Here is a 59,912-nt window from a genome sequence, read left to right on the forward strand (position 1 = left end):
CTTGCGTGGAGCCCCAGATCGAGGGAGATTATCAGTGGTCTTGTATGTCTTCCATTTCCTAGTAATTGCTCCCACAGTTGATTTCTTCAAACCAAGCTGCTTACCTATTGCAGATTCAGTCTTCCCAGCCTGGTGCAGGTCTACAATTTTGTTTCTGGTGTCCTTTGACAGCTCTTTGGTCTTGGCCATAGTGGAGTTTGGAGTGTGACTGTTTTAGGTTGTGGATAGGTGTCTTTTATACTGATAACAAGTTCAAACAGGTGCCATTAATACAGGTAACGAGTGGAGGACAGAGGAGCCTCTTAAAGAATAAGTTACAGGTCTGTGAGAGCCAGAAATCTTGCTTGTTTGTAGGTGACCAAATACTTATTTTCCACCATAATTTGCAAATAAATTCATTAAAAATCCTACAATGTGATTTTCTGGATTTTTTTTTTCTTAATTTGTCAGTCATAGTTGACGTGTACCTATGATGAAAATTACAGGCCTCTCATCTTTTTAAGTGGGAGAACTTGCACAATTGGTGGCTGACTAAATACTTTTTTCCCCCACTGTAGTAGTCTAATTCCAAACTAGTCAGCTCTCTGAACATTGACTGTATGTAGGCTATGAGATGACAAAATGTGTAGTTTTACAATAATTTGTAGAAGAGTGCTTAAAAGTAAAGTGGCAATGCAGTCAAAAATGAGTTATGTGAGTTATGTCTTTCACCTTCACATGTAATGAACCTCAGAAAATCATGGCCCGCCTTTCAAATGGCACTCTATTCCCCACATAGTGCACTACTATGTAGTGGTGCAGTGGTATAAGGCACTGCATCGCTGTGCCACTAGAGATCCTGGTTCGAATCCAGGCTCTGTCGTAGCCGGCCGCGACCGGGAGACCCATGGGGCGGCGCACAATTGGCCCAGGGTAGGGGAGGGAAAGGCCGGCAGGGATGTAGCTCAGTTTGCAACGCCAAGGTTGTGGGTTCGATTCCCACGGGGGGCCAGTATAAAAAATAATGTATGGACTAATGGTAAGTCGCTCTGGATAAGAGTGTCTGCTAAATGACTAAAAATGTACTTTTGGTCAGGGCCCATAGGGAACAAGGTGCCATTTGGGACACAGCCATGGAGGAAAATGAAACTCCCTCCTTGGAGAAAACATTCCATTTGGGGATTACACTGGTCTGACTCCCCCCTACGAGATCAGGCTTGAGTCCCAAATGGCACCCTATTTACACAGTGCACCACCCTATGGACCCTGGTCAAAAGTATTGCACTATATAGTAAATCGGGTGCCATATAGGAAGCAACCCAGATACTTCCAGTACACATGTTGAATGAACGCAACAGAGGACAAAGTTATGCACTGTAACTGTGCAACTGTGATCTTTAGAGTCGGTCTAATTGGAGTGTCCAGACAGACAGGCAGTTGTGTGTGTGTGTGAGAATTCCCAGCAGTAGTATCAGTGTGTGAGTCACTCTTATAAATAACAAAAGGGCATCATTGGGAAGCTCATTATTGACAATGCATAAAGAGTGTACTGGTCACCTTGGAAACTGTGGTATCTAAATAATGATGCTAATTTTGCTGTGAGAACAAGGAGTCCGCTTACACTGTACTTTGATTATAAAGGTTTATTATTTCAAAGGATTTCAGCGTAAGTTTACAGACATCTGCAGGCATCTGGAGAACAACGGACTCAAAATAATATGTTGTTCTGTCCTCCTTTGTCCCAACCAAGTATTTATAATCTTTAACATGATATGGGTGGTTTCCCCTACAGACCAATCCCATGACTCCCCACAACAGACTTCCTCTGTTCTAGAGTGCCCCTATAAAACTGCTCCCCAGATGCTTCCCTAAGCTGAATCAACATCCTCTAAGATACCATTTGCAAACGTTAGCAAAGTCATAAATTCCTTAGACACCACATATTTCCCCCCTTCGAGACTAATTAAGTCTCGAAAACAAAAAGAATAGGATTATGACAAATAACAATTTCTCTTATTGAGTATCTTTAACAATAAACCAAAAACATATTTTTCTATGGAGTGTAAATAAATTTCTATGAAATATGAACAAATCTTTATGGAGTGTGAGAGCGAAAAACCTGTCTGGCAGTTTCTTTCCAAATATCCATCAATCAATCAAGACAGTAAAATTCTCTCACGGCCCCTCTGCCCCAGGCAACCACCTAAGTACTCCAGATCAATTCATAAATCTTTATCAATGCATTTTAAACTATGATGCAATTTGAATACACATGAAAGCCTCAGCAAACAAAATACAATCAAAAATGTCCACATTCAGGCTGGTCAATATCCCTAAGCATCCACGAAATAAACAAAAACATCTGAGATCCCCACATGTACCCAATAACAGCAAATATCTTTCTTCAAAAATTAATACAGAAAGAATATGACACAAATTATGTATTACACATGCAAATATGTCTATATATCATTGCAGACACTGGAATGTAGTCCACTACACTTCATCTCCTCAGCAGTGTCGACTTCCAATGCAACATCGATGATGGAATCTGAACATTTCCACACCTTCCTTGTTCCACTTCCTCCAGTCCATTCATATTGTCCCTTCATATTGTCCCTTCATATTGTCCCTTCTACACATTCCCCCATATGCTTCTGGAAGAAAAGAAAATACCAAACAGTATCTTTTGCAAAACAACACATTCAAATTAAAACATCAATATCAACTAAAAATGATATATAAAATGATACATAAAATGAATCACCTTATGTAACTCGTAAGCGTCACCTTACGAGTTACATAGCCTTTTAACCAATAATTCTTAACCGGAACAAATTTTAATGCTTGCAATAAATAAGTACACATATATTCTCCCTGATCTTTCCATGTAACATTACGCAAAATAAGTGAGCAATCACTCATAACCCTCTTCCACTTCATTTTGTTGTACAAAATATACTTCCTTTGACTAGGGGGCACAGCTTCTACTTCTGGTCCTGATAACAACACTTCTTCTCCATAATTATCTCTCCATGTGGGAGGAACGTCACTACCCCCACTCCATCTCTCACATCTACAAGGAAGATGAGCTGTACCACCCATCCTAACCCTAATGACAGTCTTTTCCTCAAAAATTGGTGCTGGAGCGATTGGCTCCCTTGTAATCAAATGTGATATATTTATAGCTTTAAAAACTGTCAATGTTGAAAGAGTTGAATTGCTTCTCACTGTTGTTATAATAGGCTGAAGTGTTGATGTCATTGTTGTTGATTCATCCATTCTCCCTAAAGCTTTGAACTCTTTACTTGTATTTCCATCTGTCACTACATTAACTCTCAGTCCCAACTCTAATCCCTCACTTTCAAACTGTTGATTATAAAAAATACATTTATAATCACCTTGATCTTCCTGCTGGGAATTGTAAATATAGATACTGCAATCACCCTCAATCTTCATTCTTCTCTTATCATTCAGCAACGCATACTTTCTCAATGCAACTGCTCATAACAGATCTAAACTCCTGCCATATCTATCTTCCCACTGAACTCTAAATTTCCCTTCACCACTGTTCTCTCTCGTGCACTTACATGGGAGCTGAGCTGACTGTCCTAGAGTTACTTCAACCCTAGTTTTCGTAACGTTTTGGTCTGACTTTTCTCCTAACTGGTCTGGGCCTACTTTGTCTAACCGAATCACCAGCTTCTCCTGTAACAGAGTTGCCCTTGGTGATCTCCGCTGCTTCACATTCCACTGAAATATTCCCTGTTGTTTCTGGGACGTATTGAAAATCAATTTCCCCAAATCTCCTTTCCTTTCCCTCCATTGCAGAGTCATCTCTGGCATCATCAGAAGTGTAAACATTATCATCAACGTTATCCACAACATTGACAATCTCTCCTTCTTGGTTTTCACTCTGGATATTGTCATGCATCTCTCCTTCTTCCTGTTCTCTGTCACGCCCTGGCTCTGGGGACACTTGTATGTTGAGCCAGGGTGTGCATTTCATTTGTTCATCTAGGATGTGTATTTCTATGTTGGCCTGAGTGGCTCCCAATCAGAGGCAACGAGTGTCAGCTGTCGTTGGTTGTCTCTGATTGGGAGCCATATTTAAACTGTCTGTTTCCCATTTGTGTTTGTGGGATCTTGTTTCAAGTCTGTTTATGTTAGACCGTGAACTGTCACGTATCGTTTGTTGTTTTGATCGTGTCTCTAATTAAAGAGTATGTTTGCCTGCAACGCTGCGCCTTGGTCCTCCTCTATGTATGACGATCGTGACATTCTCCCCTATCTCCATCCTGCTCTCTTGAGCCTTCAACATCCTCTCTCTCTGCGCGTGGTACCTCTTCTCCAGGCGCTTTAACACAATGTGACAAATGATACCACGTTGGAGACCCTTTAACCTGGACAGCTGTTCCAGTACTACGAACAACTTCAAATGGTCCTTCACGACGTTCGTTATACCACTTCCTTCTAAATACCTTCACGAACACCTTGTCCCCAGGTTGCACTGTACTCCTTTTTTTCTCATCAAGCTCCTCCTGCACCTCTTCTTTTCTTTGCCTGTCAGAAACATATGTGGACAACTTTTTATGAAAATTGGCCATATATGTAACATACGCTCTCATTTCATCTTCCAAAAGAGCCAAGCTTGGACCCTTTCCGCTTGTTCGCAAACAAGGCGTAGGCATCCTTCTTCCTGTTACCAATTCATGGGGTGTCATACATAGATCACGCAACTCACTTGAGCGACACACCATTAATGCTAAAGGAAGCGCCGCTATCCAGTTTAGACCCGTATGCTGACAAATTTTGACAATGCGATTTTTCAAGACACCGTTCATTTTTTCACAAATCCCTTGACTTTGTGGGTGATAAACTGCTCCAAGACGTTGCTTAATTCCCAATTTTTGCAACATCAATTTCACTGATTTATCCACAAATTCCTTTCCCACTAATTTTAGGATATGTGATCGGGAAGTCCCCACCTGCTTATGACTTCTTTACACAAGAACTTGGCAACCGATTGAGCATCTTTTCGCTTCGTTGGACAGGCCTCCGGCCATCGTGAAAATCTATCTACAACCACCACCAACCACCAACCATCAACTGGTTTTATCATATCAACAAAGTCGATAACCAACTCACGCATAGGACCTCTCGGTGTAGGAATGTAACCAGGAAGAACGGTCACACCCCTGCGAACATTATTTTTCAGACAGATTGTGCACCTTCCTATGATATAGTCAATCTGTTCAAGCAAATATGGTTCCCAAAAACCATACTCCTTTGTGATCTTTCTCCTAATCTTAGCCTTCTTTAAAGAATCTTCACTGAGATTTCTAATCCAGAATACTGAAGACGAATCCATCTCTGTCATCATCAACAATTGGTAAACCTTTTCCTTTGGCACTTCTACCAGACAGCCGTCTGGTGTACATCTTATTGTACAGTTCAACTTACACAATGCATCTCTTCCCAACAATGCAATAGGTGTATGTTCTGATACCAGTATGGGTATTGTAATTTTCTGATTTTTATAGCAGAGCTCAATTGGTTCCGTAAGAGGAATCAGCTGTTTTACTCCCTCGAATCCCTATCCTAATTAGTTGATTTGACATAGTGAGATGTGTAACCTCTTCAGGCTGAACACAGATAAAAGCAGCTCCGCTATCCGCCATCACTTCCAATGGTCGGTTGTTTATTTTCACCTCAATTATTGGATCTTTTTCCGGTCCTGATGCTACCAGCTGACACCCCCCTTTCGGATCTTCTGGGCACCCCTAGAATCCTTGCTCCTTTCCCCTATAAGGGTTCACCTGTCCTCCAGATGATCTTCACTGACCCCTGTATCTTCCTCTGAAATTCCCTCTGATGTTTCCTCCTGGCCCATTGCACTCACAGCAAAGTCACCAATCTGTCCTCAATTATAACACACTTCTGAAGATTGCTGGAAGTATGGCCTAAATCTTCCTCCTCTTCCTCTTTCTAAGCCTTTTCGTCCTCTTCCTCTCCAATTCTGTGTCTGTCCAGAAACTGGCTATGGATATGAAACAACTGGTACCGCTATTGGTGGCTGGTACAATTGCGGTTGGAACTGGTCCGGTTGAAGCTGTGGCAGTGATTGTTGATTTGGTGCACACCGATTCTGCATAACCAAAGCTTGTTTCTTCTCCTTCTTATTCTCCACCAGTTGTATTTGATTGAGTTTTCTGAGAGTTTCTTGGTCCTGTTCTTTCTGGTTGTGTTCCTTTTTCCTGTACAGATCCACTTGATGGGCTATATGATCTGTATAGACGCCTTTTGTCATGCTTCCAAGTCCAACCACCTCTGCCAGTTTGCTCCTTACTGGTGAGGGCAGTCCCATCTGCAGTTTAGCTCTCAAAATTGACTGCTCAATTTGACTCACATCTGGATCATTTCCGGTAATATTTCTCCACACTTGATGAACTCTTGACACATAGGCTCTCGGATTTTCTTGTTGTCCTAGTGGGTCAATCAGAATGTTGTCAGGATGCACATTTGTTGGAAACGTATCTTTCAGTGCTCTCCACAGCCGATTTCTACTTGCAGCCAACAATTCAGGGTCATTCACTGCAGTACCCACATATCTATTGAGTCCAGCTCTCTGAAATATTTCTTCCATATCTGGAATCCCAAGGAGATTAGCCAAAAGTCTCTTAATGTCTCCTATGGCTGACTGTGTTCCCACCGTAATTTCTTCCAATTTTGAAATCCAAGGATATGCTCCATCTTGAAGAGTAGGCAGCTTCTCAAGTATATCTGACATATCGGTATTTTGCAAAGGCTTATATTCTAGGTTTTGTCCTCGAATGATCACTGGCATCATTTTCTTACTGGTGCCGTCTTTCCTTGGCCTCAATGTATACTTTTTCTCCAATTCTTGGGATCCTTTTCTCAGCAGTTTTTTCTTCTGTATCTTCAGCTTCTTGAGTTGTTGTTCCAGTTCTCTTACTTCTTCTAAATTATTCGCTTTATCCAGGCATGATACGCATCGGTCTATATCTCTTTCTATTTCTTCTGTGCTAGTCATTGTAGGATAAAATCCTCTTGAATATGAAGCACCTTTAATCTCCAAATCTTTATCGCTGTCTTCATCTTCGCTTTCATCAGAACTAGAATATCTTGTATTCTTCTTCTTCAAACATCCATCACCCCTTCTTTCCGCTCTGGCCAACCTCCGTCTGATCACAGGGTCATATCCACCCATGATCTCTTCTGAATCACTCTGATCATCATCATCATTCAAGTTCCATCCTCCTGAACCTCACTCCACCCTTAGTTTCCAGACGTCTCGTTTTCTTCTTACTTTTGGAGTTTGGATTCATCTTTATGGTAATTTCTGCTTGTCCTCTCTCTATTATTCGTTCATCTTCATCTCTGATGCAATAATCATCCTCCTGAATGATCACTGGAAGCTGAGGATAGACGTCCTTAAACTCTACTTCTTTCTCATAAGGTGGGGGTATTTTTGCTGAATCCGTATGTGAGAAAGGTGTACTGACTTCTGTCATTAGTTTTTCTGTCACCTTCACTTCTTTTACAATTTTCTCTATACCTTTGTTTCTTTTATCGTTGGTATCTTTCGTCAGTTTTTGTCCTTCATTTTCAAACAGCTTAAGAACACCCGGCTCTCTTTGTCTCTTTTCTTTACGTTGTTCCCTTTTTTATCCCCTTCTTTTGATCTGCCTTATAAATTGACAGAAGCACTTTCATTATGTTGATGACGTCAGGGTTAAGAGTCCCTTCCACTGGCCATGGTTGTTCAATGTCAGGCCAACGTTTATTCAATTTTCCAGATAACCTTGCAATACCATTAACTAGAGGATTACTATTTTGTACTACATCAACAGGAGTAATTACTTTCATAGTTTTGATGTCCTTTTTCCCCATTGTAACAACTCTTTTATATTCCTTTATTGTGATTTTTTTGAAATTATTTTAGACTATACAGCTTATGGTTCCCTCCCTTTTTATTTTATTTTTTTATTAAACAATTAATTAATTAACTAATTAATTAATCAATCAATATATGTATAATGTTTTTTTGTTTTTTTTTAAACGAATTTATTAATTAGTGGCAATCTTACCACATCCGATCAGGAAAAGTAAAGGAAAGTAGTTCCGTTGCAGCACACCCTGTCGCGTGATGTACTTGTCAGCACCTCCTCCCTCTCTCTCTCTCTCTCCTCCTTCTCGTCTCTCATATGACAGAAGAACAAAGGACAGACAAGAATTTAGTATTTTATGCACTCACTGAGTTATTTCAACCATTCAATATTCCTCTGTTCACATTCGCGCTAAGAAATAAGCAAACAACTTAACTCAGGAATATTTATAGATAGCTCAATATCATTTTATTTTATATATTTTTAATCCGTCAACATATCTCTAGTTTATCAATTCGATAGGTCTCAAGCAAATAGTTTCATCGTTAAACAACAGCCGATTTAACAAACAGAATACACTATTAGTGTCTAAATCTCTCCTTTCTTCTCTGTCTGCTCTGAGTCTGCTTCTCCCAGCAGCTCAGTGCAGGCAGGGGAGTGGCATATTTGCTCTACGTAACTCTAAACTCATAAAATCCCACGCATGCGTAGTTCATTCACCAATGCGATTTCAGAGTGGATGGAGCTCTCTCCCAGTTAAACAACAGAAAGTAGACAGACCAACTTTACCTCCGTTCTTCATGAGGCAAACAGTAACACTTAACAGAGCTCACAAACCAACACAAAACATGGAACACAAATCCTACTTTGAAGTTTCTTAACTTCACTTATCCTAATCTGCAGATTTATAGTTATTTTCTTATCCATTACAAAACATCTCTATACACTGTTAAAAACTCCTCCCTGTAGGCTCATGATATTGTAATAGTTAGTAAACGTTCTCTTTTTATAGAGAGTCATAACATTTTTAACCTTAACGTCCTTCCAGGGGGCTCACATATAGTTAACAACCACCAACGTTCTCACCCACGGAGACTCACAAGATCTCCAACACAAATCCCATCCCAACATGAGTCGACACACAGATCAGACACAACAGAGACGTCTCCACTCCACCATTTTTCTCTCTCCCACACACACACACACATACACAGTTTAAGAGGCTTTTTCCGTTCCTACGGACCCCTAAGGCAGTATTCTACCTCCATTGCGCCGTTTTTTCATTGTTCCTAAATTTATGCTACCACGAGTTCGCGGACATCCAATGAGCGGTCACATCAAACATATAGTTCGTCAACTGCAACCGAATATATATGCCACAACCCCAAGTCCCCGGGACTTACCTAAATTCACCTAATGTGCTTTTAGGATTTTTCGGCCCATCCTAATGATCGCCTCGTTAGAGGGCTTAACATAGATTCGCAATGTCCTAATTTGTAGACATTTTCCTTGGCCTTATTCCTTCATTCAATTATTCAATAGTTATAGACACTCCCCACTGTTTGCGTTGTTACCAGCGCAAACAAATTTAGAAATTTAGAACGGACTCCTATCCCACAGCAAATAACAGCAAAATTGCACACATAAGTCTTTTAAACGGTACATTTCTCCAGCGCACACACCCACATAAGCAAGCGAACCGACCAGCGCACAAAATTGTGAGAAATCTCACCTTATGAGCCGGCGTCTTGAGCGGGAGTCACTTCGCAGCTCATGAATGGAACACTGGAGAGACGCATAACGCCCCAAATGTTCCTCGTCGCCATTCTGTGGTATCTGAATAATGATGCTAATTTTGCTGTGAGAACAAGGAGTCCGCTTACACTGTACTTTGATTATAAAGGTTTATTATTTCAAAGGATTTCAGCGTAAGTTTACAGACATCTGCAGGCATCTGGAGAACAACGGACTCAAAATAATATCTTGTTCTGTCCTCCTTTGTCCCAACCAAGTATTTATAATCTTTAACATGATATGGGTGGTTTCCCCTACAGACCAATCCCATGACTCCCCACAACAGACTTCCTCTGTTCTAGAGTGCCCCTATAAAACTGCTCCCCAGATACTTCCCTAAGCTGAATCAACATCCTCTAAGATACCATTTGCAAACGTTAGCAAAGTCATAAATTCCTTAGACACCACAGAAACCAACCAGTGTTATTAAGACTGAGGGCTCTGTTCAATCAGATCTGCTTTAGCCGACATCCACAGAGGTTGTTTTGGCTGTGTCAGAGGTGGAACTGCGTTAGAGCTGTCAAATCCACAAGCAGCTCACGTCATTATACCTAAAGCGGACATTGCTATTGGCAATCTGAGCATCATTATTTCAATATAGCCTACACTTTCTCGTTCTGAACTTTAACGCGAGTGGGACGGGTGTGGCTTCATGACAATGATCAAGAGCAGCTGCTCACCGATCTGACAGCTCCAACGCAGTTACACCTCTGACACCGCCAAAACATCCGCCATGCGGGTGTCAGCTATCACTGGTTAATGTTAGATATTACTGCACTGTCGGAGCTGGAAGCACAAGCATTTCGCTACACCCGCAATAACATCTGCTAAACACGTGTTTGTGACAAATAAAATTTGATCTGACTGAATCTACGCCTGAGACGTTACAGTAAGAAGCATCGCTGTCCCTGACCAGTCTTGTTGGTTGTCAAATCACCACGCTTCTAATTAAAGGGGACGTTTAGTTTTTCACTACTTTCAGGGTGAGGAACCCTCTAACATTAAATAGTAAAACACTGAACTTCCCCTTTAAATCAGGATCATACATTATTGTGATTGGTCTAGCAGGAGTAGGATGAAGTGGTCACTAGACACTGATCTACAGTGACCTAAGGTCAAAATTGCAGTTGGGAGGAGTAATCTGATCCTAGGTACAGTGTGTACATATGGCCAACGACTACCTGAAGCTTGTAATGCTTATGGTGAATCTATCAGAGATCCACAGTACATCTGTGGATTTCACTTTTCCCCCACAAACTCACCTCTTCAGATAGCTCAGGCGACTCCCTCGTGTCTTTTTTCACCCTCTTCTCCTCCTCCGCTCCTTCATCCCTCTTCCTCTTCCCCAGGATGCTCTCTCCGGACCCTGACGACCTTTGAACTTCCGTGGTCAAGCGGTCAAGCCCCTCCTGAGCCGCCGGACCTCCGTACAGCATGACCACCGAGGCCTGGGACAGGCTGGGTAGAAAGGCCATGTGGTGGGGATGGGGGGTGAATTCTGGGGGGTGTGGGGACAGGGGTCCCACGTACGGTCCCTCTGGGTGGATGGGCACGGCCAGGGGGGCTAGGCCCGGGGAGCAGAGCAGGGAGCTGCCGTTACTGTGGGTGGGGCTCCGAAGTCCGCCGCTGTAACAGTGGTTCCAAACCTCAGCCGGCACACGGTGCTGCTGCTCACACAATTTCTGGAATAGTCCACTGGCTGGGGAAGCAGACCTGTGACTTCTCTGTGTGGGCTGCTGGGGGCCGAGTTGACGCGGCGTTGGCTGGCCACGGAGGTGGGCACCACGCTGAAGGAGGCGTGGCGTGCCAGCTTCTGTTTCCTGCCGCATGGAAGAGCAATGGCCTCCACAGCCTCCGAGTCCTCATGGTTGGTGTGGAAGTCTGCCGGGCCGATCCATTTGAAGGCAGGCTTCCTCCCCCTCTCCTCCCGGACGTGGACCTTCTTGATCAATGCCAGACTCGTCCCTCCCATTAGGCTCCTCCAATTAGGCCCCTCTCTCAGACCACTCCCAGACCACTCCCAGACAGTCCTAGCAAAATTCTTGCTTGAGAAATTGTATTTTGCTAAGTTATTTTTGTTTAATTCTGATCATTTTAATTGAAAACAATCACAGTAAGGCACTTTATTGTTACCCAGAAATGATTTGTTATTGAGATTGTTAGTTAGGTAGGTAGGAAGTACAGCCCTCCTGTAGCTCAGTTGGTAGAGCATGGTGCTTGCAACGCAAGGGTTGTGGGTTCGATTCCCATGGGGGGCCAGTATGAAAAATGTAAGCACTCACTAATTGTAAGTCGCTCTGGATAAGAGCTTCTGCTAAATGACTAAAATGTCAATTGGATCACAAAAAAATACAACTTTGCTCAGTTGGTAGAGGATGGCGCTTGCAACGCCAGGGTTGTGGGTTCGATTCCCACGGGGGGCCAGTATGAAAATGTATGCACTCACTAACTGTAAGTCGCTCTGGATAAGAGCGGCTGCTAAATTACTTAAATGTAGATTGGACCTTTAAATATAGTCCTAATTGAAATTGTGCATGCTGATCTTTCTTTCCTTTTCTACAACTTGCCGTGCTTGAATGAGAACGTTTATCTCGTCCACCCTACAACACCAGACACCAATACGCGCGTACACGCTCACAGACGCAAAACATGCACGGCATCTCGTCAAAACAGCACGGGGGCGAGCATGCATGCTCCTGGAATGACTCCCGCAGCATAGGTCGCTAGCGCATCGCACGACTGCACCAAAATGCCTGTTTGGTCAGTGCAGGCTGGAAAATCAACAATGATATAGACTATGGTTTTTATTGCTGATAGGCTATACAGTTGATCAATGCTATATCCACCTCATTCTATTATAAGCAACACGATCAGGAGAGAGAACGGTGAGTAGCGTGCGATGGATGTGTGTGTGTACAGTCAGTGAACTTTACTGTATGGGTAGGCTATTTATGGTCGATTTTTTAAAGGTATGCTTGTCTGTTGATTGGGCAAGGTAAGAGCCTACATTCGCATTGTTTACATGGGTTTGTTTGTTTGCATATCCTGTAGCGCACATGTTCAAGTTCCCTACTCCACGTACGCACTGTAATGTAGGCTACGTCCCTCCCTGTGACATGGACGTCGTGTTCTATGGGGATACATTTCCTTTGTGTAGGCTAGCCTGTAGGCTACGCATTAACAATTGTATAACAAATATATATGAAGCAAGGAGATTATTCTGTAGCCTAAGGGGTTCTCATAAATTAATTAAGTAAATGCCTTCGTTTGCAAATGAAAGCGATCGATCTGTGGATTATGGAAGGGAAGGAACCTCAGCCGCTCTGCAAGAACAAAAGCAGAATACCCAGACTGGCGTGGCTTGCGGGGCAGACAGTCCGAAGGGAGTGTGTGTGTGTGTGGATCCTCTTGTCCTGCTATTATTATTTTTCTTAGATGTCATCCAAATATTGTAATCTCCAGTTACAATAATTTGGCTAAAGTATGTCATTGAGTAAATGGTACAAATGGAAATAGGGCATATATGTTTTGTTAGTTGAATGAATTACTATTTTTTCAAAAATGGGGTTGTAGGTTCCTATTAAATTGTAACACACTAGGAACTACTTTAGAGTTACTATGTAAGATGTGCATACAGTCTATTTAGGTTTGAAAGGAGACTGGGTTCTGAAGCAATGTCATCTAGTAAGGCAAGGGAAAACATTCAATATCTACTGAAGAAAGAATACTGCAAGGACGCAGGGATATAGGTTTTAAGTTGAAGTGTATCTATTATTGAAAACATTAGTTTTTTCTTTCTCTTTTTTTATGTTCTAGATCAATACACAACAACAGAGTATCACAACCGCAATGACCATTCATTCACAATAATACAGTTTTATCCAATACAGTAATCAAAAATAATAAACTGGGTACCCAATAAAAATGTAAGTCGGTGCCCTCAATTTTCTCAGTTCAGTTCCTACCACGATGTACCAGTCAAATGTCCCTCTCTATAGAGAAGAGGCGACGATGATTGTAGAAGCTATAGACGACACACCTTCCTAATATTGAGTTGCACCCCCCCCCCCCCCCCCCCTTTGCCCTCAGAACAACCTCAGTTCGTCGGGTCATGGCCTCTACAAGGTGTCGAAAGCATTCCACAGGGATTCTGGCACATGTTGACTTCAATGTTTCCCACAGTTGTGTCAAGTTGGCTGGATGTCCTTTGGGTGGTGGACCATTCTTGATACACACGGGAAACTGTTGAGCATGAAAAACCCAGCAGTGTTGCAGTTCTTGACACAAACCGGTGCGCCTGGCACCTACTACCATACCCTGTTCAAAGGCACTTAAATGTTTTGTCTTGCCCATTCACCATCTGAATGACACACATACACAATCCATGTCTCAATTGTCTCAAGGCTTAAAAATCCTTCTTTAACCTGGCTCCTCCCCTTCATCTACACTGATTGAAGTGGATTTAACAAGTGACATCAATAAGGGATCATAGCTTTCACCTGGATTCACCTGGTCAGTCTATGTTTTGGAAAGAGCAGGTGTTCTTAATGTTTTGTATACTCAGTGTATATAACATAGTAAACATAAATGCAGGAAGCTCCAATCAGTATGATGTTAAATCAAATTTTATTTGTCACGTGCCAAATACAACAGGTGTAGACTTTACCGTGAAATGCTTACTTACGAGCCCTTTCCCAACAATCCAGATTTAAAAAGTGAGAAAAATTCACAAAAAAGGAAATAGTAACACAATAATATAACAATAACGAGACTATATACAAGGAGTACCGGTACCGAATCAATGTGCTGGGGTGTGAGGTAGTTGAGGTAATTGCTAAAATATGTACATGTAGGTAGGGGTAAAAGTGACTAGGCAGTCATGATAGATAATAAACACAGTAGCAGCAGCTTTTGTGAAGAGTATGAAAGTGTGTCTATGTGTGAGTGTTTGTGTGGCGTTAATATGCGTGTGTGTGTGTGTGTGTGTGTGGGTAGAGTCCAGTGAGTGTGCATAGAGCCAGTGCAAGAGAGTCAGTGTAAATAAAAAGGGGGTCAATGCAAATAGTCAGGGTTGCCATTTGATTAACTTCAGCAGTCTTATGGCTTGGGGGTGGAAGCTGTTCAGGAGCCTTTTGGTCCCAGACATGTCTCTCTGGTACCGCTTGCCATGCGGTTGCAGAGAGAACAGTCTATGACTTGGGTGGCTGGAGCCGTATAATTGGGGGCTTTCCTCTGATACCGTCTGGTATAGAGGTCCTGGATTGCAGGGAGCTCGGCCCCAGTGATATACTGGGCCATACACACTACTCTTGTTACGCCTTACGGTCGGAGCCAAGCAGTTGCTATACCAAGCGGTGATGCAGCCAGTCAAGATGCTCTTAATGGTGTTGCTGTATAACTTTTTGAGGATCTGAGGACCCATGCCAAATATTTTCAGCCTCCTGAGGGGGAAGAGGCGTTGTCATGCACTCTTCACAACAGTTGGTGTGTTTGGACCATGATAGGTCCTTAGTGATGTGGACACAAAGGAACTCTCGACCCACTCCACTACAGCCCCGTTGATGTGAATGGGGGCGTTCTCTGCCCTCCATTTCCTGTAGTCCACGATCAGCTTCTTTGTCTTGCTGACGTTGAGGGGGAGGTTGTTGTCCTGGCACCACACTGCCAGGTCTATGACCTCCTCCCTATAAGCTGTCTCATCATTGTCAGTGTTGTGTTGTCGGCAAACTTAATGATGGCGTTGGAGTCGTGCGCGGCCACGCAGTCATGGGTCAACAGGGAGTACAGGAGGGGACTAAGCACGCACCCCTGAGGGGCCCCCGTGTTGAGGGTCAGCATGGCGGATGTGTTGTTGCCTACCCTCACCACCAGGGTGCGGCCGTCAGGAAGTCCAGGATCCAGTTGCAGAGGGAGGTGTTCTGTTGGGGCGGTATGCAAATTGGAGTTGGTCCAGGGTGTCTGAGATGATGGTGTTGATGTGTGCCAAGACCAGCCTCATTCAAAGCATTTCATGGCTACAGATGTGAGTACCCCGATAGTTCCCTGATAGCCATTTAGACAGGTTACTATGGTGGTCTGCTTGAAATGTGTAGGTATTACAGACTGGGACAAGGAGAGGTTGAAAATGTAAGTGAAGACACCTGCCAGCTGGTCAGCACATGCTCGGAGTACGCGTCCTGGTAATAAGTCTTGCCCTTGTGAATGTTAACCTGTTTAAAGGTCTCACTCACATAGGCCACGGAGAGCGTGATCACACAGTCGTCTGGAACAGCTGGGGCTCTCATGCATGGTTCAGTGTTGCTAGCCTCGAAGCGAGCGTAGAAGGCATTTAGCTCATCTGGTAGGCTCGCGTCACTGGGAAGCTGGGTTTCCCTTTGTAGTTTGCAAGCCCTGCCACAGACGACGATCATCAGAGCCGTGTAGTAGGATTCGATCTTGGTCCTGTATTGACGCTTTGCCTGTTTAATGGTTCGTTGGAGGGCAGCGCTAGACTTAAACTCAGTGCGGATGTTGCCTGTAATCCATGGCTTCTGGTTGGGAATGCACGTACGGACACTGGTCGCCGATGCACTTATTAATGGAGCCGGTGACTGATGTGGTAAACTCGTCAATGCCATCAGATGAATCCCGGAACATTTTCCTGTCTGTACTAGCAAAACAGTCCTGTAGCGTAGTATCCGCTTAATTGGACCACTATTGATCGCGTCACTGGTAATTCCTGAGTTTTTGCTTGTAAGCTGTATTCAGGAGGATAGAGTTATGGTCAGATTTGCCAAATGGAGGGCAAGGGAGAGCTTTGTATGCGTCTCTGTGTGTGGAGTAAAGGTGATCTAGAGTTTTTTCGTGTCTAGTTGCACAGATGACATGCACAGATATGTTACGTTTCGTATGATATGTATTAATTTGTGGTTGTTCATCATCCATTTTGTATGATATGTTACGAATGACAATTCGCATGAATTTACGAATTGCAATTCATACAATATGTTACAAATTTGCAAAACGTATGATATATTACGAATTACAATTTGTTGTCGCTAACATTAGCTAGGTGGCTAGGTGGTTAATGCTAATATTAGCTAGGTGGCTAACGTTATCTAGGCTAGGGGTTAGGGGTTAAGGTTAGGGTTAAGTTTAGGAGTTAGGTTAAATGGTTAAGGTTAGGGAAGGGTTAGCTAACATGCTAAGTAGTTTCAAAGTAGCTCAAAAGTAGAATGTAGTTGCAAAGTTGGCTTGCTAGATGTTTGCATGTAGTTGCAAAGTTGCTAATTAGCTAAAATCCGTTATACGCCTACCCATCCACCCCGACCAACCACCCTACTTTCGTTTTTGCCTTAAAGGCATACTTCGGGATATTGGCAATGAAGCCCTTTATCTACTTCCCCACAGTCAGCAGATGAACTTGTGGATACCATTTTTATGTCTCAGTGTTACACCATTGGAAGAGACCACATCTTTACTATCAATGGAAGGCACACTTGCAAAATATTTGTTATTTTTAATAAATGTTTTGTTTTATTTTATTTACATTGACAAAGGGCTACAAAGAAAGCAAAGAGGAATCACATTAACTGTCCCCCCGTCCCCCCGTCCCCCCGCCCCTGGCCCACAGTCAAGAAATTTAATAAATAAAAGAGCAGGATGCTAAACCTCCCTCCCTCAGACCCAGACCACCCCCCCCATACCCTCACACCCTTCCACCCTCCCTCCATTTTGCGCCATGCATTCACTCCACCGAAAGCTCCAATTGAGCTATATCAATGAAATACAGTAACCATTCATGTTTAGACAATGAATGGGGAGGTTTCCATCGACAGGCAACCATTTTTAAGGCTGCTGTGAGGCCAGACAGCGATAATCACTTTTCCTGTAAAGACAGATCCAATTCGGAGGTGTCATTGAGGAGTAAAATCTGCGGTAAACATGGAATATGTTTAGAGAGAATTGTGGAAAGCATATTGAAGACTAGTGTCCAGAATTGGGATACGTCAGGGCACTCACAGACCATATGCATGAAGGTACTGTTCGCGAAACTATGTGGAGATATGGGATCAGAGCATGATAATGGTCTGTTTCACACGAGGCTTGGTGGTTAATTGAGGGGAGAGTGTTGGAAAGAGAGAGGAACTGGTATCAACTGTTTTACTACAGGGGTACCAAATCAAATTAAATTTTATTTGTCACATACACGTGTTTAACAGATGTTATAGCGGGTGAAGCTAAATGTTTGCGCTTCTAGCTCCGACAGTGCAGTAATATCTAACAAGTAATATCTTAACAATTTCACAACATATACCTAATACACACAAAACTAGTAAGGAATGGAATTTAAGAAAATATACATAAATGGACAAGCAATGACAGAGCGGCATGGACTAAGATACAGTAGAATATTATAGAATAGAATGCAGTATATGCATATGAGATCAGTAGTGCAAGATATATAAACATTATTAAAGTGACTGTAAACATTATTAAAGTGACTAGTGTTCCATTTCTTAAAGTGGCCAGTGATTTCAATAGGCAGCAGCAGCCTCTAATGTGCTAGTGATGGCTATTTAACAGTCTGATGGTCTTGAGATAGAAGCTGTTTTTCATTCTCTCGGTCCCAGCTTTGATGCACCTGTACTGACCTCGCCTTCTGGATGATAGCGGGGTGAACAGGCATTGGCTCGGGTGGTTGATGTCCTTGATTATCTTTTTGGCCTTCCTGTGACATCGGGTGCTGAATGTGTCTTGGAGGGCGGGTAGTTTGGCCCAAATAATGCGTTCGGCAGACCTTACCACCCTCTGGAGAGCCCTGCGGTTGCAGGCGGTGCAGTTGCCGTACCAGGTGGTGATACAGCCCGACAGGATGCTCTCAATTGTGCATCTGTAAAAGTTTGTGTGGGTCTTAGGTGCCAAGACAAATTTCTTCAGCCTCCTGAGGTTGAAGAGGCACTGTTGCGCCTTCTTCACCACGCTGTCTGCGTGGGTGGACCATTTCAGTTTGTCAGTGATGTGTATGCCAAGGAACTTGAAGCATTCCACCTTCTCCACTGCGGTCCCGTCGATGTGGATAGTGGGGTGCACCCTCTGCTGTTTCTTGAAGTCCACGATCATCTCCTTTGTTTTGTTGACGTTGAGTGAGAGGTTATTTCCCTGGCACCACACTCCCACCCTGGCACCACACTCCCAGAGCCCTCACCTCCTCCCTGTAGGTGGTCTCGTCATTGTTGGTAATCAAGCCTACTACTGTTGTGTCGCCTGCAAACTTGATGATTGAGTTGGAGGCGTGCTTGGCCACGCAGTCATGGGTGAACAGGGAGTACAGGAGGGGGCTGAGCACGCACCCTTGTGGGGCCCTAGTGTTGAGGATCAGCGAAGTGGAGATGATGTTTCCTACCTTCACCACCTGGGGGCGGCCCGTCAGGAAGTCCAGGACCCAGTTGCACAGGGCGGTGTTCAGACACAGGGCCTCGAGCTTGATGATGAGCTTGGAGGGTACTATGGTGTTGAATGCTGAGCTATAGTCAATGAACAGCATTCTTACATAGGTATTCCTCTTGTCCAGATGGGATAGGGCAGTGTGCAGTGTGATGGCGATTGCATCGTCTGTGGATCTATTGGGGCGGTAAGCAAATTGAAGTGGGTCCAGGGTGACAGGTAAGGTAGAGGTGATATGATCCTTGACTAGTCTCTCAAAGCACTTCATGATGACAGAGGTGAGTGCTACAGGGCGATAGTCATTTAGTTCAGTTACCTTTGCTTTCTTGGGTACAGGAACAATGGTGGCCATCTTGAAGCATGTGGGAACAGCAGACTGGGAAAGGGAGAGATTGAATATGTCTATAAACACACCAGCCAGCTGGTCTGCGCATGCTCTGAGGACGCGGCTAGGGATGCCGTCTGGGCCTGCAGCCTTGCGGGGGTTAACATGCTTAAATGTCTTAATCACGTCGGCCACGGAGAAGGATAGGCCACAGTTCTTGGTAGTGGGCCTCGTCAGTGGCACTGTGTTATGCTCAAAGCGGGTGTTTAGTTTGTCTGGAAGCGAGATGTCGGTGTTGGCGACGTGGTTGGTTTTCCTGTTGTAGTCCGTGATTGTCTGTAGACCCTGCCACATACGTCTCGTGTCTGAGATGTTGAATATCGACTCCACTTTGTCTCAATACTGATGTTTTGCCAGTTTAATTGCCTTGCGGAGTGAGTAGCTACACTGTTTGTATTCTGCCATATTCCAAGTCACCTTGCCATGGTTGAATGCGGTGGTTCGCGCTTTCAGATTGGCGCGAATACTGCCATCTATCCACGGTTTCTGGTTAGGGTAGGTTTTAATAGTCACAGTGGGCACAACATCACCTATACCCTTCCTGATAAACTCAGTCACCGTTTCAGTGTATTCGTCTAAATTATTTTCGGAAGCTACCCGGAACATATCCCAGTCCGCGTGATCAAAACAATCTTGAAGCGTGGATTCCGATTGGTCAGACCAGCGTTGAATAGTCCTTAGCACGGGTATTTCCTGTTTGAGTTTCTGCCAATTGGAAGGGAGGAGCAAAATAGAGTCATGGTCAGATGTGCCAAAAGGAGGGCGGGGGAGGGCCTTATAACCATCCCGGAAGTTCGAATAGCAATGGTCGAGGATTTTGGCAGTGCGAGTACAACAGTCGATATGTTGATAGAACTTCGGCAGCCTAGTCCTCAAATTTGCTTTGTTAAAATCCCCGGCTACAATAAATGCAGCCTCAGGATATGTGTCTTCCAGTTTGCATAAAGTCCAGTGAAGTGCTTTGAGGGCCGTCGTGGTATCGGCTTGAGGGGGGATATACACGGCCATGTAAATAAACCAAATAAAATAAAATAAAATTATCTTGGGAGATAATACGGTCGGCATTTGATTGTGAGATATTCTAGGTCGGGTGAACAAAAGGACTTGAGTTCCTGTATGTTACTACAATTACACCATGAGTCGTTAATCATGAAACACACACCTCCGCCCTTCTGCTTCCAGGAGAGATATTTATTCCTGTTTGCGCGATGAACTGAGAACCCCTCTGGCTGGACCGATTTCGACAGAATATCGCAAGAGAGCCATGTTTCTGTGAAATAAAGTATGTTACAGGCCTTGATGTCTCTCTGGAAAGAAATCCTTGCCCGGATTTCGTCGATCTTGTTAACCAAAGACTGAACATTAGCGAGTAGTATACTTGGAAGCGGTGGGTGGTGTGCGCGCCTCCTAAGTCGAACCAGCAGGCCGCTCCGAGTGCCTCTCCTCCGCCGGCGATGTTTTGGGTCAGCTGCTGGAATCAGTTCAGTTGCCCTGGGGAGAGCAAACAAAGGATCTGCTTCGGGAAAGTCGTATTCCTGGTCGTAATGCTGAGTTACCGTCACTCTGATATCCAAGTTTCCCCCAGCTGTATGTAATGATACAAAACACTTTCTGAGCTAATAATGTAAAAAAGAATACATAAAAAAACAAAATACTGCAAAGTTTCCTAAGAGATAGTCGCGAGGCCGCCATCTTCGTCGGCGCCAGGTTTTTAATCCAGGTGGTGCCATTGGATAATCTCCCATATTAATTAGAGTTAAAAGGGCAAACTTGCCCCAGTTAATTTTATAGGCTGAAATGTGGCTGAATTCAGAAAAAATGTCAAGAATATGAGGTAGAGATTGCTGTGTATTTTAAAGAAAAAGCAGGATATTGTCAGCATAAAGGGATATGTAATGTTTGGTGTCATGTACAGTGATTGGTGTGTGAATATTGGATTGGCGGACCGTCTGGGCAACAGGTTCCAAGTATAAGGCAAATAACAGAGGAGAGAGCGGACAGCCTTGCCGTGTGCCACGGGACAGAGCGAAATGTGAGGAGCAATTCTTGCCCGTCAACACCATCACAGAGGAATTGGCATATAGAAGTTGAATCATATCTATGAAACCTTTTTCCGAACTATCCACAAGTACTGCCACTCGAGGCGATCTAAAGCCTTTTCTGCGTCCAGAGAGACCAGGGCCCTGAATGTCATTAGCGTTAGTAGTTCCCGAGTTGTTAACTGTGTCAATGACATGTAGGAGACGGCGGACATTATCAGAGGCTAAACACGTTTTTATTAAGCCAGTGATGAGTGTGTCAAGTAGGGTTCAAGGCGAGAGGCCAAAACTTTAGCGAATGCTTTAATGTCAGAATTCAAAGTGATAAAGGACGATAACTGAAACATTGTGTCTTTTTTTGTAAGAAGAGAAATTGAGCCTCCCGAGTGGGGCAGCGGTAATAAAAAACGATCTAAAAATGATAGGGGTCAAAATTATTGGTACCCCTGTTTTCAGTATTCCAGCACCCTACCCTTGCGAGGATAACGACACTGAGCCTTTTTATCAAATGTTTTATGAGATTGGAAAACACATTGGGAGAGATCTTAGACCATTCCTCCATACAGAATCATTCCAGATCCTTGATATCCTTAGTATGCGCTTATGGACTGCCCTCTTCAATTCAAACCACTTGTTTTCAATGGGGTTTCAAGTCTGGAGACTGAGGTGGCCATTACAAAATGTTGATTTTGTGGTCAATTTTGATGTGTGCTTGGGGTTATTGTCTAGCTGGAAGATCCACTTGTGGCCAAGTGTCAGCCTCCTGGCCGAGGCAACCAGGTTTTTGGCAAAAATGTCCTGGTACTGGGTAAAGTTCATGATGCCGTTGACCTTAACAAGGGCCACAGGACCAGTGGAAGTAAAATAGCCCCATAACATCAAAGATACACCACCATATTTTACCATAGGTATGAGGTACTTTTTTGCATATGCTTCTGTTTTTCAAAGCCAAACCCACCAATGGTGTGTGTGGCCAAAGAGCTCTATTTGCCAAAGAAATGACATCATTTGGATCTTTCTTTAATGGAGGCCTCTCCAACATAATCCAGGTAGAATCAGGAATTTCCCAGGGCAGCTGTCTAGGCCCCTTACTTTTTTCAATCTTTACTAATGACATGCCACTGGCCTTGAGTAAATCCAGTGCATGCGGATGACTCGACACTATACACATCAGCTACTACAGCGAGTGAAATCACTGCAACACTTAACAAAGAGCTGCAGTTAGTTTCAGAATGGGTGGCAAGGAATAAGTTAGTCCTAAATATTTAAAAAACAAATCATTGTATTTGGTACAAATCATTCACTAAACCCTAAACCTCAACTAAATCTTGTAATAAATAATGTGGAAATTGAGCAAGTTGAGGAGACTAAACTGCTTGGATTAACCCTGGATTGTAAACTGTCAATGTCAAAACATGTTGATACAACAGTAGCTATGATAGGGAGAAGTCTGTCCATAATAAAGCACTGCACTGCCTTTTTAACAACACTATCAACAAGGCAGGTCCTATAGGCTCTAGTTTTGACGCACCTGGACTACTGTTCAGTCGTGTGGTCAGGTGCCACAAAGAGGGACTAGCACACAGCTCGGACACCCATGCATACCCCACAAGACATGCCTCCAAAGGTTTCTTCACAATCCCCAAGTCAAGAACAGACTATGGGAGGCGCACAGTACTATATACAATTGAAGTCGCAAGTTTACATACACTTAGGACAGAGTCATTAAAACTCGTTTTTCAACCACTCCACAAATTTCTTGTTAACAAACTATAGATTTGGCAAGTCGGTTAGGACATCTACTTTGTGCATGAAACAAGTAATCTTTCCAACAATTGTTTACAGACAGATTATTTCACTTATAATTCACCGTATCACAATTCCAGTGGGTCAGAAGTTTACCTACATTAAGTTGACTGTGCTTTAAACAGCTTGGAAAATTCCAGAAAAGAATGTCATGGCTTTAGAAGCTTCTGATAGGCTAATTGACATCATTTGAGTCAATTGGAGGTGTACGTGTGGATGTATTTCAAGGCCTACCTTCAAACTCGGTGCCTCTTTGCTTGACATCATGGGAAAATCAAAATAAATCAGTCAAGACCTCAGAAAATGAATTGTAGACCTCCACAAGTCAGGTTCATCCTTGGGAGCAATTTTCAAATGCCTGAAGGTACCACGTTCATCTGTACAAACAATAGGGCGCAAGTATAAACACCATGCGACCACGCAGCCGTCATACCGCTCAGGAAGGAGACGCGTTCTGTCTCCTAGAGATGAACGTACTTTGGTGCGAAAAGTGCAAATTAATCCCAGAACAACAGCGAAGGACCTTGTGAAGATGCTGGAGGAAACAGGTACAAAAGTATCTATATCCACATTAAAACGAGTCCTATATCGACATAACCTGAAAGGCCGCTCAGCAAGGAAGAAGCCACTGCTCCAAAACCGCCATAAAAAAGCCAGACTACGGTTTGCAACTGCACATGGGGACAAAGATTGTACTTTTTGGAGAAATATCCTCTGGTCTGATGAAACAAAAATAGAAATGTTTGGCCATAATGACCATCGTTATGTTTGGAGGAAAAAGGGGAAGGATTGCAAGCCAAAGAACACCATCCCAACCGTGAAGCACGGGGGTGGCAGCATCATGCTGTGGGGGTGCTTTGCTGCAGGAGGGACTGTTGAACTTCACAAAATAGATGGCATCATGAGGAAGGAAAATTATGTGGATATATTGAAGCAACATCTCAAGACATCAGTCAGAAAGTTAAAGCTCGGTAGCAAATGGGTCTTCCAAATGGACAATGACCCTAAGCATACTTCCAAAGTTCTGGCGAAATGGCTTAAGGACAACAAAGTCAAGGTATTGGAGTGGCCATCACAAAGCCCTGACCTCAATACTATAGAACATTTCTGGGCAGAACTGAAAAAGCTTGTGCGAGCAAGGAGGCCTACAAACCTGACTCAGTTACACCAGCTCTGTCAGGAGGAATGGGCCAAAATTCACCCAACTTATTGTGGGAAGCTTGTGGAAGGCTACCTGAAACGTTTGACCCAAGTTAAACAATTTAAAGGCAATGCTACCAAATACTAATTGAGTGTGTGTAAACTTCTGACCCAATGGGAATGTGATGAAAGAAATAAAAGCTGAAATAAATCATTCTCTCTACTATTATTCTGACATTTCACATTCTTAAAATAAAGTGGTGATCCTAACTGACCTAAGACAGGGATTTTTTACTAGGATTAAATGTCAGGAATTGTGAAAAATTAAGTTTAAATGTATTTAACTAAGGTGTATGTAAACTTCTGACTTCAACTGTAGAGCCATGGCTACATGGAACTCTATTCCACTGATGCAAGCAGTAGAATCAGATATTATTTTTTTTTACAGATAAAAATGCACCTTATGGAACAGCGGGGACTGTGAAGAGACACACACACAGGCACACATACACATGATAAGACACGCACTTTACACACACGTACACATAGATGTTGTATGGTAAATATGTGATAGTGGAGTAGTGGCCTGAGGGAACACACTAAATGTATTGGATAAGGTGTAATGTCATGTAAAATTTTTAAATTGTATATAACTGCCTTAATGTTGCTGGACCCCAGGAAGAGAATCATTAATAAATACAAAATACACATTTAGTGCAAGATATCTACGTGCTCGTTCCTGTCATGTAGTGAACGCGCGCTCCGAAGCAAGTAGGATGAGTGGCTGTATGCGCTTACCATGAGTTATTTTGATAACAGTGAAAATACATCGATCAAATCCATGCATCAGAAGTTAGAAAGCATCCAAAATTACAAGTTAGATCTATTAGACCTCGTTGTAGTTTCATTTCTCTCTTTCAATAAATTTCTCTGCAAACCAGAAAATGTTGTGTGCTAAAGATGACAAAGTAGACAGAAGGTCACAAGTGCCTCCTTAAAAGCGTCCTGGGTTCTAACCAAAGACAACATGCACTTCACAGACACGGAGGTATTTAAAAAGTGCATGGTGACAGTTTTGGAGGAATTGGCTACAGACAAGTCTATGGATAGCATAATTGCATCTGTCAAACAGGTGCCCCTGTCTGCGTCAACAGTCGGCCGCCACATCCATGCGCTGGCGGATGATGTGCATACGATTGTTCTGGAGGATGTTAATGAGAGTACTAACACCGATGTAGCACAGTTATATGTCTGTTATTTTGATGGAAATGAATTTAAAGAAGCGCTACTGGCACTGATTCCCTTCGAATTACACACCACCGGGGACATCATATTCCCAAAGCTGGAAGAATTGTTTAGGCAGCATGGCCTGTCATTCGAAAAAGTCAACTTTGTGACGGGGCTCCTGCTATGGTGGGCAGACACAGGGGCCTGGTCAGCAGGTTGAAGGAAAACGCCCCCCAAATGAATGGCTTGCACTGTCTCATCCATCAGAGTGTGCTGTGTACCAGCCTAGGGCTGTATCGGTCATAACATTTTGTCAGCCGGTAATTGTCAAGCAAATAACTGCCGGTCTCATGGTAATTGACCGTTAATTAACATAAACACATTTAGCATCTCCTGTCTTCCACACACAGCCTACAAGCCACTGATGCAGACCTTTGGAACATCTACATTTAAAAAAAGTCTAAAAATCCACGTAATATAGCCTACACCATCACAATAAATCCATAATTTATTTTAGACAGGTCTAAAGAACATGATATGAAGAAAATGTAGTCTATTTCAGAATAACATAATAGCATACTCTGAGTTGTCCCTATGTTAGGCCCTGATCTGGCTATGCCATATGGCTGTGGGCTACACTAGTCATTTAGCAGACAAGATTTCTTAGAATTCCGTAGCATTCATTTATATTATTTTATAGTATGAAGAATACAATTGAACATAGCTGAATAAAATAGAAAGGATATTTTCTCCAAACGATTTGAGGGAGTGCGCACATGCGGCTATTCAGTGTTGAGCAGTTAACGAAGAAACAGGTACTCCTATATGCTTAATTTAGAGTTATTTATGTAACTTTAGTTGTGATACAAATGTTGGGCTATATATTTTGATTTTTGAATACATTCTAAGGCTGCATGATGCGACTAATGATGATTTGAAAAAAGTTACATGATTTGCGCAGGCTGTACACACTTCATCAGTCTCTCATTCACAATTTGATAAGCACTTGATAATGCCTCAATTTTTTTTAAATAGAAGCAATGTGCTTAATATTAGGAAGGTTTAGAAATAAATATAGTAGGCATAGCCTATAGAAAGCTTTTAATAGAGGCCATCACTCTTGTTTTCTCAAGCAATTGCATAACCTATAGAAATGTTGCGCAACATGAGCTCATGGGCTCTCATGAAGTGTTTGATTAAATGTTCGATTACATTTGCATTGACGTCAGAGTGATTAGAGGGACAATAGAGTGCTGAATACCAGGCAGTTAGCAAGTTTGGTAGGCTACTAATGAATATCAGTAGCATCAGAGCTTGGAGAAGTCTAATTACTGATGATCTCCTGCTTCACAACGACATGCGCTGGCTGAGTAAAGGAAAAGCACTGAAGCGGTTCTTTGAGCTGCATGACCAGGTTGTGGATTTTCTCCCAAAAATGAGGGCAGAAGCTGACCACATTCGTATTCTGGAAATATAGGAATTCCTCTCGAGTGTTGCTTTTTTTGGTTATATTCTGTCACTTAAATGGGTTAAATCTGCAGTTGCAAGGAAGAGGGAAAACAGTTGTGGACATGGTTTAAAAATTTTAGGTCTTTACTAGGAAGTTTGAGTTGTTCGATTTGGACTTTTCATCTGGAAGGCTACTGCACTTCAGCACACTGAAGAAACGACAGGCAGAGGGACCAGAACGGAGCATTGTCGCAAAGGTGATGGAAGATTTCATCAAGCAGCTGAGGGATAACTTCTCCCCCAGATTTGAAGACTACAGCATGCCCAATTAAAGATATCATTGTGTTTGTACATGATCCTCTTACAGTCCGCCCAGGTGGAGAATTCACCTCCCTTGCTAAGAAAACAATACCCTCGCTGGATGAGGCGATGCGCTCAAATCAGTGATGCGCTCAGGAGTGCCGAGTCCCTGAGTGCGTTTTGGGTGGCATGCTCAATGGAATACAGCACAATAAAGAAACTTGCATTTTATGTGCTAAAAATGTTTGGATTGACTTACACCTGCGAGTCCTCCTTTTCCTCCTGACATGAACCGGCTTTCACAGAAGTCAATCAAGGACTGCCTGCGCATCAAAATCACATCCATCTCACCCTACATCCACAAGATTGTGACCGAGGGGATAAATGCAACTTTAACCATTAAGTAAGTAACTTAATAGCCTATATGCCTGTATTTAGTAAATACTAACATTATTGTGAGTGCTTATCCAGGGCTATTTAGGTCTCATGCTGACAGTATTTTCTGTTTGTTCTGTCATTACAGGAGTAGGCTATCCCGAGACTCACGATACAGACATTCAGACATTTACAGACATCGCTTTTTTTCTTGAAATGATTGTTTTATGTAGGATGCTACATTTTTGGTCATTTGCAATTATAAGTAGGCCTAATTAAATAAATCCCACTTCTATTAGGCCACATATTTTTTTATTGTGAAAGACGCTGTTAAGCCATAGCCTACCTCAGCCAGTTAAGTTATTTTATATAGGCCTAGGCTCGGAAGAAATAGACTCCAATTAAACCCTCTTGTTGTTTATAAAGTCAAATTAAAATGAAGATTATTGTTGAAATGAATTACTCGACTGGTGTAGTTTTTCTCCATCTGCTGCTGTGTGCCACTTGCATAACAAGTTAGCTATATTTTCAGCACCAGGCCTCCTATTTTGTGCTACGGTTGCAGTTTTACGTTTCAGCACCACCAAATGGTCCACTGCCTGCTTTATTAGTTGACTGTCTCCTGCATTCTCTCTCGTCATGAATGAAGTTCAAACTTAACTTTTGCATTATTTAGGTTGGAAAACTTCCTTCTTGAGATATTGCATTTGTGACTTTTTGCATTTCGGGTCTGAGATTTTTTTTATTATTATTATTATTAATTTTTTTATATTCAGAATCCCTTTTGGGGGCTTTGGGGTGCCGAATAATATTGCTGGCGGGCCAGATTTGGCCCGCGAGCCGCCAGTTGGGGAACCCTGCTATAGCCCAATCAGTCCTTGTAGGTTATGTTCGTCAGTTTCCCATGGAAATATCAAGTTCATATTTGCAAGATTGGGGAGGTAGGCTACTAAAGACATGTAGGCCTAAAAATAAATTAAGCAGAGACAAATAAATAAATTAAACACAAAAGAGTTCCAAAGACAAATATTAAACCAAACTGTAGCACTTTGGAAGAGGAAAAAGCAGTCGGGCTATAGCCTAGTCCAATCAGTCGTTGTAGGTAGGTTATGTTTGTCAATTTCCTATGGAAATATCAAGTTCATGTTCGCAAGAATGGGGAGAAAGGCTATAGATATGAACGCAAAATATCAGCGTGGTTGCTTTGCCATAATCAGTTCAGTTTTTATCAAGTTCTGTTTCAATATTAATCAGGCAAGGCGGATAGTCCATGTAGGCTTGAGGCATTGTGTTAAGGAATGAATGAAATGTAGGCACTTTGTGGTGTATATGGAAATAGCTTATCTTATTCAGTGAGGGCTGTAAATTTCCTCCTTGAAGTATCTATCCACGTCTTGGCCAGATTGGAAGGTTATGTCCCGGTCTTTGTGGGGGATTTTGAGACTCGCCGGGTAGAGTAGTTTGAATCTTATTTCAGTGTTGTAGAGGTCAGATTTAACCTTCTTAAATAACGGTCGCTTTTTGGATACCTCCGCAGTATAGTCGGGGAAGAGTTGGATGTTGCCTTGGTAGGAGAGCTGTATTGTCGCTGCTGCCTGGAGAACACGCTCCTTCATGCAAAAGATTAAAAACTAAACCTTGTATTTTAATTGTTAGAGAGAGTGTGTGTGTGTGTGTGTGTGTGTGTTTGCGTTCAGGGTGCGAATTCGCTGAATTTCATCCTCATCTGAGCTCCTTTATGCATCGATTTTCCTTTGTACTTCCTAATTTTCACCATTTGTTTGCTATGATAAAAATAATATTAATTCCAATGCATTAGATTTATCAGTTGATTTATCATTGTTTGCTTTTGTCAGTCAGCTGTTTAGAGCTCTCATTACTTTGTTTTTCAGGTGTGCGCGGGTACTGTTGTTCTCCGTGCCATCCATGGCCAGAAGTAGTAGACCGTTTATTTAGCTTTATTATTTTCTATCAATATTTGTTTTCTTTCCTGGATCAGCTGATGATGGTCGACAATATCACCAGACAACTAGCCTACAGCTAGACACCAATGCGCAATCAATCCATCCAACAAGTACGTTAATGACAGTAGGCCTATAGTTGGCTCTTCTAGTTAAAAGCATTCGAACATGTTTTGATTCAACTCATGTATTATACTGAATGTAGGCTACCTGTTCTACGTGTGTTTATGCGTGTAAAATTGCCTCGGCTGAGAGGGTAGGCCACCGGTAGTGGTGTAGGCCTTGTGGAGGGTAAACGCCATTTACCCACCGTTTTCTGAAAAATGCATTGAAAGTATAGGGAGCGTTCATTTTTTCACCACGACCAGCAATTAAAGTTTACCCACCAATTTTTTCCCCACTACATCACTGGCTACCGGTGGGCCTATTTGAAGTTCATGTTAATACACATTGTAGCCTAGTCTAGTACGTTTTTCCCGGGACAGTTTCAGCCCCATTTCAGGTGTCCCGACTTTCAGAGTACAAAAAAGGTAAATTTGTCAGCAAAACGCATCAATTAATGTAGACCTAATCAATAACAATCACTGAATGTCATTAGGCACACTTTTTGGTGTTTTGTAACAAGATGTATATTTCCATTCATCAAATGGCACGAGTATACATGCAGTTTGGATGCTGGTATTATTTTGGAGTGGATGAACATGCACAGATAGCCTACTTTTGAAGTGATTTGTTTGACAATCACATGAAATATCATGACTGTTTGTGTTTATACCACATTAAAAGGTAGTTCAAGTTTTTACCATTTAAATTATGTCTTTATTATTAGGCCCATAACATTTTATGAAGCGCGTACACTCAATAGAGACCCCCGAATGTCATGGTGTGTGTGTGTGTGTCAGGGTCTCCATTAGGAAAATGTGGCGCCGTACGACCTGTCTGGGAAGATTTTAATTTACCGGCCATTTGCGAAATTTTACCGGACCCATATGCATTGAGTGCATAAACCCATTAGGGCGTCCACCCAGGGTGCTCGGAATGACAGAAATCACATTTAGATAATGGTAATTTATCTTAACAGAACATGCAACTCCTGTAATGAAGCAGCCAATAAAACATAATTTTCAAACATTTGCCAAAATGAGAGCGGTTCCATATGTGACAGAGATGAAAATCTCTGTTAGAAACTTAGAAAGAAGGGGAATCTAAAGACGCAAGAGCAAGAATGAGTTGCTAATATGACTAGGATTGGTTTTGGCTTCTGGACAAAGAAAGAAAGTATGAACCAATAGAACAGGAGAGAAATGGCATAGCGGCAGGTCCAATATGCTAGGGTAGTAAATTGAAATACATTTTCCAAAATTATACAGAAATAAATAAAATACTTCACCAGAAAGCATGACTAAGCCACAGAGGAATCGAGGATCATTAGCTTCTTTTTTAAAATAGCTATGGATTGTTTGAAATTACAAGCTCATAGGCCTATGCCTATTTGGGAAGCACCCAATTTGGGAAGCGCGCGTGGCAATAGGCCTAGCTGATTATTGAGTTGCGGCTGTCAGTGAAAAGCATCTAAAATATTTGTGAAGATAATGTGTCTTGAGTATAATTTAAAATGTTGAGACAAGAAGAAGGGGAGGGGTGTGTGTCGAAGATACAGTATAGGCGAGTCTCTTTCCAGAATGGCTCAGCTGTCTCCCATCAATTCTTGCGCATTCGTTGTTTCATTGTGTGCATTGTTTGACCTTTGATTTATTGTTTTTTTAAAGCAATTCCCCATTACATACAGTGGGGAGAACAAGTATTTGATACACTGCCGATTTTGCAGGTTTTCCTACTTACAAAGCATGTAGAGGTCTGTAATTTCTATCATAGGTACACTTCAACTGTGAGAGACGGAATCTAAAACAAAAATCCAGAAAATCACATTGTATGATTTTTAAGTAATTAATTTGCATTTTATTGCATGACATAAGTATTTGATCACCTACCAACCAGTAAGAATTCCGGCTCTCACAGACCTGTTAGTTTTTCTTTAAGAAGCCCTCCTGTTCTCCACTCATTACCTGTATTAACTGCACCTGTTTGAACTCGTTACCTGTATAAAAGACACCTGTCTACACACTCAATCAAACAGACTCCAACCTCTCCACAATGGCCAAGACCTGAGAGCTGTGTAAGGACATCAGGGATAAAATTGTAGACCTGCACAAGGGTGGGATGGGCTACAGGACAATAGGCAAGCAGCTTGGTGAGAAGTCACCAACTGTTGGCGCAATTATTAGAAAATGGAAGAAGTTCAAGATGACGGTCAATCACCCTCGGTCTGGGGTTCCATGCAAGTTCTCACCTTGTGGGGCATCAATGATCATGAGGACGGTGAGGGATCAGCCCAGAACTACAGGGCAGGACCTGGTCAATGACCTGAAGAGAGCTGGGACCACAGTCTCAAAGAAAACCATTAGTAACACACTACGCCGTCATGGATTAAAATCCTGCAGCACACGCAAGGTCCCCCTGCTCAAGCCAGCGCATGTCCAGGCCCGTCTGAAGTTTGCCAATGACCATCTGGATGATCCAGAGGAGGAATGGGAGAAGGTCATGTGGTCTGATGAGACAAAAATAGAGCTTTTTGGTCTAGACTCCACTCGCCGTGTTTGGAGGAAGAAGAAGGATGAGTACAACCCCAAGAACACCATCCCAACCGTGAAGCATGGAGGTGGAAACATCATTCTTTGGGGATGCTTTTCTGCAAAGGGAACAGGACGACTGCACCGTATTGAGGGGAGGATGGATGGGGCCATGTATCGCGAGATCTTGGCCAACAACCTCCTTCCCTCAGTAAGAGCATTGAAGATGGGTCGTGGCTGGGTCTTCCAGCATGACAACGACCCGAAACACACAGCCAGGGCAACGAAGGAGTGGCTCCGTAAGAAGCATCTCAAGGTCCTGGAGTGGCCTAGCCAGTCTCCAGACCTGAACCCAATAGAAAATCTTTGGAGGGAGCTGAAAGTCCGTATTGGCCAGCGACAGCCCCGAAACCTGAAGGATCTGGAGAAGGTCTGTATGGAGGAGTGGGCCAAAATCCCTGCTGCAGTGTGCAAACCTGGTCAAGACCTACAGGAAACGTATGATCTCTGTAATTGCAAACAAAGGTTTCTGTACCAAATATTAAGTTCTGCTTTTCTGATGTATCAAATACTTATGTCATGCAATAAAATGCAAATTAATTACTTAAAAATCATACAATGTGATTTTCTGGATTTTTGTTTTAGATTCCGTCTCTCACAGTTGAAGTGTACCTATGAAAAAAAGTACAGACCTCTACATGCTTTGTAAGTAGGAAAACCTGCAAAATCGGCAGTGTATCAAATACTTGTTCTCCCCACTGTATGTCACCAGTATTAAATGTACCGTTACTGCATGTATTAATTACAGCCATTTACCGTTCTCATTCTCGGAGTGAAAATGTTGTTTGCAGAGTTCACAACCTGCTACACTTGTGAGAAACACGTTTTGGTTTATTTCATAACCATAATTGACAAGTTTTGTCAATTTCTTTCATTATTTTGTTTCTAGTGCTCCATTTGAGCAATGGGCATGTGTCTGTTTTTCTGTCCTGTTAATGTTGAGGGAGCGCGCGCGTCCCTAAGAACGCATAGAAGTAGCCTACCTGGCCTGCTGCGCGGAAATGTAGGAAGGTTTTTTTTTTTTTTACATAAATTGCGAATGATAATTTAGCCTATTAGAACTATAGTTGCTCACTGTAGGCTATTTGAAAAATCTTTCCAACTATCTCCCCCTCGATAATCACCCAGCCTTGATGTGAAAGAGCTAAATATCATGATCTGATGAGCCCATACAGTGCCTTCAGAAAGTATTCAGACCCCTTGACTCAAATGGATCAAATCGTTTTTCCCCTCATCAATCTACACACAATACCCCATAATGACAATGCAAAAACAGGTTTTTATAAATTTTTGCTAATTTATTCAAATTAAAAACTGAAATATTACATTTACATAAGTGTTCAGTGTTGAAGCACTTTTGGCAGCGATTACAGCATCGAGTCTTCTTGGGTATGACACTACAAGCTTGGCACACTTGTATTTGGGGAGTTTCTCCTATTCTTCTCTGCAGATCCTCTCAAGCTCTGTCAGGTTGGATGAGGAGCGTTGCTGCACAGCTGTTTTAAAGGTCTCTCCAGAGATGTTCGATCAGGTTCAAGTCCGGGCTCTGGCTGGGCCACTCAAGGACATTCAGAGACTTGTCCCGAAGCCATTCCTGCGTTGTCTTGGCGGTGTGCTTAGGGTCGTTGTCCTGTTGGAAGGTGAACCTTCACCCCAGTCTGAGGTCCTGAGCGCTCTGGAGCAGGTTTTCATCAAGAATCTCTCTGTACTTTGCTCCGTTCATCTTTCCCTCGATCCTGGCTAGTTTCCCAGTCCCTGCTGCTGAAAAACATCCCCACAGCATGATGCTGCCACCACCATGCTTCACCGTAGGGATGGTGCCAGGTTTCCTCCAGATGTGACGCTTGGCATTCAGGCCAAAGAGTTCAATCTTGGTTTCATCAGACCAGAGAATCTTGTTTCTCATGGTCTGAGAGTTTTTAGGTGCCTTTTGGCAAACTTCAAGCGGGCTGTCATGTGCCTTTTACTGAGGAGTGGCTTCCGTCCGGCCACTCTACCATAAAGGCCTGATTGGTGGAGTGCTGCATAGATGGTTGTCCTTCTGGAAGGTTCTCCCATCTCCACAGAGGAATTCAAGAGCTCTGTCAGAGTGACCATCGGGTTCTTGGTCACCTTCCTGACCTTATATAGACAGGTGTGTGCCTTTCCAAATCATGTCCAATAAATGGAATTTACCACAGGTGGACTCCAATCAAGTTGTGTCTTTGTGAGACGCAGAGTAGGCAAAGGGATGATCTCCGCATGTGTGGTTCCGACCGTGAAGCATGGAGGAGGAGGTGTGATGTTGTGGGGGTTTCTTTGCTGGTGACACTGTCTATGATTTATTTAGAATTCAAGGCACACTTAACCAGCATGGCTACCACAGCATTCTGCAGCGATACACCATCCCATCTGGTTTGCGCTTAGTGGGACTATCATTTGTTTTTCAACAGGACAATGACCCAAAACACACCTCCAGGCTGTGTAATGGCTATTTGACCAAGGAAAGTGATGGAGTGCTGCATCAGATGACCTGGCCTCCACAATCACCCGACCTCAACCCAATTGAGATGGTTTGGGATGAGTTGAACCGCAGAGTGAAGGAAAAGCAGCCAACAAGTGCTCAGCATATGTGGGAACTCCTTCAAGACTGTTGGAAAAGCATTCCTCATGAAGCTGGTTGAGAGAATGCCAAGAGTGTATAAAACTGTCATCAAGGCAAAGGGTGTCTACTTTGAACAATATAAAATATATTTTGATTTGTTTAACACTTTTTTGGTTACTACATGATTCCATATGTGTTACTTCATAGAAGTATACTTTTTTTATTTTACTAGGCAAGTCAGTTAAGATCAAATTATTATTTACAATGACGGCCTACACCGGCCAAACCGGGACGACGCTGGGCCAATTGTGCGCCGCCCTATGGGACTCCCAATCACGGCCGGTTGTGATACAGCCTGGAATCGAACCAGGGGGTCTGTAGTGATGCAGTGCCTTAGACCACTGCGCCTCTCGGGAGCCCAGTAAGGCTGTAATGTAACAACATGTGGAAAAAGTCAAGGGGTCTGAATACTTTCTGAAGGCACTGTATATCCAGTGGAAACGTCATAAAATACCTGAACACTTTCCCTTGGGCAAAAACAGCTGTCTGTCCTGAGCTCACTGGCGCAGGAAACTCTAAGCGCCTGGAATAGGCTAGTTGATAAGATGTTGCAAGAGTGCTAGCGAAAGCTTCGGGCCTGACACAGTTGAATGATTTGATACAAATGTTGCACTTCACTATAGCTCAAGTCAAGAAAGAGGCTGAGAAGAGAAATGAATGCGATTGAAAGAAACTGAAATTTCATAATATTTTCAACTGTTTTTATTTGTTGGCTTTATGTATTTTTACCTAGTTTGGATAAGAGCGTCTGCTAAATGATGTAAATGTAAATGTACATTTAGTTGACCATTGAAGTTATAGGCTTACTGCTGCATTGTCATATAGGCTATCAGCTCCATGTGCTCATTTCTTTAGCTGCCAATGGATCAAGGGATATCAATGTGTCCATATGGCAGAGGCTGGTGCTCACCAATTAGTTGAATTTTGTTGATTTTTATCATTTTAATTTAGATTTGTATGATTAACCACGTGACAATGATTTGGAGAAATGAAAACATTATCATTGAAATGAAACTGTTCCACGAAAATGCGCATATTAAATCATAACTGGCACGCAGATAGGTTAATGGTAGGATAAATTGTAAGCTTCCCCAAACTTGAAACACAGTTATAGGATTTTGCCTATAGGCTACTTTGAAGCAAGGTGAGTAGACATGCCTCATAATATGAAGTAAAATTTGCCGGTTTCAAACAATTAAGTATGTTTTCAAAATGCATACTGCCTCCAGCTCACATGTTGACGCGCTGATAGTCTGTTGCCTGCACTTAAAAGGTGATTCGGAGCGGGCATTAAATTACCAGTTGAGAAATAACTGTTTTAACATGCGATTGCATTTAAAATTGTTGCGCAATTAATGGGCTTATAAAAGCACATGTTTTACTCCAGCAGCAACCAAGATAAATGATGACTAATTAAAATACATACACCAAATGAATTCACTAAATAATGCAAATTAACCTATAGACCGATAAGCATGAGGTCAAATGTATTTACATCGACTAGTATTTCCATAAATTATTATTTTTTTGATGGTGGAGAGAACATTTGTAGAAAAAAAATCATTTCCTGCAATTCTACACATTTTGCCATTGGACAGAGAGAAGAAATTTGCAATTTTACTGCTAATTTCCTGCAATTATACAGATTTTGCAATTCTACCCATTTTGTAAGGCTTATGTCACTTATGCCTGGAACCGGCCCTGTGTGTGCATGAGTGTGTGTGTGTGTGTGTGTGTGTGCATGCATGCCTGTGTGCGTGTGCCTGCTTGCATCTGTGTGCATCTGTGTGTGTGTAGACTGAATGAGTTTGCATGAGCATTGAGTAAGCCTTCCTCGCCCTTTTGATTTCAAAATACCACTGTTGTTATGCTCTCAAATGATAGGCTGCTACATCAACAGTATCCAGAGGCCGTTCAGAGTTCACTCTGGTTTTGACTGCTCTCTCTCTTTCCATGTGTTGAATGTTTCTTAGTTGGCTAGCTGCTGTGACAATAATAATAATAATAATAATAATAATAATCTATAAAATATCAAGCCGACAGACACAATCAATTCCCTATTCTGCATGATGAAGAGGAATGCCTGTTCTGTATAATACGGTTCTTTCTGAGCATACTTTGCACCCTGACCCCACCCTGAATAAAAAGACCCTGGCGAGTCAAGCTTTTCTTGAAGTTTCTTGTTGATTCATTTTTATGTTGTTTTCTCAATGTTTCCTTTGACAGATGCTGGATGGACTCCTTCGGCGGCACGGCTCTCGCCCCTCCCCCCGACCCCTGTCACTCAACTTCAGCACCTTCTCAACCCCGCCCCCAAGCCCTGATATGGACAATAGCGATCATCCAATCAGGAGGTGAGGATCAACTCCAAGGATTAACATTCAGGGTGGTCATAAAACTATAGCCAGTCTGAAATCAACCCCAAGCCCCATTCCTTATGTAGTGGATGGCAGATGGCACTACAGAGAGTTGCACTACCATCTCAATGGTACACCTAACATGCAATAACTGGAAATGTGAAGAAAAAAAAGATTGGTGGAAGCGATAGGGCAGAAACTCCGCTTTGTACAGTGGGGGAAAAAAGTATTTAGTCAGCCACCAATTGTGCAAGTTCTCCCACTTAAAAAGATGAGAGAGGCCTGTAATTTTCATCATAGGTAAACGTCAACTATGACAGACAAAATGAGGAAAAAAAATCCAGAAAATCACATTGTATGATTTTTTATGAATTTATTTGCAAATTATGGTGGAAAATAAGTATTTGGTCAATAACAAAAGTTTCTCAATACTTTGTTATATACCCTTTGTTGGCAATGACACAGGTCAAATGTTTTCTGTAAGTCTTCACAAGGTTTTCACACACTGTTGCTGGTATTTTGGCCCATTCCTCCATGCAGATCTCCTCTAGAGCAGTGATGTTTTGGGGCTGTCGCTGGGCAACACAGACTTTCAACTCCCTCCAAAGATTTTCTATGGGGTTGAGATCTGGAGACTGGCTAGGCCACTCCAGGACCTTGAAATGCTTCTTACGAAGCCACTCCTTCGTTGCCCGGGCGGTGTGTTTGGGATCATTGTCATGCTGAAAGACCCAGCCATGTTTCATCTTCAATGCCCTTGCTGATGGAAGAAGGTTTTCACTCAAAATCTCACGATAGATGGCCCCATTCATTCTTTCCTTTACACGGATCAGTCGTCCTGGTCCCTTTGCAGAAAAACAGCCCCAAAGCATGATGTTTACACCCCCATGCTTCACAGTAGGTATGGTGTTCTTTGGATGCAACTCAGCATTCTTTATCCTCCAAACACAACGAGTTGAGTTTTTACCAAAAAGTTATATTTTGGTTTCATCTGACCATATGACATTCTCCCAATCCTCTTCTGGATCATCCAAATGCACTCTAGTAAACTTCAGACGGGCCTGGACATGTACTGGCTTAAGCAGGGGGACACATCTGGCACTGCAGGATTTGAGTCCCTGGCGGCGTAGTGTGTAACTGATGGTAGGCTTTGTTACTTTGGTCCCAGCTCTCTGCAGGTCATTCACTAGGTCCCCTCGTGTGGTTCTGGTATTTTTGCTCACCGTTCTTGTGATCATTTTGACCCCACGGGGTGAGCTCTTGCGTGGAGCCCCAGATCGAGGGAGATTATCAGTGGTCTTGTATGTCTTCCATTTCCTAATAATTGCTCCCACAGTTGATTTCTTCAAACCAAGCTGCTTACCTATTGCAGATTCAGTCTTCCCAGCCTGGTGCAGGTCTACAATTTTGTTTCTGGTGTCCTTTGACAGCTCTTTGGTCTTGGCCATAGTGGAGTTTGGAGTGTGACTGTTTGAGGTTGTGGACAGGTGTCTTTTATACTGATTAATACAGGTAACGAGTGGAGGACAGAGGAGCCTCTTAAAGAAGAAGTTACAGGTCTGTGAGAGCCAGAAATCTTGCTTGTTTGTAGGTGACCAAATACTTATTTTCCACCATAATTTGCAAATAAATTCATTAAAAATCCTACAATGTGATTTTCTGGAGAAAAAAATTCTCAATTTGTCTGTCATAGTTGACGTGTACCTTTGATGAAAATTACAGGCCTCTCTCATCTTTTTAAGTGGGAGAACTTGCACAATTGGTGGCTGACTAAATATTTTTTTCCCCCACTGTATGTCAAAGGGTTAGATTTGACCATATTGCTTATAGTTATCCAATCCATACCCACTTTACTCCCTCTAAGGATTGTGTAAGTGTGCAACACAGCTGGCCTATTGGCTACAGGGTATTTGAACTTTGACCCATTGATTGTGTGTAACATTTTTGGCCTTACGCAACATTGCTGAGTTGTTTCATCAGTTAATACTGAAAGGTTCTGCAGGAATGGTTAAAGGGAGTAATCAAAGAGTGTGGGGTTTTGTGGGGGAGGTATAGTGACACACACACACAGAGATCAGAACAGCACAGAAAATGTGGTCATACCCTGTGTGTGTAGTGTTTGTGTGTGAGTGTGTGAGTGTGTGTGTGTGTGTATGCATGCTGGTGTGTATGAGCTTCTTTCTGTGTCTATCCAAGTGCCTATGTGTACTCCATGCCTGTGTGTGTTCCTGTGTCTGTGGGAGTGTTGAAGAGGTCTATTGTTCGGTCTGGTGTCAGCAGACTTGGACTGTGTGGGTTTGACCAGAAACACAAGCATTTATTCACTCTGTACTTTAACCCCTCCACCAATCAGAATACTAATTTTGAATCCTTTTCACCAATCAGACCAACTCTAACCTCCTAACCAACCATACTTCAACCCTTTAACCGCCCTCACTAATCATATCACTGCATTTTATCTATTTTCTGTGCTGTAGTTTCCACTTCTGTCTTTTTAGTCCTTCTCCCATCAGAGCATTGCTTTCTCGTCTCATTCCCGGCCGTGTTGCCCATAACCACTGATACAGGGACAGATCGTTTCATCCTACTACCGCTTAAGGTTAGGATTGGGGGTTGGGTAATCTGATCCAAGATCTGTTGTTACCTCAAACTGTCTTATGTTTCTAACAGGAGAGCCTAGAAGCCTAGCGAGGCTACTTCCTATATCGTAGCTTGTCTCGCTGCATCTTTTGTCCCGCGATACATCCCATGCCACGCAGGAAACCGTCTCTCATTGTACCTTATTGTGTCGCTGTTTCCTGTTCCTGTTTTTGTTGTCAAAGAGCTAGACTTCTTCCTGTTAAGCTCATGGTGTCGCTATCAGGTAAACAGCAAAAAACAATGTTATTAGTTCCCTCTCTCTGCAGTCCCACAGGCATATGCAATTGATTTTGTGCTGTGAATGAATTTATTGTATTTGTATGTCCGCATGTATGTGTGTATCAGTGGAGGCTGCTGAGGGGAGGACGTCTCATAATAATGTATTTGATACCATTCCACTAATTCCGCTCCAGCCATTACCACAAGCCCGTCCTCCCAATGAAGGTGCCACTAACCTCCTGTGGTGTGAGAGAGAGAGAGAGAGAGAGAGAGAGAGAGAGAGAGAGAGAGAGAGAGAGAGAGAGAGAGAGAGAGAGAGAGAGAGTGAGAGAGAGAGAGAGAGAGAGAGAGAGAGAGAGAGAGAGAGAGAGAGAGAGAGAGAGAGAGAGAGAGAGAGAGAGAGAGAGAGAGAGAGAGAGAGAGAGAGAGAGAGAGAGAGAGAGAGAGAGAGAGAGAGAGAGAGAGAGAGAGAGAGAGAGAGAGAGAGAGAGAGAGAGAGAGAGAGAGAGAGAGGCGTGCAAGGGAATGGTATAGTTTTTTTTCTCCTGAGACCTCAGACAATAAGCAATAGAGTCAGACCATGGCCCACCCCTTGCGAAGGACAGCTCTGCTCGCCCCTCCTTCTTCCTCCTCCCCTCACCCCTCGCTCTCTTCTCCTCAGTCTCTCATTCAGTCTTCTGCTGTGGTCTCTGCCTCGGCCAGATACAGTCTCTCTTTCCCTCTTTCACTTTATACTCTTTGTTCATACTCTTCTCTTCACACCCCCACCCCTCTCTCTATTCCCCTATTTGAATGATCTCCTTCTTGTTCAGTTTCAAGTCTTTGCTGTAACTCAATGCTTAGTGTGCTGTCTTTCTTTCTTTCTCTCTCCCTCCCTCTCTTCCGTCATGAGAACTCTACACAGGCTGAAGTTGATGAGCTCCCCCAGTCTCAGTGAACTGGGAAAGAGTGAGAAGGGATCACCGGAGGAGAGAGGAGAGAAACAGAAGAGGGCCGGGGCCAATGCTACCTGGAACAGGTATGCTGCAGCCTGACCATGCATGTAGTCTGTGCTTGTTATGAATATTAACTATCATCTAATGGGTAAATGGAATCTGAACCTTACATGTTGGTGTGTGTGTGTGTGTGTACACTAGCATCCACAATGCTGTCATTGCCGTCTTCCAGAAGAAAGGTCTGGCTGACAATGAACTCTATGTCCTCAACGAAGGTGTTAGGTGAGTTACAAACACACACATCTGTTTGCTAGTATGGCATTTATCTGCCATGTGTGTGTGTGTCTGTGCCTGTGTGTGTGTGTTTGTGGGAGGCCATGTGGCCTTGCCAGATATCTCATTATCATTCCAGACCAGATCAGAGCTGTCAGTTCTGTCATATCAGCCTCCATTACAGCCCAGTAAACAACTGGAGTCACACGTATCACACACTATAGGAGAAAACCAACAGGCCACAGAGCTGCGTCAATCATTCACAGCAAATTCTTCAGTGTTAAATCAACACTGACAGTGTTAAATTTAACACTGGGCCAGTGTCTATACGGGTCCACACTTTTGAGCGTTAAATTAACACTGTGCTTAGTGCTGACACTTTGACACTTTGTCATTGTTAGGGAATTAAGACTTTCAGTGTTATGCAATAACACCTCATGTAGTATTTTTTAACACTAGGAAGTGTATATACACTGCTCAAAAAAATAAAGGGAACACTTAAACACAATGTAACTCCAAGTCAATCACACTTCTGTGAAATCAAAATGTCCACTTAGGAAGCAACACTGATTGACAATAAATGTCACATGCTGTTGTGCAAATGGAATAGACAACAGGTGGAAATTATAGGCAATTAGCAAGACACCCCCAATAAAGGACTGGTTTTGCAGGTGGTGACCACTTCTCAGTTCCTATGCTTCCTGGCTGATGTTTTGGTCACTTTTGAATGCTGGCAGTGCTTTCACTCTAGTGGTAGCATGAGACGGAGTCTACAACCCACTCAAGTGACTCAGGTAGTGCAGCTCATCCAGGATGGCACATCAATGCGAGCTGTGGCAAGAAGGTTTGCTGTGTCTGTCAGCGTAGTGTCCAGAGCATGGAGGCGCTACCAGGAGACAGGCCAGTACATCAGGAGACGTGGAGGAGGCCGTAGGAGGGCAACAACCCAGCAGCAAGACTGCTACCTCCGCCTTTGTGCAAGGAGGAGCAGGAGGAGCACTGCCAGAGCCCTGCAAAATGACCTCCAGCAGGCCACAAATGTGCATGTGTCTGCTCAAACGGTCAGAAACAGACCCCATGAGGGTGGTATGAAGGCCCGACATCCACAGGTGGTGGTTGTGCTTACAGCCCAACACCGTGCAGGACGTTTGGCATTTGCCAGAGAACACCAAGATTGGCAAATTCGCCACTGACGCCCTGTGCTCTTCACAGATGAAAGCAGGTTCACACTGAGCACATGTGACAGACTTGACAGAGTCTGGAGACGCCGTGGAGAACATTCTGCTGCCTGCAACATCCTCCAGCATGGCCGGTTTGGCGGTGGGTCAGTCATGGTGTGGGGTGGCATTTCTTTGGGGGGCCGCACAGCCCTCCATGTGCTCGCCAGAGGTAGCCTGACTGCCATTAGGTACCGAGATGAGATCCTCAGACCCCTTGTGAGACCATATGCTGGTGCGGTTGGCCCTGGGTTCCTCCTAATGCAAGACAATGCTAGACATCATGTGGCTGGAGTGTGTCAGCAGTTCCCGCAAGAGGAAGGCATTGATGCTATGGACTGGCCCGCCCGTTCCCCAGACCTGAATCCAATTGAGCACATCTGGGACATCATGTCTCGCTCCATCCACCAATGCCACATTGCACCACAGACTGTCCAGGAGTTGGCGGATGCTTTAGTCCATGTCTGGGAGGAGATCCCTCAGGAGACCATCCGCCACCTCATCAGGAGCATGCCCAGGCATTGTAGGGAGGTCATATAGGCACGTGGAGGCCACACACACTACTGAGCCTCATTTTGACTTGTTTTAAGGACATTACATCAAAGTTGGATCAGCCTGTAGTGTGGTTTTCCACTTTAATTTTGAGGGTGACTCCAAATCCAGACCTCCATGGGTTGATACATTTGATTTCCATTGATAATTTTTGTGTGATTTTGTTGTCAGCACATTCAACTATGTAAAGACAAAAGTATTTAATAAGATTATTTCATTCATTCAGATCTAGGATGTGTTATTTTAGTGTTCCCTTTATTTTTTTTAGCAGTGTAGTTTACACCAACGGTGTTATGCAATAACACCTCATAAAGTATTTTTAACCATTACACAGAGGTCCGTATCTCTTGACAAGGTCACTCACTGTTGGGTTAAGGACATTACAAAAATATTTACAAGTCTTTATTGCCACATGCTCTTATGTAAGGAGTTTTTGTATTTATTTTTATGTAAAATGTTCAATAAGTTCAAATTCAATCCATCATTAATTAAAAATTTTAAATAATAAACAATTCAAACAATAAGAAATTCAAATAAGGCAAACCAAATGTTCATCAAATCAAACAAAAGCAAAAACAAAAGTGATCAATCAATCAATAAAAAAAAAGAATCAGAAGAATCTGTCCGTCAGTCAATGTGTCTGTGTCTTTGTGTTGGGTGAGGGGAAGGGGGTCAGTCTGGGCTGGGCTGGCAGTTGCTGGATGTAGGTGGCAGTTGTGGTTGGTTGGTGCTGTGTCCAGGGTTGTTGTTGGTGTTGGGGCTGGGACTGGAAGTCGTGCTGGTACTGGGACCAGGACTGGAAACCAGGTGTTGGTGCTGGGTCTGGTGCTGGGACTGGAGGAAAGAAACAGGAACCTGGAGCCGGGAACTGGGGCTGCTGCAGGTGCTGGGTCAGGATCTGGGTCTGTAGAGAGGAGGAAGGACAACCTGAGGAGCAAGCAGACACACAAGGGAGTCCTAGATACAGAGGTCAATGGTGGTACTTTCCTGTGGCCTACTCGCTCCGGGTGAATGTGTGATCTTTGGTCTGATCCAGGTCTGTGTTTGATCATTTCGTTGCAGAGGTGGATGAGGGCCTCTAGCGGGTCTTTTGTGTTGTTGGGTGGTTCTTGGCTGTTCACAGGTCTTGGCGTGCCTCCCCACTGATTGCCTGGTGGCCCCCTGTACTGACTTGGTGATAGAATTGAGGGTGCTGGGTCTGGTCTGTCTGTCTTTTCCATTTGGTAATTTTTGTCCAGTTTGACCAGGGGTTTGATGGGGGTGGAGGTGGCTAGGAAAGGATTTGTTGGGGGGAGGGGGGCTGTTTCTGGAACGTCTTCGGTGGTGACGGGTGGGGGCCGTTTCTGGGACATCTTGGATGGTGGGTTAGGCCTTGCCTGTGGAAAGGTCTGGGACTGGTTCTGGGTCTTCGTTGTTGTCTGGTGGAGGGGGTTGGTGGGGTTGGGATTTGGGTTAGGGTTGATGGTGTTGGCCCTTGCCCTGCCGGCATAGGAGCTGGGACAGGTTCTGAAGTAGGTGGCCGCCTTTCCCGCACAGGTTGCAGTGGCGTGTGGAGGTACAGTCTGAGGTGGGATGGTTGTCTTTAAAGATCTTGCAGATGATGGCTGTGCAGACTGCGGCCAGATGTTTTTTATTTTTTATTTTACCTTTATTTAACTAGGCAAGTCAGTTAAGAACAAATTCTTATTTACAATGATGGCCTACACCGGCCAAACCCGGACGACGCTGGGCCAATTGTGCGCCGCCCTACGGGACTCCCAATCACGGCCGGTTGTGATACAGCCTGGAATCGAACCAGGGGGTCTGTAGTGACGCCTCAAGCACTGAGATGCAGTGCCTTAGTCCGCTGCGCCACTCGGGAGCCCAGATGGCCCAGTTCCTGTACAGTTTGGGCTTGCCGTAGTAGTGGACGGAGCCTCTGTTGTTCCCCAGCATGATGGTGCTGGGGAGGTGTTGGACTCTGCCCACTTTGGTTGGGTCTGGTCTTAACTGGACCAGCCATTTTCGTGCCCCAGTCCAGGACCCTCCTAGCCACTGACTTGATGGTGGCGAACCTGCTTAACCAAACTTGCGTGTCATAGTCCTGGATGCATTCATTGTGAAGCTGTACTGTATAACTTGGATTCTGTGTTGGAAAGGGGGTATGCTCTGATTCTGTTAAACGGGGCTGAATCCTTGCCATTTCTGAATTTTTACCAAAACTGTTCTAGTGACTGGGGGGTCTTGAAACGGGCTTCAAATGATTCATGTGGCCCTGGGGGTTTCACCAGGCAATTCAGGTCAGACGGCACAAAGCCCATAGCTCTCTGGAGAACTGTCCTGCTGAATTCCAGGCGGGACATGGTTTCTGGTCTGGCAGTTGTTGTTGCTATTTCTGCTCCTCTGTGATTGGCGGCTCTGTCCTCGGCAGCCTCCTCGTTGGGGATCAGCTTTAACCTCACCGCGTTGTGTCAGCGCATTGCTCCTAGGTTCATCCTGGCCATCTTGCTCAGGTGGGGGTTGTTTTGGGTCTTGATGATGTCTGGTCTGGTTGTTGGTCTGCGCCGGTCCTACGACACAGTAATATACACAGGGGTGAAAGTAGATTACATTTCTTCCTGGTAAGGGACCTCCTATTGCCACATGCTCTTATGTAAGGGTTTATAAAGACTTCAGAACTGGTAGCAGACATGGTCAATCTTTAATAAACATAACCATAGACCACTTAAACTGGTACAACACTTCTACTCACGGGTGACCAAAAATAACTAATTGAAAGCCATGCCCCCACTAAGCCACGCCTCCGATATAATTTCCCAATGTGCGTTGCCTTTTCGGGTGAATTGTAGGTATACCACCCATGACTGTATTTGTTAGTGAAAAAGACATGGTTGTTGAATTTGTTCAATTTCTGTCCTGTGCAAGATGGCCAGGATGAACCTAGGAGCAATGCGCTGACACAACGCGGTGAGGTTAAAGTGAGTTCCTACTGTAGGCGAATGTCATTCAAATTAAACTGTTTATGACAATACATACAGTGCATTCAGAAAGTATTCAGACCCCTTGACTTTTTCCACATTTTGTTATGTTACAGCCTTGGATTATATTTATTTTTTCCTCAGCAATCTACACACAATAATACCCCATAATGACAAAGCGAAAACACGTTTTTAGAAATGTTTGCAAATGTATATTAAACAAAAAATGTATTTACATAAGTATTCAGACCCTTTGCTATGAGACTCGAAATTGAGCTCAGGTGCGTCCTGTTACCATTGAACATCCTTGAGATGTTTCTACAATTTGATTGCAGTCCACCTGTGGTAAATTCAATTGATTGGACATGATTTGGAAAGGCACACACACCTGTCTAAATAAGGTCCCACAGTTGACAGTTAATGTCAGAGCAAAAACCAAGCCATGAAGGAATTGTCCGTAGAGCTCTGAGGCACAGATCTTGGGAAGGGTACAAAAAATGTCTGCAGCATTGAAGGTCCCCAAGAACACAGTGGCCTCCATAATTCTTAATGGAAGAAGTTTGGAACCACCAAGACTCTTCCTAGAGCTGGCTGCCTGGCCAAACTGAGCAATCGGGGGAGAAGGGCCTTGGTCAGGGAGGTGACTAAGAACCCGATGGCCACTCTGACAGAGCTCTAGAGTTCCTCTGTGGAGATGGGAGAACCTTCAAGAATGACAACCATCTCTGCAGCACTCCACCAATCAGGGCCAGACGGAAGCCACTCCTCAGTAAAAGGCACATGACAGCCTGCTTGGAGTTTGCCAAAAGGCACCTGAAGGACTCGGACCATGAGAAACAAGATTCTCTGGTCTGATGAAACCAAGATTGAACTCTTTGGCCTGAATGCCAAGCGTCACGTCTGGAGGAATCCTGGCACCATCCCTACGGTGAAGCATGGTGGTGGCAGCATCATGCTGTGGGGATGTTTTTCAGTGGCATTGACTGGGAGACTAGTCAGGATCGAGGGAAAGATGAACGGAGTAAAGATCAGAGATATCCTTGATGAAAGCCTGCTCCAGAGTGCTCAGGATGTCAGACTGAGGCGAAGGTTCACCTTCCAACAGGACTCCAACCCTAAGCACACAGCCAAGACAACGCAGGAGTGGATTCGGGAGAAGTCTCTAAATGTCCTTGAGTGGCCCAGCCAGAGCCCAGACTTGAACCCAATCGAACATCTCTGGGGAGACCTGAAAATAGCTGTGCAGCAATGCTCCCCATCCAACCTGACAGAGCTTGAGAGGATCTGCAGAGAATAATGGGAGAAACTCCCCAAATACAGGTGTGCCAAGTTTGTAGCGTCATACCCAATAAGACAGAAGGCTGTAATCGCTGCCAAAGGCGCTTCAATTAAGTACTGAGTAAAAGGTCTGAATACTTATCTAAATGTGATATTTCTGTTTTTTATTATTAATAAATGTGCAAAAATTTCTAATAACCAGTTTTTGCTTCGTCATTATGGGGTATTGTGTGTAGATTGATGAATCCACTTTTGAATAAGGCTGTAAAGTAACAAAATGTGGAAAAAGGGAAGGGGTCTGGGTCACATTATGCTGGCTTGCAAAGTGATGTGTAATTCCTATTGGAATCCAGCCAGAGTTAGAACATCCAACAATTTGAATTTTTATTCACCCGCAACTTGCATTCAGAATGACTGTCATGGTTAGGAACATTGATAAAGGAGACTAGCTAAACCATTTAAACTGGAACAACAATTTCAGTAATGGGTGCAAGAAATCTAAGTAACTGATTGAATTAGTTCAGAATTTTTATTAATTTATCTTTGTATAGCATAAAGTGAATCAATCAATAAATCTACATGTAAAAACACAGATATTAAAAACAATCCCAAAAGATCTAGCTGCTGTAGAGCGTGCTAAGAAATATGATAAGGATGGGCGTGGTTTTGATGGGAATGTTTTACTCTCCACAGAGTAAAACTGACACAATCACACTGTCAGACAACACTTATTAACACCAACAATGGGGTTCTTTTTATCCCACTGAGTGTTAATTTCACTCTTAGAAAGTTAATTTAACTCCTGAATCAACACTAGAAATGTTACACTGAAAAATAAACACTAGGTAAAACTGTCCAGTTTGCTGTGTAGGGTCTAGTCCTAACACTGTTTCAATATATACTTACCACTGGAAACAAACATCAACAGTATGTTTAAAAGAGAAAGCTGAGTTGCACAATACCCATATATCATGCAGTTGAATGAGACTTAAATTCCTTGTAAATACATGTAACTACAAAGTAATACACTATATATACACAAAAGTATATGGACACCCCTTCATGCAATCTCCATAGACAAACATTGGCAGTAGAATGGCCTTACTGAAGAGCTCAGTGACTTTCAACGTGGCACCGTCATAGAATGCCACCTTTCCAACAAGTCAGTTCGTAAAATTTCTGCCCTGCTAAAGCTGCCCCGGTCAACTGTAAATGCTGTTATTGTGAAGTGGAAACGTCTAGGCGCAATTGTCTGTCCTCGGTTGCAACACTCACTACCGAGTTCCAAACTGCCTCTGGAAGCAATATCAGCACAATAACTGTTATTCAGGAGCTTCATGAAATGGTTTCCACGGCCGAGCAGCCGCACACAAGCCTTAGATCACCATGCGCAATTCCAAGCGTCGGCTGGAGTAGTGTAAAGCTCGCCGCCATTGGACTCTGGAGCGGTGGAAACACGTTCTCTGGAGTGATGAATCACACTTCACCATCTGGCAGTCCGACGGACGAATCTGAGTTTGGCGGATGCCAGGAGAACGTTACGTTTGGTGGAGGAGGAATAATGGTCTGGGGCTGTTTTTTGTGGTTCAGGCCAGGCCCCTTAGTTCCAGTGAAGGGAAATCTTAACACTACAGCCTACAAAGACATTCTAGATGATTATGTGCTTCCAACTTTGTGGCAACAGTTTGGGGAAGGCCCTTTCCTGTTTCAGCACAACAATACCCCTGTGCACAAAGCAAGGTCCATACAGAAATGGTTTGTCGAGATCGGTGTGGAAGAAGTTGACTGGCCTGCACAGAGCCCTGACCTAAACCCCATCAAACACCTTTGGGATTAATTGGAACGCCTACTGCGAGCCAGGCCTAATTGCCCAACATCAGTGCCCAACCTAATGCTCACTAATGCTCTTGTGGCTGAATGGAAGGAAGTCCCTGCAGGAATGTTCCAACATCTAGTGGAAAGCCTTCCCTGAAGAGTGGAGGCTGTTGTAGCAGCAAAGGGGGGACCAACTCCATATTAATGCCCATGATTTTAGAATGCTGTCCACTCAAGAAAAAGCTTCAAACTGTAACCAGTGCTTGCAACTTGGTTCAGGTTATCAGTCAACCTACCAGGGTAGTTACAAACAGCACATTCATTAAATCATCAACATGTATTGATCACATCTTTACTAATGCTGCAGAAATTTGCTTTAAAGCAGTATCCAAATCCATCGGATGTAGTGATCACAATATAGGAGCCATATCTAGGAAAACCAAAGTTCCAAGGGCTGGGCCTAATATAGTGTATAAGAGGTCATACAATATGTTTTATAGTGATTTCTATGTTATTGATGTAAAGAATATGTGTTGGTCCGTGGTGTGTAATGAGGAGCAAACAGACGCTGCACTTGACACACTTATGAAATTGTTTATTCCAGTTACTAATAAGCATGCACCCATTAAGAAAATGACAGTAAATACTGTTAAATCCCTGTGGATTGATGAGGAATTTAAACATTGTATGGTTGAGAGGGATGAGGCTAAAGGAATGGCAAATAAGTCTGGCTGCACAACCGATTGGCAAACGCATTGCAAATTGAGAAATCATGTGACTAAAGTGAATAAAAAGAAGAAGAAACTACACTACGAAACAAAGATAAATGACAGTAAAAAGCTTTGGAGCACCTTAAATTAAATTTTTGGGGAAAAAGCAAACTCAGCTCCATCATTCATCAGATGGCTCATTAATCACAAAACCGACTAATATTGCCGACTACTTTAATGATTTTTTCATTGGCAAGATTAGCAAACTTAGGCACTACACATCCAAGTATATCTGACCAAATTACAGTGCCTTGCAAAAGTATTCATCCCTCTTGGCGTTTTTCCTATTTTGTTGCATTACAACCTGTAATTTAAATGCATTTTTATTTGGATTTCATATAATGGACATACACAAAATAGTCCAAATTGGTGAAGTGAAGTGAAAAAAATAACATGTTTCAAAGAATTCAAAAAATATATATTACGGAAAAGTGGTGCGTGCATATGTATTTACCCCCTTTGCTATGAAGCCCCTAAATAAGATCTGGTGCAACCAATTACCTTCAGAAGTCACATAATTAGTTAAATAAAGTCCACCTGTGTGCAATCTAAGTGTCACATGATCTGTCACATGATCTCAGTATATATACACCTGTTCTGAAGGCCCCAGAGTCTGCAACACCACTAAGCAAGGGGCACCACCAAGCAAGCGGAACCATGAAGACCAAGGAGCTCTCCAAACAGGTCAGGGACAAAGTTGTGAAGAAGTACAGATCAGGGTTGGGTTAAAAAAAAATATCAGAAACTTTGAACATCCCACAGAGCACCATTAAATCAATTATTAAAATATGGAAAGAATATGGAACCACAACAAACCTGCCAAGGGAGGGCCGGCCACCAAAACTCATGGACCAGGCAAGGAGGGCATTAATCAGAGAGGCAACAAAGAGACCAAAGATAACCCTGAAGGAGCTGCAAAGCTCCACAGCGGAGATTGGAGTATCTGTCCATAGGACCACTTTACCGAAGAGTGTCCTGAAAAAAGCCATTGCTTAAAGAAAAAAATAAGCAAACACGTTTGGTGTTCACCAAAAGGCATGTGGGAGACTCCCCAAACATATGGAAGAAGGTACTCTGGTCAGATGTGTCTAAAATTGAGCTTTATGGCAAACAAGGAAAACGCTATTTTTGGCGCAAACCCAACACCTCTCATCACCCCGAGAACACCATCCCCACCATGAAGCATGTTGGGATGTTTTTCATCAGCAGGGACTGGGAAACTGGTCAGAATTGAAGGAATGATGGTTGGCGCTAAATACAGGGAAATTCTAGAGGGAAACCTGTTTCAGTCTTCCAGAGATTTGAGACTGGGACGGAGGTTCACCTTCCAGCAGGACAATGACCCTAAGCATACTGCTAAAGCAACACTTGAGTGGTTTAAGGGGAAACATTTAAATGTCTCTGAATGGCCTAGTCAAAGCCCAGACCTCAATCCAATTGAGAATCTGTGGTATGACTTAAAGATTGCTGTACACCAGCAGAACCCATCCAACTTGAAGGAGCTGGAGCAGTTTTGGCTAGATGTGCCAAGCTTATAGAGACATACCTCAAGAGACTTGCAGCTGTAATTGCTGCAAAAGGTGGGTCTACAAAGTATTGACTTTGGGGGGGGTGAATAGTTATGCACGCTCAAGTTTTCTGTTTTTTTGTCTTATTTCTTGTTTGTTTCACAATAAAACATATTTTGCATCTTCAAAGTGGTAGGCATGTTGTGTAAATCAAATGATACAAACCCCCAAAAAATCAATTTTAATTCAAGGTTGTAAGGCAACAAAATAGGAAAAATGCCAAGGGGGGTGAATACTTTTGCAAGCCACTGTATGAAAGACAAGCATTGTAATTTTGAATTCCGTAAAGTGAGTGTGGAAGAGGTGAAAAAGTATTGTTGTCTATCAACAATGACAAGCCACCGGGGTCTGACAACTTGTATGGAAAATTCCTGAGGATAATAGCGGACGATATTGCCACTCCTATTTGCCATATTTTCAATTTAAGCCTACTAGAAAGTGTGTGCCCTCAGGCCTGGAGGGAAGCAAAAGTCATTCCGCTACCTAAAAATAGTAAAGCCCCCTTTACTGGCTCAAATAGCCGACCAATCAGCCTGTTTACCACCCTTAGTAAACTTTTCAAAAACATTGTGTTTGACCAGATACAATGCTATTTTACAGTAAACACAGACTTTCAGCATGCTTATAGGGAAGGACATTCAACAAGCACAGCACTTACACAAATTAATGATGATTGGCTGAGAGAAATTGATGATAAAAAGATTGTGGGGACTGTTTTGTTAGACTTCAGTGCGACTTTTGACATTATCGATCATAGTCTGCTGCTGGAAAACATTTATGTGATATGGCTTTACACCCCTGCTATATTGTGGATAAAGAGTTACCTGTCTAACAGAACACAGAGGGTGTTCTTTAATGGAAGCCTCTCCAACATAATCCAGGTAGAATCAGGGATTCCCCAGGGCAGCTGTCTAGGCCCCCTACTTTGTTCAATCTTTACTAACGACATGCCACTGGCTTTGGGTAAAGCCAGTGTGTCTAATGTGTGTGGATGACTCAACACTATACACGTCAGCTACTACAGCGACTGAAATGACTGCAACACTTAACAAAGAGCTGCAGTTAGTTTCAGAGGGGGTGGCAAGGAATAAGTTAGTCCTAAATATTTATAAAACTAAAAGCATTGTATTTGGGACAAATCACTCACTAAACCCTAAAACTCAACTAAATCTTGTAATAAATAATGTGGAAATTGAGCAAGTTGAGGTGACTAAACTACTTGGAGTAAACCTGGATTATAAACTGTCATGGTCAAAACATATTAATACAACAGTAGCTAAGATGGGGAGAAGTATGTCCATAATAAAGCGCTGCTCTACCTTCTTAACAGCACTATCAACAAGGCAGGTCCTACAGGCCCTAGTTTTGTCGCACCTGGACTACTGTTCAGTCGTGTGGTCAGGTGCCACAAAAAGGGACTTAGGAAAATTGCAATTGGCTCAGAACAGGGCAGCACGGCTGGCCCTTGGATGTACACAGATATTTAACATCAATAATATGCATGTCAATCTCTCCTAGCTCAAAGTGGAGGAGAGATTGACTTCATTACTATTTGTATTTATGAGAGGTAACCAGAAAGCAGTAAAATTAGATTAAAAAAACAGATAAAAATACACCTTATGGAACAGCGGGACTGTGAAGCAACACAAACATAGGCACAGACACATGCATACACACACACGATAACATACGCACTATACACACATGGATTTTTGTACTGTAGATATATGGGAGTGGTGGAGTAGGGGCCTGAGGGCACACAGTGTGTTGTAAAATCTGTGAATGTATTGTAATGTTTTAAAAATTGTATAACTGCCTTATTTTGCTGGACCCCAGGAAGAGTAGCTGCTGCCTTGGCAGCAGCTAATGGGGATCCTTAAAAAATACAAATACAAATGAGATGTTCGACGAGCAGGTGTCCATATACTTTTGGTCATGTAGTTTATATATATATAGTTGATGGAGGTTTACATACACCTTAGCCAAATACATTTAAACTCAGTTTATCACATTTCCTGACATTTAATCCTAGTAAAAATTCCCTGTCTTAGGTCAGTTAGGATCACCACTTTATTTTAATAATGTGAAATGTCAGAATAAGTGTAAAGAGAATGATTTATTTCAGCTTTTATTTATTTAATCACATTCCCAGTGGGTCAAAAGTTAACATACACTCAATTAGTATTTGGTAGCATTGCCTTTAAATTGTTTAACTTGGGTCAAACGTTTCGGGTAGCCTTCCACAAGCTTCCCACAATAAGTTGGGTGAATTTTGGCCCATTCCTCCTGACAGAGCTGGTGTAACTGAGTCAGGTTTGTAGGCCTCCTTGCTCGCACACGCTTATTCAGTTCTGCCCACACATTTTCTATAGGATTGAGGTCAGGGCTTTGTGATGGCCACTCCAATACTTTTACTTTGATGTCCTTAAGCCATTTTGCCACAACTTTGGAAGTATGCTTGGGGTCATTGCCCATTTGGAAGACCCAAGCTTTAACTTCCTGACTGATGTCTTGAGATGTTACTTCAATATATCCACATAATTTTCCTTCCTCATGATGCCATCTATTTTGTGAAGTGCACCAGTTCTTCCTGCAGCAAAGCACCCCCACAGCATGATGCTGCCACCCCGTGCTTCACGGTTGGGATGGTGTTCTTCGGCTTGCAAGTCCCCCCTTTTTCCTCCAAACATAATGATGGTCATTATGGCCAAACATTTCTAGTTTTGTTTCATCAGACCAGAGGACATTTCTCCAAAAAGTACGATCTTTGTCACCATGTGCAGTTGCAAACCGTAGTCTGGCTTTTTAATGGTGGTTTTGGAGCAGTGGCTTCTTCCTTGCTGAGCGGTCTTTCAGGTTATGTCAATATAGGACTCGTTTTACTGTGGATATAGATACTTTTGTACCTGTTTCCTCCAGCATCTTCACAAGGTCCTTTGCTGTTGTTCTGGGATTGATTTGCACTTTTCACACCAAAGTACGTTCATCTCTAGGAGACAGAACGCGTCTCCTTCCTGAGCGGTATGACAGCTGCGTGGTCCCATAGTGTTTATACTTGCGTACTATTGTTTGTACAGATGAACGTGGTACCTTCAGGCGTTTGGAAATTGCTCCCAAGGATGAACCAGACTTGTGGAGGTCAAATTTTTTTTTCTGAGGTCTTGGCTGATTTCTTTTGATTTTCCCATGATGTCAAGCAAAGAGGCACTGAGTTTGAAGGTAGGCCTTGAGATACATCCACAGGTACACCTCCAATTGACTCAAATTATGTCAATTAGCCTATCAGAAGCTTCTAAAGCCATGACATTATTTTCTGGAATTTTCCAAGCTGTTTAAAGCACAGTCAACTTAATGTATGTAAACTTCTGACCCACTGGAATTGTGATACGGTGAATTATAAGTGAAATAATCTGTCTGTAAACAATTGTTGGAAAGATTACTTGTTTCATGCACAAAGTAGATGTCCTAACTGACTTTTGTTCTAACTGACTATAGTTCCAAAACTATAGTTTGTTAACAAGAAATGTGTGGAGTGGTTGAAAAATTAGTTTTATTGACACCTAAGTGTATGTAAACTTCCGACTTCAACTGTACCTACACAATAATGTACTATCTAATTTTACATAGATGGTTTTGAAGCTTTTTGCCTATTTTGTATTATCAGTGTATTGCACTAGTCAAATGTAGCCTAGGCTCATGTGTGTTAACTCTCTTGACTTTGTTTATTCAGGCACCTATTGAAAACAGAGTTGGGGTCGTTTTTCACAGAATACCTCCAGGTAAGTGATGTTACTGCTAAATGGTGAAATAATATCATGGATAGATTGTTTCTGATTGAGCCATAATATACATTTTAACAAAGCTTGTTTCATTGAACCTATCTGTCCCTCAGAACCAGTTGCTGACAAAGGGCATGGTCATTCTACGGGACAAAATAAGATTCTACGAAGGTATTTGTGGTGTCTCACTTTTCACAGAATCTTAGTAGATGTGTTAACAGTGACCCATTAGAGAGAGCAGTCAGTCCTCCAAATAAAAATAATTGATCTGAAGCTTACATTACCTTTGTCAGGGTCTGTGATGTTCTGTGCTTAACACACCAAAGTCAACTAAGGCCATAGGTCCCAAACTGCTGTGCTTTGTGAGATTATTTTAGTACTAACAGCAGTTGGTTTGCTCCTCCTTTGGTGTGCAGGTCAGAAGTTACTGGACTCTCTGGCAGAGACATGGGACTTTTTCTTCTGTGATGTTCTCAACATGCTACAGGCCATCTTTCACCCAGTACAGGTATCACTCCCCTAACTCTCCTCCCTCATCTCTCTCTCTCTCTATCTCTCTGTCTCTATCTCTTTATGTCCTGACTCTCCTCTAACCTGTTCTCTCTCTCTCTCGCTCTCTCTCTCTCTCTCTGATTCTCTCTTAGCAGACAATAAAGAAACACATTCTCTCAGGGAATTAAAGCTGCATTTTCATAACCCTACCTCCCCCTCTCCTCACCCTTCGCGCCATTCCTCTTTCTATCTCTCCCCTTCTTCTCTCCTTTCTGTCTGCAGGGTAAGGAGCCCAGTGTGAGACAGCTGGCTCTGCTCCATTTCAGGAACACCATAGTTCTGAGTGTGAAGCTGGAGGATGCTCTGTCTCGGCCCCGCGCCCGCATTCCCCCCTCCGTCACGCAGATGCTGCTTATACTGCAGGTAGGTACAGTACGCCTCTCTCTCTCTCTTTCTCTCTCTTTTTCTCTGTCTCTTTATGTCCCTCACTCACACACACACATGCTCTGACCTGTCTTCTCTCTCTCCCTGTAGGGTGTCCATGAGTCGCGGGGTGTGAGTGAGGACTACCTGCGTCTGGAGTCTCTGGTCCAGAGGGTGGTCTCTCCTTACCTGGGCACCCACGGCCTCTACTCTGGAGACGGCAGCGTGGCACACTGCTCCTGTGTGCTTGGTAAGATACATACACTGCCCTGTTCACCCACTACGTTTTCTCTCTCCTTTACTCTCCTTCACTTACACACTCTGTCCCTCCCACAGAGAATCGTTTCCAGTGGTGCTGGCCTAAGCAGCCTGTGGACCAGCCGTCTAAGAACCCTGTGGTCCGTTCTAAGAGCTACAACATCCCTCTCCTCCTGACGCCCGTGGCAGAGTACGACCCTGACGCCAGCTCGGTGGGCAGCGGGGGCATCCGACGCCACTCTGCCTGTGAGATCATCTCCTGCTTAGAGGAACAGGGCCTGGCCTACACCGACATTGCCTCTGGGATTGACCCCTCCACCTCCAGTACCTCTGCTAACAGGCTCTGTGTGGTTCCACAGTCCACAGGTAGGGCCTCAGTCCTCCTCACTAGCTCCTTACTAGGTTAGGCTATGCATACACTACAAACTGCAAACTTCCAGAGGCGCAGGGTGGAAAAGTTGCCATAGTAGGAAAAATAAGAAAAATACTCTTGCCAGACTGATTGATCCTAACCCACAACCTTCCCTCTGGCAGGATCTATGGAGTCTTCTCTCCCCTCCCCCTCAATCCTCCCTCTCCACTCCCCAGGACCCCTCCATGGGACGGAGGCAACAATGTCCCTCACAGACATGGCCAATGGTGCCCCCTCCTCTCCCCCCAGCGGATCCTCCAGCCCAGAGACCATCATTGGACAGGTGCTGGAGTCCCTGGACTCAGATTTAGATGGGATATTCATAGAATTCCCACCCTGCTGCTCGGAGTCAATGGGATATGGTCGGGAGAGCAGGCAGAGTACTGTGTAGAGGGAATCATGGGTGGAAGGTGTACCTTAGGCACACATGTGTAGGATCAGCTTGCCCTCCCCAAATATCTTATCTTAGACATTGGAGGGAAATGCTCAACTTAGATCAGTCTCTAGGCTAGAGGCAACCTCATCCTTATAAGGATTTTGTGGCTAAGTGCACTCCATACTTCTCCCCACAAGAGGCCTCTTTTTAGTCAGCATTTATTTGGAGAAGAAAAAACGAACTTCTCTAAGCATTTGATTCAATCTGATAATGTCTGCATTTTTTGGGATGTGTTTTGTTTTGTATGTTTTGAAACTTGACTCTCACCACTATGATGCCGTAACCTGTGGGCCTTTGGATGTGGGCCCTTGGATTGTGTCTGGGTTTTCTACAAAAGCTTGGGAGAACTGCAGTTACCAGAAAAGCTTTTGGAGTAAATACAGTATGTGAATGTGATTTGGTCACATCTTACTCCTCATTCTAAGAACCTGCATATGTTCCCTCTCCCCTCTGTGTGTTTTTTCACTGTCATGCCAAACATGTATGGCGTGACAATGATAGTCAGAGGAGTTGGCTAAAGTACATCTGGGAGCAGTCTATCATCCTCTTTTCAAAGGTCTTAAAGCAGTCATGTTATGTATTACTCATAGAAACTAAATAATGAAATGTAATTGTTTGTTTACTGTTTACAAAGGGCGAGAAAATGAGGGTTTAATGAAATTGAATGTTGTATCATTCACTGTGTTGTGTGGCACTTCAACTGTAAATAAATTGTTGTTTTTTAGGACAGCTAGATATTGTGAAGTAAGCTTTTTAACTTAACTTGTGACTTCAATAAGGGCTTTTTAACTGAAGCTATTTTTATGATGTTTTACCTCAACCGTTTTTGTATACTTAGCTTTTTTTTTGACAATCTGTAATGAGAAGTTTTTATCCAAGATTGTAAATTATCATTAATTTGTGATATCAGATTTTAATAAAAATTCCAATGGCTAAGTACAGATTTCCATTGTTTTGTTAAATAAAATGTTATTTAGTCCATTGACTTAATTTAGTCAGAGAGGAAGAGATGAAGCGAGAGACAATCTATAATGAGACGTTTTTATCCAAGGTTGTAAATTATCATTAATTTGTGATATCAGATTTTAATAAAAATTCAAATGGCTAAGTAAAGATTTCCATTGCCTTTTTACATACAATTTTATTTAGTCCATTGACTTAATTTAGTCAGAGAGGAAGAGGCAAAGCGAGAGGTTTCACTCAGGGCAAAATTTGTCCACGAAAATAAGCCCACGAAGTAAGGGTTTTTTGTATGGAGGTCAAAGACTGTCAACAACTAATGTAATTGCTAATTTGCTACGTGAGGCTTATTTGATCAAATAGAAGTTTCATGATGGTTAGATTGTTACTAATGCACTTATATACAGTAAGTGGGCACACGTGGCGTTTTAAGCAACTTTGAAAAATACGCCTTTATATCTGAGTTGTGCCTGTTGTCATAGAGATAGATAGAGGACTCATCATGGATATAACCCGTTATAGGTCGTTATCAATAAAACGTCACAATACAGTGCAGTGCCTTAGATTTGGCTGCTGGGGGGCAAGGAGACCACCAGCTCTGCTAAAACCATTGACAACTGTGTGCCGTTTTCTAGGGATTGTTAAATAAATGTTATAACTATTTGATTTTAATATCACCTCTTGAAGGGCATAGTCAGAACTACATATTTCTGATTACTCCACATTTAGCTCTATCATCAGAGTTATGCACCAAGTAACTGCATGCTTTTCATGATCTGTAAACAATTGATCATGTAATTTCAGATACTAGAGGGCCTATCCATTTGGCTTGTAGCTAGCTAGCTAAGCAAATAACATGTAGCTTGCTTCATCAGAGAACAGGCTTTTGAAAAGAGCTTGACATCGTCAAATCTTCCTCCTGGTAAAGTTGTCAGTTGGACTTCTGTCATCACCACTATAGATGTCAAGCAAGTCAAACAATATTTGGATATAGCCATCTAGTTTATCCCCTGAAAGTTAGCTCGTTAACTAGCCATATTGAGGTGATCTGTTAGCTAGCTAATTTGACTTGGTCAGTCAATCAATGTAGCCTATCATGTCTATCAGCAGCAATCGTGATTAAATACACTCTTAAAAACAATGTTGAAAATGAGATCATGTTAGCTAACTTTGCTAGGTAGGCCTACATTGGTTGGAGAAAAAAGTACATTAGGTCTACTCACCACTATGTTTAGCCAACTGTACAAAGTTTCTACCAGTAGTTTGCAAAGTAAACATTATCAGCTAACAGTCTACATCTGCAAATGCGCCCTTCTGCTGCTTGACAGACAGAGCCCAAAAAGGATGGGAAATTAACCTACACCACTATATCACTCAAATATCCAATTAATGGTGGCCAATATTGAGCGATATCGTGAGGCTATACCCTCACATATCTGAAATTAC

The 59,912-nt window shown here is 43.0% G+C and overlaps 1 protein-coding gene across 1 annotated transcript; it reads left to right on the top strand.

Annotated features, from left to right (window-relative positions):
- Positions 1-12,518: 12,518 nt before the first annotated feature.
- Positions 12,519-58,611, top strand: LOC311134670 (proline-rich protein 5-like). Its single transcript, XM_084168418.1, has 11 exons — positions 12,519-12,568; positions 37,352-37,479; positions 41,234-41,359; positions 41,478-41,558; positions 55,437-55,485; positions 55,599-55,656; positions 55,902-55,993; positions 56,260-56,400; positions 56,512-56,650; positions 56,737-57,024; positions 57,193-58,611. The coding sequence occupies exons 2-11, from the start codon at positions 37,352-37,354 to the stop codon at positions 57,459-57,461; spliced, it is 1,371 nt and encodes a 456-aa protein (XP_084024544.1). The 5' UTR covers positions 12,519-12,568; the 3' UTR covers positions 57,462-58,611.
- The last annotated feature ends 1,301 nt before the right edge of the window (positions 58,612-59,912 follow it).

The sequence above is a fragment of the Coregonus lavaretus genome (assembly GCF_964263955.1).
Source record: "Coregonus lavaretus genome assembly, chromosome: 9".
NCBI lineage: Eukaryota > Metazoa > Chordata > Actinopteri > Salmoniformes > Salmonidae > Coregonus > Coregonus lavaretus.

What these genes read in the sequence shown, in the direction of transcription:
- LOC311134670 (XM_084168418.1), top strand. Translation starts at nt 37,352, where the DNA reads ATGCTGGATGGACTCCTTCGGCGGCACGGCTCTCGCCCCTCCCCCCGA. An exon ending in AGCGATCATCCAATCAGGAG is followed by an intron (nt 37,480 to 41,233) that starts GTGAGGATCAAC and finishes TTCCGTCATGAG; the next exon opens with AACTCTACACAGGCTGAAGT. An exon ending in AGATGCTGCTTATACTGCAG is followed by an intron (nt 56,401 to 56,511) that starts GTAGGTACAGTA and finishes CTCTCCCTGTAG; the next exon opens with GGTGTCCATGAGTCGCGGGG.